The sequence below is a fragment of the Talpa occidentalis genome, unplaced genomic scaffold (assembly GCF_014898055.3).
Source record: "Talpa occidentalis isolate TD23 unplaced genomic scaffold, MPIMG_talOcc4v2.1 talOcc4.15, whole genome shotgun sequence".
Lineage (NCBI taxonomy): Eukaryota > Metazoa > Chordata > Mammalia > Eulipotyphla > Talpidae > Talpa > Talpa occidentalis.
The window spans coordinates 7,617,198-7,688,438 of record NW_023601543.1 but is presented as its reverse complement, the minus strand read 5'-3'; the positions used below and the strand labels follow the sequence as shown (position 1 = coordinate 7,688,438).

Genomic DNA, 71,241 nt, shown 5'->3' with positions numbered 1-71,241 from the left:
GATGTTGAACATTTTTTCATATGCCTGTTGGCCATTTGCATTTCCTCTTCAGAGAAGTTTCTTTTAAGCTCTTCTGCCCATTTTTTGACTGGATTATTTTCTTTGTTGTTGTTGAGTCTCATCAGCTCTTTGCAGATTTTTGTGATCAGTCCTTTATCATTAGTGTTGGGTGCAAAAATGTTCTCCCAGTTGGTGGGGTTTCTCTTTGTTTTTGTTATTGTCTCTTTTGCTGTGCAAAAGCTCTTTAATTTGATATAGTCCCAGCTGTTTATCTTTGCCTTCACTATCACTGCTTTGGGTGATGTGTCTGTAAAGATGTCTTTGATGTGCAAATCACGTAGTGTTTCGCCTATATTTCCTTCTATATATTTTATGGTTTCAGTAGACCTGAGAATTTGCTCCTGTCACTCAGTTGACCTAAGTTAGGAGTAGAGTACAGTGCTCAAGCCAGAAGCTGCATAGTAATTATTTATTTATTTGGAAACTTTCCACTTCTCAAGATGTACTCTCCTCAGGAGAAATTGAGGGATGAACTTGAGCCCCCAGTTTGGCCATGTGACCACCAGAACCCCGAGATCCTCATTAGAACAGACTAGAAACACCACCGGCCACCCTTGGAGGTAGATAGTTATTCCAACACCATTTATGAAGTTATCTGTTCTTTCCTAAATACCTTCAGATAATACCTCATAACTCTAAAAATGCTGAAAGAAAATATGTGGGCTTATTTTTACTATCTTCCAGGGAGGAAGGCTTTTCAAAGTGAACATCAAACACTTAACTACAAAAATAGTTGAAATGTCTTTATGACAAAAGATAAAATAAATAAAATTAAACAGTTAACAACAGGCTTGGAGAAAATTGTTTGCAGCAAAGAATTAAAATGTTCTCTAATATGAAAAAAGTGCCTAGAAATCAGTAAGAAAAAATGAAAAAGTGGGAAAAAGACATGCTCAGACAATTTAAAGATGAAGAAATAGAAATGGCTTACCATATGGAAAGATGATTAAAGAAATGAAAAAGAAAATAAAAATGAGGTACCTTGTTATTCACCTTCTGCTTGGCGCAAATTACCGTGTTGGTAATACTTCCTGTCGGGGAACATATGGAAAGAAGGGATTCGCACCCACTGTTAGTGAGTATGCAAATTGTTATAGCCTGGGTAAGGGTAATTTGGCATAAATTATTATTATTATTCCAAATTTCTGTTCTCTTCATTGGCTTATAAGCTGCTTATGACTGCATTTCGTGTTTTTATGTCTGCTTTCTCCTAGATGTTGAAGTTATGCTTCTCATCTCAGCCTGACCTTGACACCTGAGTGCTGTGACCCCTTCAAAATTGCAACAACAACAAAACAAAACCAAAAAGAAAGTCCTGGCAATTCGTTCTCATACAAAACAAAATTTGAGTTTGCCTCATCTGCACCTTGGAGAGTTTCACAACAATATGCAGAGTCAGGTCACCCTCATGCTGTCTTGCTCTCCCATGTGACAGGATCACCCCTGGGGGTGCTGCCTTCTCCCCTTTTTGTTCTGCCTGCTTCCCTCTGCAACCGTCTATCACACATGTGTCATCATACAAAGGCTGCTTTGCTCTTTTTATTTGTCCTGCCAGTGTTTTTGCTTACATTACATCACACCATTGTGTACCCTTCAGTGATAGAAAACTTTCAATAATTTTAAATTTGGTAAGAATGGCATCCCAGGAGAAAAGCAAACAGGTGGATGATAGCAGTGCAAGAGTGAAGAGGGTAAGAAAGGTGATGTCTATCGCCAACAAAATGAGAGTTCTCGAAATGCTGGACACTGGTGAAACCAATAGCTCCGTAGGGCGTTTTTTTGGTGTCAATGAATCTACAATTCGTACGATAAAGAAAAATGAGAAAGCAATTCGAGCCAGTGCCTCGAGGGGTACACCAGAGTCCTTGAAAAAATCATACTTTACCCGAAATGCCACCTTAGAAAACATGGAAAGAGAATTGCATCTGTGGCTTCTAAATCAGAGAAGTCTGAATAACCCTCTCTCTGTATGCGTCATCCGCCAGCGAGCATCAGAAAACTGCCAGTTTCAATTTCGATCTGGACCAAAACTTCTCACGTTCATTGCAAGTAATGGGTGGTTGGATAGATTTAAGAAACGCTATGGTCTGTATGAAAAGAAGTGGCTGGCAGATGAAGCAGATCGCGAAGCTGCGGCAAAGTACCCTGAATACCTGAAGCAGGTGATAGAGGAGAATGGCTACGCGCCCCAACAGGTCTTCAATGCTGACGAGATGGTATTCTTCTGGAAGCGCATGCCCACTCGCACCTCTATTGCCAAGGAAGAGAAAAACAGCAAAGGTTTCAAGCCTGGAAAAGACAAGCTCAAAGTCCTGCTTTGTTCGAATGCTTCTGGTGACTTTCTGATTAAACCCATGTTGCTTCACAGACACGGGAATCCTTGTCCTCTTAAAAGACAATGCCAGAAACACGTTTCCGTCTTCATGAGGGGAAACAATAAAATATGGATCACCGAGAAACTCTTTTTGGACTGGTTTTTGAAGTGTTTTGTTCCGCAGGTTAAAGTATATTTAAAAGAAAAAAACCTGGAGTTCAAAGTGTTGCTGATCCTGGACACGGCTCCCACTGACAAAAGCACCATAGTCCGTGCTAATCCGCACGTTAAGGTCATTTCCATCCCCCCCAATACAACCTCACTCCTTCAACCCATGCATCTGGGCGTGCTCAAAATGTTAATGATTTACTACACTCGACATGTTTTTGACTACATTGCAGGTCTTATGAAAGAGACTCCAGAACTTACAGTGAAAGAAGCTTGGCAAAAGTTCTCCGTCTGCGATGCTTTAACCATAGTCGACGAATCAGCGAGAGAAATAAAACAGTCGACCCTGAATGGTGCCTGGTGGAAACTTTGGTGTGAGGTTGTAACTGATTCCCAGAGTGTCATTCCGGTGGTAGAAGAAATTGAGAATGTGGTAGCATCCGCAAAACGTTTAGGTGGTGAAGGATTTGAAGACATCGAGTCCAGTGACATTGCTGAGCTCTTGGATTCCCATCCTCAGAAGGTAGCTGAGAAATATTTCAAAGAATTGGTCACAGCAAAAGTTGATAAAAAAGCTCAGCATAGGTTAGTATCTGAAACACTAAACATGTCAAAGCTCCCACCCCACCAACCACATTGCTGTGAGGATTCAGAGGACAAAGATGATTCCAAGGAATATTTACCTCCGCACAGGCAAGGCTTACATGATTACCCCCAGCCCTATAAAATAGTAACAAGAAACCTTAGAGCCAAGGCCAGTAAGTCTTTCCTCTCTGCTTGCTTCAACAGGGAAGAAGAAGCTGGGCCAGCAGACAGTGAGGTCCGAACCCATGCCACTAAGGACTCGCCGGAAGACCACGCACCGGCAGCCCCTCCGAGTGATCCCAACTCCGGCACCCTGGCTGATGCTTGTGAGGCTGGAAATGGAGCAGAAGACTGAGCTCGCTTGTCTTCAGACAAAATCCACTTTCTCCATTCTGTCCTTTACCACTGTTGATGCGTGATTGTCTTCTCATTAAGATCAGAGAGTAATAGAAAGTAATTACCCGATGAGCACTATTGCTATTGTAAAATACCATCCAGATTCACTTGGGGTTTTATTTCAGTAAACAGACCAATTTTCTGGGCTTTCATAATAGTTCCTTCCCTGCCCCAGTTCTTCCTCAAGCCTCATCAGTTCCCCAACACAGATTCCTCTACATGAGGATTTCGGGAACTCGACAACCCAGGGAGAGGGTGCTCTACTTGTTTTGACAATTTGATTTTGTGTTCTCTTTTCTGAGATCTATTTTAAATTTTCATTTACATGTTTCAGTCTGACTTTCCATTCCAACAGGGAGAATCAAAACCTTTTCCTTTTCACTTGTATAAGTTCATTTGTTTGACAGCCATGGTGTAAGGGAGCTCTTGGTGGCTCTGGAAAGGCAGCACATATTTACTTTGTTACCTAATCAAGGCAGAGAAACTGCTAGTTTATTTCTAGAGCTTTCTTTTCTCATCTCTGGTCTTCTCAGTGATTTGAAAAGTTGAATATCTTACAGGAAAGAGACGGGGACATTTCCTCCTCCTAAGGGTGGTGAAAATACAGTGATTCCTTGCTTTCCCCAGCCTGGAGTTGTGAATAATAAGCTACCTGTAGCTTGAGTTTGAAGTGCTCAGAGATAGGAAAAAAATAAGGTGGTTAAAAGGGCTTGCTTGCATAGTTAAATGGGGGTGCCAGATGTTCCCTGAGAAGTTTGAAGATTGGAAAACCCAGCGTAAAGGACTGTAGCTCTAGAAACTTACCAGTGCCATAGCAGCTCACGCTCCCCCTGATCCTGTGTTTCGCAGTGCTGACTGCCCAGCAAACCTTGCTGGGGAGCTCTGAAAAATACAGATTTTGAGACCTGTCCATAGACACCATGAATCAAGGATGGGGCACCATCTTTGTGTTTTGAAAGCTCCTTAATTGATTTTGTTCCTACACCTATGATTGCAAGCTACTGTTCTAGACAGTTATAATAGACAATATAATACACATGGTAGTGGACCCAGGAATTAGGAAACCTTGATTCTAAGTTTCTGCTCTTCCGCCAATTCAGTAGATGACCTTATTAGATCACTACTCTTCCTTTCCTGTCAAAGGAGAGTAGGTCCTTCTATCTTTGACATTGTCACTTTGAGAGAAAGATACATCAACCTCACTGGTTGACTTTGAGAGTACCTAACTCCTTCCTAGAGACCAAGGTAAGTAGCACGCCTCTGTATGCTGTTGCTGTTGTTTTGAAAATGGTGTTTGTAGTTCAATGTGTACCTTGGTTTAGTCCCTCCCAGAAGAGAGAGTTGGGCATAGATGCCATATAAAAGTTTGAGGGTTGAGGTGGGGGGGCAAGCATAGCATCAGTGTCCTAAAAGGGTGATAGGGATACCACCTGAGTTTCTTTGTATAATTGTTTTTTCTCAAGTTACATTGTATGGGGAGAATCATAATTCATAGTTATTGTGGGTAAAATGCGTTACCATTTTGTTGACTGTTTCCGTAAGTCAGAGCAGAGGACTCTGGTTACTGTTTCAACTTTCCATGGGTAAACAGTATATTCTTACCCATTTCTAGAGGTAAATATTTGGAAGTTAGTGATCTTTGACCAGTATAATCAGTGGTCCAATATGCCTTTAAAGAATGTGCTTTTCTGATAATTTTACCACTCATTGAGATTACTGTTTTGGCATTTTGTTCTCTTTCTTCGCCCAGAGTTAGGTAAATCAAATTTTAACTTGAATACATTAACCAGGAACTCCTAAAACATAATACAATTGTGGTAGGAATGCCAACATTTTGGTTTGATCGATGGAAACATATGTATAGGCCCAGGGTCATTTGAAATAAAATATTGGGATAAACATAATTCTTGTTTTAAGGTAAGATCTAGTTAAAGTGACGAAGGAATATCATCAATGAGGGTGAAGGGTAGAACATTTTGATGTGCTTGAGTTTAACAAGTCAGCAGAATTTACTGGAGGATGTACAAGTGTGGTACTGGTTAACTGGTAGAAATAGAAGTTAACACTGCTGTGTAAATGGGTACTTCTTTTTTTTTTTTAAGAATAACTCCCAAATTTGAAAAGCTGAAGTTTTTCGAGTATGTTTTATGCACAGTTTGAGTGGAAATAATCTTTCTGTTGTCAAATGGTTCAGGTAAAATCTTGTGGTCAGTATTATAAAGTACGTGGAAAGTTCCTTCTTTCCAGTCATAATTTAACCACAGTCAAAAAATGAAAAAGGGCAGCTCAGGTTGCTGAAATTTGTTGAAAATATTAGAAAACTGGTATATTTTAAAAGAAACTTTGTTTAAAATCTTTCAAGTTCAAAATGCAGAGAAGGTTCTCAACTACACATTTGAGTTCTGTGGCTACCACCACATGGCAGCTAATAAGGGGCTCTGGTATGTTTAGTCAGAACGATCTTGTGGACCATGCTTGTGCTGTGAAATCCATCAATTGCTGAATTTTAAAAAATATTCCTTCTTAACAGTTTTTGATGTCAGTGTGTTGTGGTTGTTTTAAGAATTCAGAAATAAATGTTGTGTGCTATGAACAGACTATATATATGTTTTGGGGAATCATAAAATAAAAAAAAGAAAAAGTGCATTTCATTAACACAAATAAATACTGAGAAATTAAACATGAATCGATGTGCTTGAGACATTGCTTTTTTGCAGTGTCTTCTGGCATAAAACCACACACACCGAAAGATACAATGAACCCACCTAGAATTGGCTCTTGATTAATTGGCGGTGGTACGATGAGCACCGTAATGAGAACTTTGCCATTGGTTTCTTCTTTGTCCTGGGCTAGGGACTCCCTCCTTTTGGGTGAGTGATATTTTGTCTCAGCAGGATAACCCCTGAGCTATTGGGGTTGAAAGAAGTCAGCATGTAACCTGGATTTTGGAATCCTGTCTCTGTCAGATATCAGCTTTGTCACTGTGGGCAGGTTTTTAAACTTGGGTTTCTAATCTGTAAAATGGGTAAAAAAATACCTACATCATAGGATTGCTATGAGGTTATATGAAATGTTTAGTACAGTGCCTGGCTCATAGTAAATGCTTAAATAATTGTTGCTATTATTATTGTCATTAGATTATAGAATTGGAATATGATTGTTAAGTCCTGTCTTTGCAAAATCTTAGTATTTTTATATTTATCTAATTTCCCTTAAAATAAGGTATGCATGGTGGTCTTAAGAGAGAAGGAAGAGCAATTGAGTTTTAATATTTTTATTTGTTTGCTTGTAGAGAAACCTGAAACAATAACTCCTTCGTCCTTATGTTACTTCTATGCTGTATCTATAATGTGGTTATCATTGCATAATATTTTTTATATTGTGGTTAGAGGTAATAACCTCTTTTTCCACACGGGCGAATTCCTATTCTGTAAAAAATAATATAGCTACTTAGTTCCACTTTTAAAATAATTAAGTCACTCCATGTTATAGGAGCTAAAGATAAACTATATAGGACCTGCTTTGCTTAAACTCCAAAGTTATTAGCTGCCTTTGAGAGAAACTGTATGTCTATGTAATCTTACTAGATAAGGACGATCTTCATAACAAACTTCTGAAATTCTTTGTATTTCATGTGTTCTCTGATGGCCTTTTAGAAGTTTGAAAGAGTGGTATTCAGAAGGCTGAGCATTCACCAGCGCTCTAGTGCTGCATCACCCAAGCAGCAGAACTTTCTCTGCCTGAATTCGGGCCCCACTGCTACCTAGCCTGGAGGATTGGCGTGGTCATAACTCACAGCCCAACCCTTCAAGTACTTCAGCTTGGAGTCTTCTGTGTTCTCGTGTGTATTTCTAATCTTCTTTGCCGCTCGGCACCTAGCTTCTTGACCAACATTCTTGTGTATGGCTCTGATTCTGATATTTCCTTGTTCAAAAAAATCTTCAGTGGCACCTTGTCTATATATTCCAACACTCAACCTTTAAATCACGGACCAGTCCCACTGTACCTTGACCAGTTTTGTCTGCCAGTGTTCTTCATAATATACATGTAATGTATATGCCTCATGATGTACACGTGTTATATGTGTGATAGACTCTGGCCTCCTCAGCCTTACCTAAGTACTAAGGATCTTTGACCTGTAGCTCAACCCCGATTTCTTAATCCCTTTATTTTGTCTCTGATAGATAAAATAAAAAAAAAAAATTAGACTTATTACCTGAAGCTATTGTACCTGAGCTGAGCCTGCCAAGCTATAATTCCCTGCCTGTTCTCCATCATTGCACATACCTACAGTTAGCTCTTGATTAGCTGGCAGTTGTATGATGAGCACCAGAATGAGAACAATGTGGGACTTAAAATGAGCACCTTGCTACTGGCTTCTTATCTGCCCAATCTGGACCAGGGGAGCTCCCTCTCATTGGGTGAGTGGTGCTTAGACATGGCAGGATAACCCCAGTCTGTAGAGGAGGGGTGAGTTTTTCCTCTGATTTTCTTCTTAAGCTTTCACTCTACTAAAGTAGGACGTCTTCATTGAACCCTCGCTCCCATGGCTAGGACCCTGAATCCTACCCGATTAATTTTGACTGAATACAAATCTCCTTGTTTGGGCCCCTGAAACAGCTGGTGATCTAAATTCCATTCTTAGATTCTTGCCAGCCTCATCTGAGTTTCATCACATTCATTGTATCTTTATTTAACATCCGGCTTCAAATTCCTATTTGCTCTCTTCCTGGCTTTGGATGTAATTTAGTTTACCATATTCTCAATTTGGCAGCTAGAGCTGCACATGGCAAACTAAGGTTCTTGAGCCATAACCACCCCAACTTTTTCTTTTAAAAAATAAAGTAATGCTCGTATTGGTTATGGCTATATTACAATGGTACAGTGGAGTAGTTGTGAAAAAGACCTGATGGCATACAAAACTAAACTTATACTCTCTGATCCTTTACAGAAAATGTTTGCTGACCCTTACCTAAAGCTAAGTGTTTCCTCTTATCTCGATACTGCTTATTTGATAATGTCTCATTCCCATCCAGTACAGATGTAGCAGACCAGTTTATCAAGACTATGGAGATAAGGTTCCAACCCACCCAAACTACTTAAATTTCTGTTTCCTCTTAGTCATTTTCATAAAATGTCCTGTCTTGTGTTTTTTTTTCCTTTTAGTGCAAGAGATTCCATGGTGATAGACTATTAGAGTAGCCTTATGTGTCTTTTAATGTAACATCAGGTCCTAATATGAAAGTCTTTCAACATCATCAATATTTTTTAACATGTACTTCCAGTTTTTCTAAGGTTATGCCTTTCAGTTCTTCATTGTCTGTTAATATCAGGTTCTCTGAGCTCCATAGCTTCCAACATCTCCAATTGGCAGATCTTCTAAATGTTAGAGTATTTACATCTTCCAGTCTCTGACCTGCAACATTTCCAATGCTATTTTCATCTTCCAAACAGTCGGTGAAAGTCTAGGTCTTCCAATATATCTGACAGTTTTTTGTCTTTCATGGTCCAGAGTTCTAATTGTCAGTCCTTCTGTGTTCCCAATCTTCCGATGTTGCCTATACATAGGTCTTTGGGAGTTATGTATTTAATTGTGTCCAAGTCCAATATTTTCTGGTACTTACATCATTCATCTCCTACAGCTTTTAATGTCTCCTAAATCCTGATTTTTACAATGTCTTGTTACCACTAGTTCTTCCGATGCCCAAGTCTTTCAGTCAATTATCTCTAAGAACCTGATTTTCCAAAAGTCAGGTATCCCAACATCCCCAATGTCTGAATGACTTAGTCTCTTAACATCCTGATCTCTTAATCTGTGTTTCCCAAAGTCCTGCCAACATCCTTGACTTCTAGCATCATGAAAATGACATCTTCCAAATTCTGTGTTTTAACATGAATATGTCAACATCCAGGTTTTCCAATGTCCCCCAATATCCAGGGGATTCTGACCTAAGATTTTAAATGTCTAGATCTTCTGTTGTCCGTATTGTCCTATCATTAGGGTTTCCAGGTAAAGGACTTGCAGTATTTCTAGTGTGCAGGGATTACAGTATCCATGGCTTCTAGTATCCATGAATTCCAACATTCAAGGCCTCCAAAATTGCCAATGTCCAGAATAACCAATGTCTTCAAAATCCAAGGCTTCCAATGTCTCCAACACCCTGTGCTTCCAATGTCTCCTATGTCCAGGGTTTCCAATGGCACCAGTCTTCCAGCAACTCCAGGTCTTCCAGCAACTCCAAGTCTTCCAGCATCTTCAAGATCTTCCAGCTAATCCCAGTCTTCCAGAAAATCCACATCTTCCGGACAATCCATGTCTTCCTGACAATCCACATCTTCCAGTAAATTTAGTCTTCCAGCAATTATAGGTCTTCCACAAAATCCGTATCTTCCAGGAAAATCCACGTCTTCCAGAAAGTCCATGTCTTCCGATGATTTCAAGGTCTTCCAGACAGTCCACGTCTTCCACCGATTTCAAGGTCTTCCACATCTTTCGGAAAAGTCTGTGTCTTCCATGTAATCCACGTCTTCCAACAATATAAAGGTCTTCCACATCTGGAAAAATCTGTGTCTTCCAAAAAATCTACGCCTTCCAATGATTTCAAGGTCTTCCACATCTTCTGGAAAAATCTGTCTTCCATACAATCCACGTCTTCCAACGATTTCAAAGTCTTCCACATATTTTGGAAAAATCCATGTCTTCCACTAAATCCAAGTCTTCCAACAATTTCAAGGTCTTCCACATCTTCCAGGAAAATCTGTGTCTTCCATCAAATCCAGGTCTTCCAGCCAATATATATCTTCCAGAAAAATCCAGGTCTTCCATGCAATCAATGTCTTCCAGAAAGAAATCCAGGTCTTCCATTCAGTCCATGTCTTCCAGAAAAATCTACGTCTTCCTCCAAATCCAGATCTTCCGGTCAATCCACATCTTCCAGACAAAAATCTGTGTCTTCCACTAAATTCAGGTCTTCCGGTAAAGCCACGTCTTCCAGAAAATTCATGTCTTCCACTAAATCAAGGTCTTCCAGCAAGTATATGGCTTCCTGGAGATCCACAGTTTCCAGAAAATCCATGTCTTCCAGTAATGTCCAGGTCTTCCAACAAATCTATGTCTTCCAAGCAATCCAGGTCTTCCGGACAATTCGGGTCTTCCTGAAAATCTACTGTCTTCCAGAAAAACCATGTCTTCCAGGAAATCCATGTCTTCCAATGACCTCCAGGTCTTCCAGCCTATCCACGTCTTCCTGAAAATCCATGTCTTCCATAAAATCCACGACTTCCAGGACATTCGTCTTCCAGCCTACCCGCGTCTTCCAGAAAATCTACGTCTTCCAGAAAAATCCGTCTTCCTACACCTCCAGGTCTTCCAGCATCTCCAGGGCTTCCAGCATCTGCTCGTCTTCCAGCATCTGCTCGTCTTCCAGCATCTGCTCGTCTTCCAGCATGTGCAACGTCTTCCAGCATCTCCATGTCTTCCAGCATCTTGGCGTCTTCCAACAGTTACCCAGTCTTCCAACAGCGGGCTCAATATCCACGTCTTCCAACGTCTCCAGTGTGCCAGTCTTCTAACATTCAGGTCTTCCAGTGTCTACAATATCCAGGTATTCTAACATGTTCCGTAGTCCAGGTCTTTTGACTTTTCCCCAGATCTAGCCATTTTCAAAACTAGTCTTCCCACATTCAAACATTTCCATGATCAGATCTTTTCAAAGATAGGTTTCTAACTCAAAAAATTCCTGTTTATATTAGAAATTGCTTCAAAAAATTTAATAAGGCGTTCTTTCTTATAGACCCAATCTTATAGATCAACTAAAAGTTTTTAATAGTTTTTAAAATAGTTTTTTTTTGCTATTAGGAAATGTGTATTTATTCTTTACAACTTTTAAACCTAACATTTATAATATAGTTTCTACAGAATAAATACACAGAATTACTGTGATAAATGTTGCCATTTTGCTAATATGTCAAGTTTTTATACAGTCAGCTATGTTTAGGTGCAGATTTTTATTTCAATGAGAAAAATTCTTGTTTAGAGACTTGCATTTTTGATCATGTTAACATAGTGCACACATTTTTGTAATATCATTTTTATTTGTTTGATCTTATGTGATTATATGGTAATAATAACAACACTAACAGCATTTGCTATGTCCAGGCACTGTTATAAGGTCCTTACATGTATCAACTCATTTTATCTTCACAAGAACCCATCGAGGTAGTCCTATCATTAACCCCATTTACAGATGAGAAAACTGGTACACTGAGGTGAAGTAACTTGTCCAAAAGACAAAGCTGATCAAATATAGCACTGGACTTGAACCCAGCTAGCCTATCTCCAGAATCCATGATCCTGAGCACTAAGCTATAACATGTACTGCTGAAAATTAAAATGATAATTACTGGGTCGAAATCTTAACTGCTCGTATTTTATGCATATAATGTTACCAGATCTTATACACAAATGTTGTCACTTTGCCTTGTTGCTTTCAGAATCTATTTGTAGTCACAGACTTTATTCCTCAACTAGCTACTGTCATTCCATTGCCTGTATATATGGAACTAGGTACAAGTACTTCCTAATACCATTTTCAGTTTTGGCAGAAATAACAAAGGAGCTCTGAGTTCACATACACTTTGATTTAGAATCATATTCTTAGCTCCATGCTTTGAGTTCTAGTGCATGGAAATTATCTCCTCCCATCTTAACCCTTTATCACTGACCCTTCTCTAGCCTGTATCTTACTATCAAGACCACTTAGCATTAGTTTGTTTTCTGACCCCATGGATCCACCTGCTTCAAATAATCACTGATCTCCTGGATTACTGACCATTCCTACCTTGTGTCCAACTAATGGTAACTACAACTCTTAATTCCCAGCATGCCCACCTAGAGAAATAACTGCGTTCTAAGTCTCAGCTCCTGTCAGGTGCTTCCAGGGATGCTGATACCCATGCCTCTGGCTGACATGACAAGCATTAAAGGCACATAATAAAATTATGGTTAGACAAGGACTTGCTAAAGGTTTAGTATCATCCACACGGTAATGAAAATGAGTAGTAAAAACAAAAATAGAAATACCTTCCAAATGTGTAATTATTTAGTTTATAAAGTGCTGTCACTTCATTCATTCACTCATTCATTCATTTCTTTCACAAATATTTGTTGAATGCCAACTGTGTGCCAGGCATATGTTATGGAGTTTAAAATTATATGGGGGAAACAGACAATGTACAAGTAATTAGGCAATTATTTATCAGTGGTAATTATTTCTCATAAAGGAAAAGTATGTATGGGAATCTGTGGGTGTCTGGAAAGTTAAAGGAAAGAATTCCTAAAGAAGTAACATTTATTGCGACTGAAGGTTCTATTTTCTCATTTGATTATCACCACGGCCCTTGTGACTTAGATAAGACATATGCTTTTACATTAGTTTTTCTTAATCAGAGGTTTAAAACAAGTAGAAAAATGGGTGTGGAATCCACATATTTTGACTTCTTTGTCTGATTCCTTGCTGCTTTAAAATACATAGTAAGTACAGTTTTGGCAGTATATGTCAAGGTACATAAAAATGTTGGTAATTTTTAACTTAATGTTTTTTCATGTCAAGGAAATTATCTAAAATGAAGGTAATTCAAGTACAAAGTTGTTTCTCACAATTACTTGGTACAGTGAAAATCAGAAAAATCTAAGGGTCTAACTTTGAGGGCATAAATAAGTGTGCTAATTCCACTTGATGGAATATTCTTCCATTAAAACATTCATGGTATGTTTATAGTATATAATGTTTATCAGCATACAAAATTTATAAACATGAGATTGCAATTATTTCAGATATATAATCAAAGACAAATGACTAAAATTAAATACATTGAAGTTTGTGAACTAATTTTATCTCTGTGGGAAGGATTATGTGTGATTTTAATTTTATATACAGTGAAATTATTTAGGAATAAAACAGGAAAAAACAATTGTGTATGAAAGTTCATCATTCCTCTTTTTATTATTCATGTAGCCAAGTTTTACTGTTGAAAACACTTCAAATATTAGTAAACAAAATGAAAAAATAAAAATATCACAGTCAATATTCAGGTAATCACTGTAAAGTTTTGTTTGGTATAGGTTCTTTCATACTATTTCACAGATATGTATATGTTCCTTTACGAAATGGAATCGTACTGCCATTGAAGTTATTTTTCCCACTATCAATAAATGTATGTCATCTGCTATTGGTGGGCAGTAAGTTCTAACCTAAAAAAAAAAAAAAAAAAAAAAAAAAAAAAATCCCCTGAAGTGCCTAGTACCTAAATCCCCTGAAGTGCCTAGTACCTTTACGTGACATATCAAGAACTGACTTTCCCATCAAGAACTGACTCTGATACAAAGTTTTGCATTTATCTTCTCTGTAGGCATCATAATAAAATTGTCCTAGGTCTGTGGGTTTCCCAGGTACACAATCATGTCGATTGTAAATAATGAGACATTCGTCTTTTCCTTGCTAATGTTTGTAACTGATTTTTTTCCTTTTAGCACTTTGGTGAAGATTTTAGGACTCCCAGAACAATGCAGGTTTATGTTGATTAATAAAAAGCAGTTATCCTTTTGTTCTTGACTTTAATAGAAATGCCTCATTGTTTCATTCTAACATATGATTATGATTGTTTCTGATACTCTTTTTCAAGTTAATGGAAATGCCCTTCTATTCCTGATTCTTGGTTGACTTATGGTTCTGTCAAGAATGGATGTGGAGTGTCATCAAATGCTTTTTCTGCCCTCTGCCTAGATGAAAATACGGTTATTCTCTTTACTCCATGAATGAAGTTAGTTCCATGAATAGATTTCCTAATGTTGAACTGTTCTTTCATTTTTTTGAATAAAACTGACATAATTTAGCTATGTGGATATTTCATTTAGGATATAAAACTATATTAACACATGTCTGGAGTCTTCCTCCTCACATTTTCACGTCATGGCACCCCGGGGAGGGGGGCAATGGCTGAGATAGCTCAGGGCAGAGGCTATTGGCTTCCCAAGCTCCGCCTGGCTGCCCTCAAGGGGTCAGGAGCTGCACATCCATTACACATGAAGAGCAGCACAGCACACAAAAGTGCCAAAGCACACTTGTCGGGAAACTCATTTATTTTTCTTTTGTGTGATGCATTTTTCCTTATTTGATATCATAACTGTTACCCTTGTGAATGAACTTGAATTCTCCACTCCCCTTTACAGTTTAAGTAACTTAGATACAGCTGTTCCCTTGAGCAGTTGGTGACACTCAACCCTGAAACCATTTGTCTCAACCCAAACCGCTTGTGGGAGGGTGGAAGATGTAGTAAATCCTCTTTTCATTTCTTTGATGATTAGTACAGCCAAGGTTTTCACCTCTCCCTGGGTCAATTTATGTCAATATGTCTGTAAACTCTCCTGTTTAACCTGCATTTTCAAATGTATTGCTTGACAGGCATACATAGTAATTTCCAGTGTGTGTGAATTTGCATTTATGTGGCTATATCCTTGCAGACTTTTTTCTTGATAGGAACTTTCTGTAGGTTTTTTAGTTTATTTTTAGTGAACTATTGAAAATATTTTGTAAAATAACACTTTTTGTTTTTGTTAAGTTTCTCCTTGCTTTTTTAAATCTCTAGATGATTTAGGTGAATGCTCAGCTTATTTTTCAAGCTTCCTTATTTTCTGTTTCATCTATGAAAATTATGAATTTTCCTGTGACTACATATACAACTAGTAGGACTGTATCCCCCAGTTTTCACATAAGTTGTTGTTACAGACATTCTTTTGTCACCTTAACAATAGTTTGGTTTGTTTTCCGTGTTATTTTTTTACACATTTAGTTATTTACTTTTTATTAGTTAATTTTTTTCATACATTGTGTAGTCCCCATATGTTTTCCTTTTTAACCCAAGAGTTTTTTAAAAGTGAATTTCTATATTTTGACATGGTTACATTTTAGTTGTTCTGCTTTTCTATTCTTGTTTTTCTTTATGCTACTTATACTGGCTTCCCTGGATAATATTTCCTATATGAGTTACACATTTTAGAATATTTTCTTTGTGTTCTCAAATTTTAAAAAAAATATTCCAAGGGCAATTGAATGGCAAATGTGTATTGTTTTTGTTCTGATAATTTATATTTCTAGACATTAAATCAAACGTGTTATTCATATTTTAAAATCCCTTTATCCCTTGAAGTGTTTTCTGATAATAGTGTGTAAATTCTTCCACTTTGTTTTATCACAGTCTCCTATTTTTAACCTTTAGTTTTCCACATTTGAAATTCTTTTTCAGCACATTAAATTTCATGGTTGTCTTATTGGATTGTGTTAATTAATAAAATGATACCTTCTTTGACACATTCTTCACTACCTCTACTTCATTTTTGTTAGCATTTTCTAAACTGTCTGCGTTCCAACATTTTTAACTTTTTGTGTGGTTTTGTTTTACATGTACTTTTTTCAAAACAGCAGATGAGATTTTTTACTCCATCTGAGAACATTGCCATTGAATGCATGAATTAAGCTTTTCACATTTACTGTACTATAATATTTATTACTTTTTGTATGTGCTCTTCTATGGTGATTTAAGAGTTTTTAAAAAAATCACTTCTGTTTTAATAGTGGTTTCATTTATATGTGTGTGTGTACATATATATATATATATATGGATATTTTACCTTACACATTTGTATGTATAATGTCTTTTAAGTGGCATATAGCACGTTTGTAATAATAAAAAAAACATGTTTTAAACGAGTCTAGTATTCATTTCCTTCTAGTCTTACTCTGGCTCAGGCTTTTTCTAGATTTTTGTATTTTTCCTTCCACCAAAGTTTTAATCCCTCACTACTGTCCATCCTGTTTGTTACCAGAGGATCTCCTTAAATTATTTCCTTCACATCACTCAATTCCTAATTAAATCTAAACATCTATACCTGACATCTGTCTTCCATAACCTTCCCTCCATAATCATTGTTGTGTTTGCCTGTGGACAGTCTATAGTCCGAGTCCTACCCAACCAGTCTCGATACTTATCTTAAGAGATAAATTATTCTTCTGTCCTAATAGTTTGCCATTAGGAAAGACCTGCATCTTTAGGGAGCAGAAACATCCTGCTCATAAAGCCTCTGTGGTGCCTAGGATCTGGGAAATGTGGAGGTGTCTGCATAGGATGGGGTCCCACACTTGTAAACTCACTGCTGCGTTGTACCACCATCTTCCTATAGGTGGCGCTAATGTCATGCTGAAAGCGCACCAAATTCTGTGCCTTCATTCGGAACCAAGCTTGGCATCAAAAAAGTCTGACCTCATTTGCAATATGAAATATGAGGATGAGCCCAGTGACTTGTGCCATATCTGCCCACAAGCTCCCAGTAGCTGCGAAAGTGCACAGATCTGATTTAAAATCCAGACTCACGTGGTCCTATACAGAGCTTGAGGACTGCAGTCACATCTGCATTTTATGTAACTTGTTTTTTGCTCGCTTTTGTTGTTCCTTCTAAGCATCGTCATGGACTACTTTGGGCCTTTATTAGACTTCTCTAGTTTCAGGGGACCAAATCACTTTACAACATTCACATTTTCACAGACCAGTTTGAGGGTGGGGGGCGGATTTTACCTTGTTCTATTCACATCTTTGGAAGTGTCCTTGCTTCCTCACAAGAACAGGATGTCCCAGGCCTATTTTAAAGTATGCTACTTTCTGGGACCTCGTTTTTTTTTTTTTTTTTTGTCCTCATTTGAATGGAAACTTTAAGAAATTTTTTTTTTTAAATTTTAAAGTGTGGTAGGCACTTAAAAATATGGATAAATGAATGGAAGAAAATGAAAATTACTTATAATTTGATATCAAGGACAACTTCCATTCATGATTTTTGTACAGAATATATCTGTATCTGTCTCTATTGATCTACCAATCTTCCTATGGCCACAATAATAGATTGAGACATTAACCAATTTTATTGTAAAATTGATCAAAATATACAGACAGTGCACCCATCTTAAGTGCACAAATCCACCTGCTCTGATCAACTAACCAAACCTGTGCCTGGAAACTGAACATTGCGAAGACTGGTGTCCATCCCGTGCATTTAACTGTCTCCTAGGCCCTTTATCACAAGTAGCTAGTTTTCCAACAGCATGTCATGGGGGAAGGGAGGTGGGAACCTCGTTTTTTTAGTGAAAAATGAAGAGACCAACTAGGATGACAGGAGTGGGAATTATGAGTGCTACATATAACGGTATATAGGCTAAGTAAGGTGGCTACTCTCTACTTACATGATGGATCAAAAGGATTACTTTTTTTCATAACCACTTATATTTATCATGCAATTTTTCTTTTTTTTTTTGTTACCAGTGTTTTTCTCCTTTTTCTACTGACTTTATTCTATCATGCTATGTGTTATGAAACCATACCTTGTGTTCAAATTAGTGTTGCCCTCACTCCCAATGTTGCAGTCTTTTTTTTTTTTTTAAATATTATTAGCTTATATTTCTTTAAAATGGCCAGAAAATGTAGCCAATGTCAGGTTTCGTTGAATTTTTATGCAGAAAATTCAGCTGGGATTCTTTCTCTACACCTGTATAAATTAGTTTTGTTTACCATAAGCAGCCAGATATATCACCAGAAATTTCAGACAACAAACTTGAATTACAATTTTATGTCCACAATTACTTGCCCTCCTTTTTCTCACCTTTCCCCCATGCCCACTAATCCTTTACATAGTTTTGAAACCAGGGCCCACAGCATGGGCAGCGAGGCATGACTGAAATTTTCCCACCATGGACTAAGCAGCAAGTGCCTGTAGGAAAAGCACCCCCTGGGCCAGACATTGGTGCCTCTGGGCAGCCCCTGCTGTGGGGAGTTTGAGCGCAAAGCCCAAGGGGACTTTCCTGGTGGCAGCCTCTGGGCAGCACCCAGGCCCTGGTCCAGCAGCCTCCGGGACACTGCACAGAGGCCTGGCACTGGCGGGGCCTGATGAACAGGCTCTGGCCTGTTTATATTTGGCACCTGGGTAGTAGGAAGGACCCAGGAGGTGCGAGCTAAATGAACCAATCGCATTCATCAGCTCATTAGCTAATTATTCAGTGCCAGATGGGCCGACTGGTCCTAAAATGGTCTGAATGGTCACTTAGAATTGAAAATGGTCCAATCAGGCAGGTACCAATTAAGAGTGGGGGGACCGGAAAGAGGCTAGGAGACAGGGGAGGAGCCACCAACTTGGGAAGCTGAGATGCCCATTTTGTTCCTGGCCTCAGAAAGAAGAGAGAAAAGGCATCTAGCAGTCGACCTCCGAAGACAGGAGCCAAATTGCTTCTCAGTGCAGAGGCAGGTGCACCTGCCTCTAGCCTTGCTGCTGCCACCACCTGAAAAGAGCACCTTCTGATTAGTGGGAGGGTGCACAGAAAAGGGACCAGGCAAGTCTGGTACAAAGGAGCAATATCAAAGTACAAATCAATATAATGGCCTCCATTGTTAGCTTCCGCACGTGTCTCTCCTTCCTCCCAGCAGCTCCAGGGTGCAAGTTGGACCACCAGGACAAGAGCCCACTTGCCTTCTGTGTTGTATATCTTCACCTGGCTGCTCAGCTCTGCCCCTCATTAAGTGGGGCGGGGAACATGGTACCACCCCTTGAATGGAGATGCCTCTATAAACGTGGTGGCAGTGGGGTGCTTTTTAGACCAGCGCCCACTTCTAGTATCTGCTACGGAATTTCAGGTAGATTATGAATTGGTGGAGTAGTATCACATCCAGCATCACTCAGGCACCCTACTTGATTCATTTAGGACTGCAGTATCTAATTGGAAGCAAAGTAGATTCTCAAAGTAGAGACATGGGTAGCCAGTTATCACGCCAGTGTCCCATGGCCTCTAGAGTTTCTTGTAGGATCATGGTCACCATTAACACAGTGCATGCCAGAAGGAATCATGGCAAACTTGACCTGAGATACTCATGTAGTCCTCGTGTTCCTTTTACTTAAAGAAATTAGACCATCATTCAGGAAGGGTATTGTTATGAACTAATGCATATCAAATTCACATGTTGAAGCCCCATCCCCAGTACTCAGAATGTGACTGTATTTGGCCGTAGAGTTGGATCCGCCAAGGAGCTACCCACATGGCGCCGCAGACCTCTCCTGCCTTGCCCGCTGCTCCCCTCAGCAGTGTATTTCAGCCAATCTGCCTGTTCTGTTCCCCGCACTGTCTCTGGTAGGTCCTCTCACCGTGAACACCTCTGGCCTGTACCTCAGTTCTTGTATGCATAAATGAATCTTTTTTAAAAAAGTGGAGCCTTTATAAGGAGTTGACTGTATTAAAATAAGGCCATTCGTAATGGTGGACCTTAATCCAATGTGCTTAGTGATTTTTTCTAAAGAGTTATTTATGCATAACGGATGACAAGAGCACAATAAAGAAGCATAATGAAGAGACTGGAAGAGGAAGAAATCAGAGGTTGGGTTGGTAAGTCGAGGCTACTGCATCAGGGCCGATGTTGGGGGAGGGGTTGATGTGGAGGGCCCCGGAGGGAGGACGCACGCGAGGGCACCACGGCTGGGGGGCGAGAGTGCGTATGGGGCGACGTGAGGTCAACGTGGGTGTCACGCGGAGCGGCGCCAGATATCCACGCAGAAGCGGTCTCCTGAGAAGCTGCTGTTGGCAGGCTTGGGGTCTCCACGTCCTCCCTCTGTGATCCGCGACGAGGTAGGCGACGCTCTCCAGCCTGGCGGGCTAAAGACAAAGGGGGAAGGGCCAGTTTATTGACGATAAATGCCTTAATGGGGAGCATGTGTGTCAGCAAAAGTAGATTAAGAGTCCTCTCAGGCCCTCTCCTCACGTTGGCCTTCAAACATGGCTTCTTCTGCTCCTGCCCCGCCCCCCCCCCGCTCCCGCCCCCCCCGCTCCCGCCCCCCCCCGCTCCCGCCCCCCCCCCGCTCCCGCCCCCCCCCCTCCCCCCCCCCCCGCTCCCGCCCCCCCCCGCTCCCGCCCCCCCCCGCTCCCGCCCCCTTTCCGCTGCCGCCCCCTTCCCGCTGCCGCCCCTTCCGCTGCCGCCCCCTTCCCGCTGCCGCCCCCACACCCCCGCCACGCCCCCACACCCCCGCCTCGCCCCCATACCCCCGCCCCGCCCCCGCCCCGCTCCACCCGCCCCCCGCCCCCACCCCCCACCCCCCACCCCCCACAGCCCCCTCACCTCCCCGTCCCCCCAGCCCCCCCACTCTCCCCCCACACACGCAGGCCTTTGTTCGGACCTGCAGCCTTTGGTTCTTTGGGAGCCACACATCCAGACTGTTGAGGTAGCACCCACTGCAGAGACAGACCACGCGGCAGAACCAGGTGTAATGCGTTCTCCCGTGAACGTCGAGAAACCCTGTCACCAAGACCCTTTTAGGAAAAATACTAAAGAAACTTTCCTTTCTTGTGCGCCGTGTTCCCAGCTTGAAGAAGGAGGGCGCCTCCCGCCGTCGCTATGGCAGTGCCCACGAGCATTTATCAGATCAGCTCCGCGCAGTTCGCTGCCCTGGAGGAGGTGCCGACTTTCCAGACGGAAGCGGTAGCCCCTCCGACCATGCCGCAGGGCATCCTGCTGCTCTCGCCGGACAGGCTGTGGAGTGCCCAGCAGCTGTCGGAAGAAGCCATCCGCAAGCGAGAGCTGAGGCTCAGGAAGAACAGAGAGGCGGCGCGCGAGTGTCGCAGGAAAAAGAAAGAATATATCAAGTGTCTGGAGAATCGCGTGGCGGTGCTCGAAATACAAAACAAGACCCTCCTGGAGGAGCTTAACTCCCTCAGAGATCTTCGCTGCCATAAAGCAGAGTGACTGTTTTTGACTTAAACCTTGTTTTCTGCCACTCTAGTCAAGGCAGGAGACGCAGCCGTTTTATCGATTGCCTAGAAAATTGTTCCACGTGAGTCTTGCGACCCTTTCGAGTTCCGTTTCATGTAGTGTCTGCACTGGAATTGGGAACGTTGTCCCAAGATTTGCGATGCAGCCACGGTCGCTTTTACATGCCTGTTCCCTCTGGCAATCAATAGCGTGTTTTGTCTTGTTTGCTCTTTTGTGTCTACTTTTTTGTTCAGATACACTGCTAGAGAATGTCCGAGTCGAAAGATACTATGTCCTATGTCTGGTGAGTGGTGTTGCACGGCTCAAAGTTCAGAACAGGAAGCTTAGGAGGAACCTGAAACTGTGCGCGATATTTGTTCTCCTAAAACAGATGAGTAGAAATATTTAACTTTGAACAGATGACAGCAAGTACCATTACTTTTGAGGGCGATACATTGTAGAACCAGCCAAAATTGTTGTTTTTCAGACTTTGTATCATTCATTGTACCCTCTCATCTCTAACATTCCTAAAATGCTTCACTGTATGAGATCATTCTTAGCTGTAACTTCATGTTTTTAAGAAATAAACTAAAAAATGTATGTCACTGGATCTTCAAATAGCGTTTGTAAGACTTGTTCCAGCGCCACTTATTCCCAATTCCCAATCTCTGTGTATCTTATAGTATCTTAGGCAATAACACGTTTTGCAGATCTTTTAAAAACCATAATAAAAACGAAATTTAAAATGGCAATAGTAAGGTCTTACTTACCAGTAGGAATCCATTTACTTAATTGTAAAAGGACTGAACTCACCAATCAAGAAGAGTAAGATGGCCAGAGAATACATAAGAATGATCTGATGATACACTGTCTACACTTTAGAATTAAATACACACGTTGGCTGAGAGTGAAGGGCGTGGAGAAGAACGTTATGCAGATGGTAACCATAACAATGCATACGTGGCTGTACTTATACCAAATAGACTCTAAATCTGTCTAGAGACAAAGAAGGTCATCGTATAATGATAAAAGGGCCTGTCAACTCAGCAGGAAGTTGTAACAAGTACATATACACCCAATAGCTGAACACTTGACTATATGAAGCAAATGTTGACAGGTCTGAAGGCAGAAATTGATAGCAACAAATAATAGTAAAGGTCTTCAATACTCTGCTTACAATAATGGACAGGAACTCCAGACAGAAAGCCAATAAAGGAACAACCGACTTGAACAACACTGTAAACCAAACGGACCTAACCTACAGAACACTCTGTCTGTGGCACAATACGCATTCTTCTCAAGTGGACACACAGATTTTCCATAATAGATCATATGTTAGGCCACAGAACATTTTTTTTTAAAGATTTATTTAATTAATTATTTATGCAAGCACTGGGTACAGTCAGAAGCGCGGGAGGTTGAGAGAATTCACCAGAGGCAGAGAGGGGAGCAGAGCAGGCAGAAGGACCGAAGTACACTGCTGAGGGGAGCAGCGGGCGGCAGGAGAGGTCTGCGCGCCGTGTGGGACCCTCCTCCGGTGGCCGGGGAGCAGCCGGGGATCGAACCGTCGCCACAGAGGCTGCGGGCAGCTTCGCAACCCAGTGTTCAACCGCTGCGCCACCGGGGAAGACCACACAGAACAAATCTTAACAAACTTAAGAAAATTAAAATCATTCCAGGTATCTATTCTAACTACAATGGAATGAAACTCGATATTAGTCACGGCAGGGAAATTGGTGGTTACCAGGAGCTGGATAGAGGGAAATTGGGGAGACTGGCTTAGGGTACAAATTTCAGTTATGCAGGATGGAGCAATTCTGGAGATAATGTGCAACGATGTGACTATGATAAAGCATTATTGTATGCTTGGGATTTTCTAAGAAGGTAGATCTTAAGTACTCTTGCACACACATGTGGACACACACACGGATAAGTGAAAAAAGATTGCTTTACAACATTAAATATCTGATACATAGACTTAAAATTCAGCATAACTAATAAAATTTGTTCCAATTTCTAAAAAAATGAAAAAAAAAACTAGCAATCTGAGGTGATGCACTTGGCTTTGCCCCAGGTGATTATTTTCTGGTATCCCAAAAGCCCATTTTTTATTTTTTGCAATGGCATTAAGTTCAAAATCTTTTCTCTTTAGAATCATATGAACATTATCAGAATGTCTAAAATAACATTTCGTATTGTGATGAAGCGTTCAATGCCAGCTAGAACAGCAAACGTTTCACTCTCTCACTCTGAAATTGTTCACGAGTTTTACTTTCTCCTTATTTGTCCTTATAATTTAAAGCTATTGCTGCAGCTCGCTTTTGTACAACAAAAAAGTTATGGCTTAAATTAGTTTATTGAGCTCACACGTCTGTGGTTTGGTAATTTGGGTTGGGTGCAGCTCACCAGTTTTTTTTTTTTTTTTTTGCTGGTCTTGGCTGGGATCACTCATGCTTCTGCAACTGTAGGGAATGCGTTGGCTAGATGTTGTCTCAGATAACAAGAGTGACTGGCTCTCATAATGCAGCAGACCAGGCTGAACTGACTTACGTGACAGCCAGGGGTTGTAGGAATGGCAAAAGAGCAAGCCTTGATGTGCAAGTTCCTTCCAAGCCTCTGTGCTATAGGTTTGCTAATAGGTCCAAGCAAGCCAGATGGCCAACCCAGGTGCCAGGAGTGGAGATGCAGAATCCGATTCTTGATGAGAGGATCTGCCATATCATATTGCAAGGGCAAGAATGCAGAAAGAAGAATAAAGTGGGGCCATTTTTTACAGTCTACCACAGTCCTCATTACATTCCCTACCCCTTCCTCCCTCACTCCACTTCAGCCGAACAGAAAGTTTCCTCAGAAATGGCAGGCGTGTTCTCCTCTCAGGACCTTTGCCAAACTGATACCTTTGCCTGGAATACTTTTCCATTATGTGGCTATGTCGCTATTCTTTGACTCCTAAGGGCTGACAATTTAACCTGAGTTCAGCTGGGAAATTCTTCTGGTCTTATCTGGGATCATGTGTCTGTGATAACCTGGCAGGTCAGCTGGTTGTCAGAAAGGTTTTGACTGCAAAGGTCAGTGACTACCCTGCAATACTTCTGATCCACCAGTAGACTAGCCTGGGCTTGTTCACATAGTAGAGGATTGGGTCTAAGTGCTCAGAGCTCATAAAAGCACACAGGAACTCTGGAGACTTCCACCCCATTCCATTGGTCAACACAAGTCATGAGGCCAATTCAGACTCAAGGATGGTGAAACACCGCTCTGCAATGGAAGTTCAAACTCACATTGCAAAGGGGCAGGGGTACAGGGAGGGTTGTGATCGTGGCCGCTCTTGCAACTAGCACACCCTAGTGTGCCCCTTTTCAACTTTTGGCTTCAAGACAATAGTCCTCAGCTTGGCAAAGTGTAGTTTCTGTTACTCTTTTATGCTGTCTCATATATTGTTTTACCATTTGGAACTTCTACTAGACAGCCATCCACTCACCTGTATCTATTCTCTACACTTCGCAACTTTTCTTAACTTTCCTCTCTCCACTCCTCCCCCAAACATTCTGAAAGCACACTTTACTGTGCTCTTCTAAACATCTAATTTAATATTCTGCTATGCTCCTTGTGCTATTTAGACCTTCTTTTGAATATTTTTTCTGTCAAGTATACTTACAGTGTTCACAAACTTTTCCTTATAATTGTACTTTTTTTCTCCACACAGTAGCTTATTCTGTTCTTTTATGGAAAAATGCCCTCTTGAATCTTTAGCTTCTGGAGGTTCTCCTAGATTATATTTCTTTTTTCCAAATATTGTTAGGAGTTGGCGCCTCAACTCCATCCGGGGTTCCCAAAAACTAAACGGAGCCAGAGATGCAAAAGCAAAAAGGCTTTATTGCTAGCTTAAGCTAGGGTCCGACTCTGCCTGGTGTACTGACTCAGCAGCCTCATCAGGTTGAGAGAAGGACCCCTTCAAGGGTGACAGGCTGTTTTTTATACCTTGTTGACAGCAGAAAAAGGGGACCTTTCATATCAGAAAAAGGGGACCTTTCACAACAGGGACCAAGTTCAATCTGATTGTGTATTTTTCTTTGGCAACCTTTAAGTTTTGTTTACCCTTGCCTTGTGATTCTTGTGGTTTTACCCTGAAACAAAACTTGGACTCAGCTGTACTCTTCAAAATGGTCGTCTTCCTTAAAATGGCTGCTGTCTTGCTATGTTTAGTCCTTCAATATCTTACAATATGAATGTATCATGGCTGAAGAGCTAATGTGAATTTATCCATAAATGTTAATATTCATAAATGGGAAATTATTGCAATGAAACCTTGATAGATTTGGATTTGCTCCAGAGAAATACCTTGGAATTAACCAAATTTATGTGTACTCCAAACATATAAACTATAGTTACAGGAACTATAGTTACACCAGTGCACATTCTTTCTCCTCCCCCCCACACACACACATGCACACACATACACACAGATTCTAAACTTGGAAGAGTATTAGGTATTAGTTGGGGGTCTACAAGACTCCTGACTCCAAGACTAACTCACTGATCTGAACCATCATTTCTTTGCCTTTGTGGAGATATTTGAATGTACAATCTCTAAGAGATCTATTTCTAACACACTGAATCTGAGATTTTTGTAATGTACCAGAATTTTCTGGAAATTCTTTGAAAAAGTAACAGGATTTTGGTTGCTGACTGACAACGGTTTTTTACTCTAGCAGTGTCTAACGGAACTCACAGGAGGGGATGCATGATTTTGTACAGTTCACATGCTTGGGCAAGCCTTAATCACTGCTTCCAGGAAGTCAATAATGTGCTAAACTAAATAGGACTTTCATCCAAACAGATAGACATGGTTTGTAATGGAATCTTTATACTATAAAGACTCCAACTGATGAGTTTGCACATTTCATGTTTACAAATGTTAACTCACAAATTTTTATTGTGGATAAGTATAAAAGTAAGTGTGCATTTGAAAAGTGATAGATTTTCTTTTTAGGAACTACCCCTGAATCACTGCTTTGGTTTTTATTTATTTTTTATTTTTTAAAAGATTTATTTATGCATACGAGAACTGGGGTACAGGCCAGAGGTGTGTGTGTGGGGGGGGTGAGAGAATTCACCAGAGACAGAGTGGGGAACAGAATAGGCAGATTGACTGAATACACTGCTGAGGGGAGCAGCGGGTGAAAAAGGAGAAGTCTGCTGCGCCATGTGGGTAGCTCCCTGGCCTGGGATTGAACTCATGCTGAAGTGGCTGCGGACAGCTTCATAGGTTTCATCTTAACCCCTTGCGCCACCAGGGAGGCCCTGCTTTGGTTTTTAGCAAATTCCTTTGTCCTCAACGCCTTGAGTCTTGTAAGAGTTCCCTGGTTATTGGAAATATAGCGCACAGATTCACAATCCTGCCTTTAAGAAGTGGCTTTTTTAAAACTCTAAAACCAAGCTCTTCACTTATTTTTATTTTTTTTAATTGACAAAGGAATTAAGAAGCAATTTCTGGTTTTATACTCCATTGCCTCTGAGCTGGCTTTCATGTTTAATTCTTGTGCTATATACATTATTAATAATTTAATATTTGAAGTCTAATAAAGCTGAAAAAGATGCAGACATTCTGATATGGGAAATCAAAATTGCAATTAAACTATCTTCGGAGTTACTCATTAGGGAGAGATCCTTGAAGTGTTCCTGTAAGGAATAAAATTGCCTGAGGGGCAACAGGTTCCGTTTATTTGACTACAAAGCTGTTGTTTTGAATATGTAATTGATATAGACTAAATATTTTCCCCTCCCCCATTCATATGTTGTCTTTCAGTGAGATGCCATTAGTGGGGGAGGCCTTTGGGAGGTGATTAGGTCAAGAGAGGGGGCCTCTGTGAATGGGGTTAGTGGTGGATAAAAGAGACCCCAGATTGCCGTTTGAGGACGCATGAAGAGACTGCAGTGGAGCTGGGAACCGGAAGGCAGCCTTCTCACACTCCGCCTGCTGGTGACTGAGTGACTGGCCTCGCGCTTCCCAGGCTATGGAACCATGAGCCACTGGTCTGTGGTATTTGGTTCAAGACAGCAGTGACTTAATGTAGAGGAGAGAGACAGAGAGAGGCGCAATGTCGACGACCCTGCGAGCCACAGCCTCACATATAACATGATTCGAGCATGCCAAGCTCTTGATTTACTTTGATTTTCAGTGTAAATACCATTTCACGTGTATGATTTTTTTCCCAGAGCATATATAAGCTCCTCACAAGATAATTATCCTATCCCTTACTTTTCTACAGTTTGTGTGAAGCCATCTGGCTTTTAGGAAAGAAAGTCCCACATTAGCGCCTATTTTCACTAACTAAAGAAATCTGAAGAAACCCAGAGAGCACGTCCGCCTTCACGACAGGAGGCGAGGAGCAGAAAGCGCGCGTCAGGGTGGGCTTGGCGGCAGCCGCTCTCCAGGCGGCACAGCCCGGGCAGCGAGCGCCCCGCGGGCCTCCGGCCCTGCAGCAGCGCCCCTCCGCAGGCCCGCGTGAGTCCCCGCCTTCCCGCTTGCGCGCCGTGTTGGGGCGTGTGGCTTTAGGCCTTCCGTGGGCTCTGGGGTGCTCCGGTGGGTTCTCCTGGGGGTCTGGGCACGCTCCCATTTTTTTCATGGAATGATGGTAGCTGACGCTTCCCTTTACACCTTTCAGCTGCGAAGGGCTTCATAGCTCCACTTCGTCGTTGTCGGGGAACCTGTATTTGAAACTTAACCTCAGGAAAAGGTGAATGACAGAGCAGTGACTGTTTCTCTCGGCCACAACGAATGTAGTTACACTGTGCAAGTCACAGACGGACCATAGTGCTCAGTTTCCGCGTTTGTACCTTGAGTAGGTTAGTCTAAAGGCCTTTAAGGGATGCTCAGAATATGGTCCCAGATCCGCTGCTGGGCAGTGTTTTCACCGCAGGGGTTGTAAATGAACCCAACAGTATGAGTGTTTCCTTGGTTATCGCAGGCAGATGGCATACAGTTCCGGAGACTTCACTTTGTGTGTGACTGGGAGAACCTACTTTCTTGCTTAACAAATACTCATACAGCGCTTACGACACTGCTCTAAACAATTTATAAATACTGTTTAAATGGGTTTGACCTTCATAACAACATTGTAGATGGAGGATAGTTTTGTTGTCCCATTTTATGGATAACATGGTGAGGTCCAGAGACGTTAGGTAATTTGCCCAAGGCCACCCAGCCGGTAAGCGGTAGAGCTGGGATTCAACCCTGGGCAATATGGCTCCAGCATTCACGCTTTGACTAAGGAGTGATTGAAGGTTTCGAAAGCTTGATATTCGGATGCCAAAGTCAGTATGTGGCTGCAGCTTATTGAAAACTCAAACTCGGGATTGAAAGGCTCCCACCGGCATGCTGGCACACAGCTGCTGCTGTAGGTCTCTCAGTTTTGAAGGAAGGGCGTTTTAAGAAGCAACCCCGGCCTCCCCTGGTGGCGCAGCGGTTGAGTGCTGGGCTGCGAGGCTGGCCGCAGCCTCTGCAGCTTCCGTTCGTTCCCCGGCCGCCGGCAGGGGTCCCACCAAAAAAAAAGAGCAGCAGCCCCTTTTTATTTTCTTTTTAAAGATTTATTTATGTATACAAGTACTGGGGTACAGGCCAGAGGTTTGGGGGGTGAGAGTGGGGAACAGAACAGGCAGATTGACTGAAATACACTGCAGAGGGGAGCAGCAGGCGAGTCAGGAGAGGTCTGCTGTGCCATGTGGGTAACTCCCTGGCTGGGGATTGAACTCGTGCTGCAGTGGCTGCAGAAAACTTCTTAGGTTGCATCTCAACCCCTTGCGCCACCAGGGAGGCCCAGCAGTCCTTTAAAAAAAAATTATATATTTTACATTTTTTTTAATGTCTCAAGACATTGCTATCATTTTTTTAAAGATTTATTTATGCATACAAGAACTGGGGTATAGGAAAGAGGTGTGGGAGGGTGAGAGGATTCACCAGAGACAGAGTGGGGTGCAGAACAGGCAGACAGACCAAAACCACTGCTGAGGGAAGCAGAGGGTGTGACAGGACAGGTCTGCTGCACCATGTAGGTATCTCCCTGGCCAGCGGGGGATCGAACCGATTCTGCAGAGGCTGCAGATATCTTCACAGCACTGCGCTCAACTGCTTGCGCCACCAGGGAGGCCCTCCTTTTTTTTTTTTTTTTTTTTTTTTTGCAATGTTTGCTTTCTTTTCTTTTCTCAGTTGCAGTCCCCATAGAATTTCCACCACCAATTCACCCGTGTGCCATCACCATAGTCCCTTGGCTCCTCTCCTCCCCCTCCTCAAGACCTCCCCCTCCCCTGCAGAATGTCTCTGATTTATAGTTCTCTGTTTATTCTTGTTTTTTTTTAAATTGTTATTGTTTTTTCCCTGATCCTTTATTTGGTTCCCCTATATTCCTCCTATAAGTGAAGGCATCCAATATTTTCCTTTTTTCCTTCTGACTTATTTCACTGAGCATAATCCCTTCTAGGTCCATCCATGATGCTGTGAATGGCATTAGTTTATCGTCTTTGATTGCTGAGTAATATTCCATTGTATATATATATACTGCATCTTCTTGATCCAGTCATCTATTTTTGGGCATTTGGGTTGTTTCCAAGTCTTATCTATTATAAATTGTGCTGCAATAAGCATAGGGGTGCAGGTATCCTTTTGAATAAAAGTTTTTGTGTCCTTTGGGTAGATCCCTAAGAGTGGAATTGCCGGGTAATATGGTAGCTCCATTTTCAGTAGTCTGAGGAACCTCCACACAGCTTTCTACAGTGGTTGGACCAGTTTGCATTCCAACCAGCAGTGTAGGAGAGTTCCTTTTTCACCACATTCTCACCAGCGTTTGTTGTTAGTTTTTTTTTAATATGTGCCATTCTTACTGGTGTAAGGTGGTATCTCACTGTGGTTTTGATTTGAATTTCCCTCATTATGAGGGATGTTGAACATTTTTTTCATGTATCTGTTGGCCATTTAACAGCACCCTTTTTAAAGTTGTCTTGATTGCTTGGTGATTTCTGTGCCATTTTCTTGCACCTTAATCTTGCTGTTGGTGTGTCCTGACGAATATTTTCATCTGTAGTGTGCCTTCCTTCATCCTCAGCTTCCCTATTGTACCTCTTTTCCCTCACCCGCCACCAGAGAAGGCCCACTGGTGAATCTATGGGTCTCCACGACCTCTCTCTCAGTTGCCAAAGACTGTTAACGCTTTGAGATAATTCCCTTCCTCTCGGGACTCAGTTTGGTGCTCTTCCTCTCTTTCCTTCCTATACTGGCAATGCGAGGAATATGGGGGACATATTTCTTCTTTCAGTTACAACTTATTCCTTGGGTTACTTGTGGACAGTTCTAGAAAGACCTTGCACGGTGGAAGATGGACTGAGGAAGTAAATTATTACACACTGCTGTATTTTTACTTCTGAAAAACAGCACAGGTTGCTATTTGAAAATCTAGGCTATAATTTTAATGACAGGAAAAGAAGTATGGTTCAGTCTATGCTTTTGCTTTTTCTAACCATTACTAAGGTCTCGTCCACATCTCTTACCTTTAACAATCAAATCTGTATTCCTGATGAAGCTGCTTGTCTTAGGGAGATGTGGCAAGTACAGAAATGAAACTTGGGCATATCAGTCAGTCTCAAATTAGAACAATTTCCATGACAACTTATTCGGGCTTCTTTATTAAGACATTTGCATGGTTCATATACAGAACGAACATTCTGTTGTTCGGCATCCAGTATATTAGTGTGTATGTGTGAGATGTCATATGTTTCAGTTTTGGTATCACATGCTGATATTTTCAGATATAGCAAAATAATCTATTACTGGACTATAAAATTACTCATAAGGAAATTAAGTCCTTTGTCTTATCATTAACAAATATATACATATATGTACCTATAATATACATATATTAATTTGCTTATAGTGTCTCCATTGGTAGCATCATCAAAAACAACACATATAAATTAAGCCTTAACTAGTCATTACTGAGGTCTGCCGTTTGGGCCTGGGAGGGCCAAGGAAGTTCCTTCCAGTTGGGTAAAGAAGATATGTATATGAAGCAGGACTTGCAAACACCGGCGGACCAAACCAGTGATGCAAGCGTTAGCAATAGAGGAGTTCAGAGAAATGAGTGGTTGTTGGGAATGGGGTACTTGAGAATGGCTACAAAGACGATTTAATTCTTGACTTCGATGCTAATTTTTTCCTGCTTGTCCTGCTTTAGGGTAGATGTTCTCAGAGTGGGGTCCCAGGATTAACATTGGGAATAAGGGTCCTTCTGTTAGGACCTGAATGAATTCCATTTGTAAATCTTCCTTTCAGTTGTTGTGGACAAATGGCATCAAATTCTAGAACGGTCATCATACGTATAACTAGAGGCAGCCTATGCTAAGTTTCTAAGTGAGATATTAAAGCTTACCAAGACTTGATATTCATAAACAAAGGTGAGCACATTGCCGATATGTCCTGATGACTTAAATCCAGGATTTTTCCAAGAATCCTGATGGGTAAAGTTTAGCAACATTGTAAAAGTTCCCATTGTGCACGCTCACACCTAGATGCTGGAGTACCCCCAGTTTTCAGAAAGTACACCTGATCAGCAGATCATTTTCATTTTCATTATTTCCTAAGTTGTTTTCTTTTTAATTTTAAAATGCTGTTGGTTTAGCTCCAATGGGTTTATTATCAATTTAATTTGTTGTGTGTCTTTATCAATCTCAGAGTGGGCTAAAGGTACATGATCATATTAATAGTGTATGTCCTTGCACTGTGACCTGACTCCATGCCGTGACCTGACTGCCTACCGTGGGTGTGATTTCTCAAAGGAGCTTTGCAAGGCTGGAAATCAGCTGTATTCTACATGTGCTTTATGAAATCCTGGGAGGAAGTTGGTCAACCCTTCACACTCCCTTGGATCCTCTGTGTAAGTCAGCCCATGTCTACGGGTTAGAAATTGATTGTTCCAACACTATACTAGTTAGAGCAAGCTTCTAAGCAGATTCACCACCATGTTGGAAAGTGTTGGACAGCTGTGTTGCCTCAAGGGTTTCTGGGTTAGAATTGTTGGCATCTTCCTAGACTGGACTCCAGAATTGCGTGGGCAGGTGAGAGAAGATTCCTGCTGCAAGTCTTTTGTCATGCTGAAGGCTTGGCAGTAAGACTCACATATTTTTTTAAAGATTTATTTATTTATACAAGACCTGGGGTACAGGCCAGAGGCACAGGAGGGTGAGAGAATTCACCAGAGACAGAGTGGGGAGCAGAACAGGCACACGGACAGAAGACACTGCTGAGGGGAGCAGCGGGTGAGACAGGAGAGGTCTGCCACGCCATGTGGGTTTCTCCCTGGCCAGGGATCGAACTGGCACTGCAGAGGCTGTGGACACCTTCATAGACGGGTGCTCAACCCACTGCACCACGGCAGGGGGCCCAAGACTCACATATTTTTTACAGTTATGTATCCCAGCACAAAAACTACTTAGGTGACTTCGCAAGGAGTGTCCATCCTTAGCGAGGTTCGGTTACAATTGTTCACTTGGCTGCTTGCCCTTATCTCCAAGGTGTTCAGAATAACACCCTCCCTCCAAATCTTTCTGTTGAACCATCTAGTAAGAATCATCTTCCAGAAATGTCAAAAATTAGTTTTTAATGAATATTCTGATTTTCTTTAAGAATGGTGCAATAAAGTACATTTGTTATTTAGAGCCACCTTCCAAAGGGATGTTATGTTTAGACATTAAATGTCAGAACTGAAGGAGTTCAGTGGTTGAGACTGTGCTGTGTTTCACTCTGCAAATTTTCTTAATTTCATTGATGAAAAATTAGGCAAAATTATGGAAGGGCTGACATTTGAATATTAATTTTTCTTTAAAAATAAATAATGCATTAGCTACCCTCCCTACAGGGAAGCATGTAATTGAAATACTAAATTCATTTCTTCGAGGCAGAAATACTAAGAGGTAATGGCGTCCTGTGACTCCTTGGCTGCTTTTTGTAATCTCTGGGAGACTGGCTGGGTTGACGTAACAGTGGTGCAATTTTGTGAGGAATGATCATCCGCCTTCTGTTATTCCTTTGTCAAAAGCTGTTCATTTCCACGTTATGTTTCAGAAATTTCCATGTCTAGTTAATGGCTGACTGAGGTCTCTTTTGAAGCTTTGTATACATATTGGAGATTAAAAATATTAATATTATACTTTGCTTTGTAAAACAATGCAATCATCTAATGAAACAGCACTTCAAAAATTGGGGGGGGAAGGGAGTGTTATCTAAGGATAACTTAGGACAGGAACAGGCAACACAAAGTAAGAGTCATGGTTTGTTGGTGATGTCAATGCTGTATCTACAACATAACTCTTCTCATTGTTTGCTTTGCACAGTAATGTAACTGCTCTTGTAGGGTCCTTACCTGTGATCGCACTGCTTTGTAATTCCTTACATATCTACTTCCTTTCCTGCCATTCACAGTTTTCAAGGGCCTGGTCCATGTCTCATTCACTTCTCTATTCCCTGCAGTGTGACACTCAGTGCCAGACCCAACATGGTGGTTCTCTAAATGCTCACTGTCTGTTCTGTACAGGAAAATAGAACTGGATTACTTGGTTTTATTCAGTTGTCAGAATTTTCAACCCACATGTTCCACCCTAAGATTGAAGTATTAAAAAAAAAAATCTCCCTTCGTTTCCCCCATGCCTATTTTCTTTCCCTAGTAGACACGCACCCTTGACTTAAGCTGAAATTCCACCCTATTCTAAACAGGGAAAGGTGTATGATTGTACATAACATTTGTCAATTTTTTAATTTCTCTGTATATTGGGTTGACATTTGAGGGAAGACATGGTTGATATTTAGATCTTCTAGATTCCCCCATGTGAAAGAAGAGCGAACCATCCAGTTGTCAACTCACCTAATCCCTCTGCTCCTTCTGGTCCTCGGAGCCCAAGGTTGCTAGTTTATCAAACCTTCTGCCAGAGCATGTAAAATGATTTTCTGCCCTAATCCCGTTCTCTTACTTTCTGAAGCAAACATCTGTTATGCCTTATACAAAGTTTTTCTATATTTTATAATGCAAGTATATGTGATAGGGTGGAAATGGGAGATATTTTATGTGTCCTAAGAGTATAAAAGGTTTCCAAATATCTGTTTTTGGCAATTTGATAACTGACAGAGGCTGCCTGACATATAGACCAGTGTGAAGCTCTTTTCCTCAAATGCTTTCTTTGCTATTCTTCTAGCATCATTGCCAGACTCCCCTGGGGATCATCCTCATGGTCTTCTTGAGTATCAAATAGTGCAATTGACAATTCAGGACAGATGCTGACTAGAAAACACATGTACTAGAACTTAGATATCAAAATGAGAATATGCATTTCTTCCTCAAGAGCCTCCCATGGCTCACAAAGTTTCCAGATTTTTCTGTATGAATCCCAGCATTCTTTATTTCACAAGATGTTAGTATGATTTTAAGTTTTAGGTGTTCTTTGGTATACTTTGGTAGGTTATTCTGGGGGTCTGAGAATGTTCCAATATTTTTCATATAATGAATGGCAATTTCTTCTCTTTAAATCATTTTTCTTATGAAAGATTTCATAGCAATATTCTACTTCCTGATAGTGGGAGATACCTGCACAGTACAAATAGGAAAAAAATATATATGTTTAAAGTGTCTCAACTGCTTTGCACTAAGGATGCAAAAGAAGCCTTATATTATGTTATACCTTTTTGATGTTATTCTGGCTAAAATTTAAAACTCAGATGGCTACGTGGTAATATAGACTGACCACACTGAAAAAGAATTCTTTAAATAGGGTAATTTTTAAAGAAGGTATGGAAGCTGCAAATGGCAACCAGTGGCATGATTTGTGACTAAGATGACCCTGAATTATCTTAAAAAGTTACTTATTTGGAGCAGGGCTCCAGGAAATATAATTTGAGATCATTTAAATGTCAGTAAATTAAGGGACCCAGATGATTAATTACAATGTACAGATGGATATTAAGAATTGTAGACATGAAAGGCAAGAACATTATTCTCATTATGATTAAAAATTGCTACTCAGTAATTTCTAGTGTACATATTAAAAGCTATACCTTTTATTATACATTTCTGAAAACTCCATAGTAGATGGGGAAGTATAGAGGAAGGGAGAAGATGTTTGGATATCTTTAAGACGTACACTTTCCTTTGCCTTTAAAGTCAAGTTCACTGAAAACTAACTGGAGGAAGTTATTGCAAAATTCTTGATACTTGGAGCTACGGCTTGTGTTCCCATGTGCCCTTGCGGCCCCATTAAATTAACATATAAAACTTTCACCGGATGCTTACTATAATCTGGACAACGAAGGTAGAGGGAGAAAGAATCCACAGAAGAATAAGGAGTGATTCTTTTGAGGGTTTCTCAGTCTAGGGCAGGTGTTCCGGAAACAGCCTAAGAATCACCTAGAAAGCTTTAGAAAATGCACATTTTCAGCACTCATCTGCTGAGCTGCTGATTCTGATCCACATTCTGAAAAAACGATGTTCTGGAGGGAGCAGCAGACAGGCACGAAGAAATGTGCTGAAGGTTGAGTCACAAACCCAATGGGAGTGTCAAGGATGGGGACATAGTTTGTGCCCGCTGAAATCCAAAGAAATCTGCAAAAGGGAATGGGTTGAACTGGTCAGTGAGGGATGGGCAGGCCTTCCACAGGGAGAGGTGATGTGGGGGAGAATCCAAGAGGAGGTGGGGGAGACAATCTAGGTAGAGAGTTAGTAAGCATGGAGGGAGTGAATGAACATGTGTAGGGTAAATGAAAATTATCAGGATTTTCCACCCTCCCACCATTAGCATTAATGATAGATCCCTGTGGCCCTACATGCATACCTGATGGTGGGCACCTGGAGTAGGGGTGTGGGCATGTGTAAATGGGGCAACCTGGGCTGAGAGGCTGGGCTTACATAATGAGAGGAGTGGTAGAAGCAGCAGCAATAGCAGAAAAGCAGAGAGAAGAGCCCATGAGAGAAAGCTAGAGAGCCCAGGAAGAGTGAAGATTCACTGCAGTGGTGGTGGGGGGGGGTTGGGGGGTTGGGGAGAGTGTGGTTGGGAGGCCTAGTGTGGTTGGGAGGCCCAGCCCCCCTGCCTGCTGTGTACCGAGGTGCCTTACTACAAATGGTATAAAAAGCTCAATAAAAGCCTGAAGACTCTCCTTTACCCGTCTGCCCGGATCATAGAGATCCTGCTCTGTGCCTTGCTGGCACTACAACATGCTTGGGGAATGTCAAATAATCTGATATACCTGGATTGTAAAATGTCTGGGGTTGTGCTAGGAGAGACGATACAGAAAAGAGGATTCAGAATAGACCTTGGACTTCTATGAAGGATTCTGATTTCATTTTTAAGGGAACTGTGCCCCTTCAGTCTTGTAAGGACGATGGATCATGGCATCTTAGCTTGGCTTTCACTAGCAGCTCATTAACTTCTCACAACAACACTTTAAGACAGGTGGTGCTATCTCGGTTCCACAGTGGCAAAAACAGGCTCAGAGAAGTGAAGTCCCTTGCCTAAGGTCTTGCAGCTGGTACCTGGCAGAGTCAGAATTCAAACTCACTTCCCACCTAGCCAACAGGTGGATCTTTGGTAGTAGGGGTGACAGGAAATGTGGCAGCACCCACTCCCATGTGCATTAATCAAGTAACTCTTACTACAGGAAGAGGTGCTCATGCACAGTATCAGCTGATACCCCGTTTTCTAAATCCTTGTTCATTCTTGGTTTATTTTTTGATTTGGGTGCAGCCCCTTTTCAATTAGCATTCTAAGAAGGTGTGATATTGTGCATTGTAACAAATGTGTATTTGATCTTCCTCCCATTTCTGGCATAGAGCTGCTGAAATCCCTCAGAATTCCTGATGAGAGCTGCAAAGGTGTTTTTTGTTATGTTAATGAGGCTACTTTATAAAGCCTCCAGGTAACCTAAGGATGGGGCCTGGTTGCCAGGGCAACCAACCCAGTGAAGAGTGGAACTTTTAATTCCTACCTCCCACCTCTGGGAGGGCAGAGGGGCCGAAGATTCCATCACCAATGACCAGTGATTTAATCAACCATGGCAGTGTAATGAAGCCTACATAAACCCCCAAAAGTCTGGGATTCCAAGAGCTTTCAGGTTGGTGACCCAGAATGCATCCTAATGTTACCGTGTTGGACCCCAAACTCCACCAAGACAGAAATTCCTTTGTTGGGAACCTCACCTTCTTGATTCCTAGCCTCTCATAGCCTTTGTTACAAGTCAGTAATCTCGTAAATGAATGATTGGCTGAGTTCTGTGAGCTGCTCTAGCAGATTAATGGAACCCAAGAAGAGTATTGCTGGAACCCCTCATCTATATTGGTTAGTCACAAGCACAGGTAACAGACAACCTGGACATGTGATTTGCACAAGTCTTGTGGGAGTGAGCCCGTAACCTGTGTGCTCTGGTGCTATCTCTGATGCTATCTCTTTTGCTTTTGAAAGAAAATCACACTGGTTGCTGCATGGACAGTAAGTGAGTGAGAAAGACCACATAGGGTGTCTTAGCAGTATTAGAGGCAGAATTGACTTAAATTGTCGGACACATAACTGGAGTCAGTGAATTGCTTGGTGATATGGAGAAAACCTGTCCACTACCTGGGCACGTTCTTTGGCCCACGGTAGCCCTGCAATAGCTCTGTTTCAAGATCTTAGGGGCCATTGGAATAACCTGACATTTCCCTGTCTTAAGGCAACCACTGAAAGGGAGTCAATAATGTGATATGACCCTATTTTTGCTTTTGAAAGAAAATCACACTGGTTGCTGCATGGACAGTAAGTGAGTGAGAAAGACCACATAGGGTGTCTTAGCAGTAGGGGAAGCGAGAGATGAAGATGAATTAGGTTGATGCTGATGGGGAAGCAGAACCTGTTTTAGCAATTTGATAGGCAGGACCAGTACGGCATGGTGATGGGCTGAATAAAGGCAGTAAGACGTCTAGGTGTCCGGTGTGGGTAACTGGATGAAAATTGACAACAATCACTCATATAAGAAACAAGAGAAGAGCAGTTTGTTTTAAATCTTATTTGTTTTGTTCTGTTTTGGTTTTGTCAAGGAAGGGGAGAGCAATGAATCTAGTCTGAATTGAAGATACAAATGGGGCACACAAGAGGAAATGGCCAGCAGTTACCGGGAAACACATTTCTAGATCATTCTTTAGTTTCCAACCTTGGGTACAGAATCCAGAACTTCCCACAGCAACATAACTACATTTGGGATTTCAATACTTTCTGCCATGGTCATATTTCAAGAAAGAAAATTGTGCACTGTGTCCAAAAATAAATGTCAGCTTTGGAACCTTGGACATTCTGCTCCACATGGTTGGTGATGGTGTGTAAACACTGCCACTTCAGCCAGAGATTGAGGGTTGTATTCCCAATTTGGGGAATGATCTATATTTATTTGATCCAATATCCAGAAGACCACAGCTTACATGACTTAATTTAGTCTTGAATTTTGTGCCTTGTTACTCTGTTTAACGATGCTAAGCTATTTAGACGAAGTAGGTAAATAATAAATCTTAAAGCCGGGATGGCCTGTTTATAGTCGATTGGCTTCTACCTTCAGGAGATGGGAAATTAATGACCTCTCTCTCATCTGTGACAGCATATTTTACTCAGTTCTTTTCCAGTGGTTGTGAATAATTCTTGTACATTTTGCAATTAGCCAGGACTTCCTGAAGAAGACTTAACTTAGGGAATCCCTGCTCTTCAAACCACGGTTTTTGGTGTATGTGCTTTATGTTGACAATGGCTTGAGTGACATCTTGCTCTATCTCTCACTTTATGGCCCCAGGCTCTAGCAGCTTTATTCCTATTCAGAATAAGCAGTCAGCTCTGTTCCTGGCAGTCTTCATTCTTTCTTGTTTTATTTGTTTTGTGCAGCATATCTTAGGATATTTACAAGGAGGCACCCCTAAAAATAGCTTGTCTCTAAAGTGAACTTTTATAATACTATGCTAATTATTTTGATTTTTATTCAGCTGTGGGAAGCCATTCATCTGTTCTATTCAAACTATTTTTTCTGATTACTGAAAATGAGAATATAATTATTATTTATTAACTACTACCAGTACTTTTTCTGGGATACAAAGTATAGCTATTTCTATACAATACAACTTTTGACTAATTAATTAGAATGTATGCCCATATTGTCAAAAATGTTTATCCCTATATTTGGAAGGAGGACAAGAACACTTTTAGACTTCTTAGCATGTAAATTCTTTGCAGGCCTGCTTCTGTAGCTAGTCTGGGACTTCAAGCATCGTGAGAGTAAATTGCTCACTGATAATAGATGATGAATAACTCTAAGTATTCAGTGTCTGGAAACTAGGCAAAAAATCAGGGTGATTGAAATTATGTAGGAGAAGAAGGGGGTGCTGTAACATGGTGAGACAGAGAAGAGTACAGTGGGAGTTTGGGAGTATCTCCTGGGTCGTCCTGTGCTTCTACAGTGTCCAGAAGTAAAGCATAATGGTCCATTAACGGAACTATAGAAGTAGGGGAATTGAGAGCTCAGCTCTCCCAGGAAGGAAAATTGAATCATACTGACCAGGTAGACATCCAAAAGAGCAAATGGCTGCCGACCAGGGATAATGTTAGGTACCAGGAAAAAATGGTGTTTATAAAGACATATGAAATAAACATTTTATGCATAGTTAATGTAAGCAATATTGAGCACAAAGTGTTTAAATAGTAATATCGCAGACTAGCTTGCCTTGCTGGTGGTGAACAATATTTCATTGTGTTACCTGGCAAATATCAGAGCAGTTCACAAAAGGAAAATCTTTCAAATTTGGATTCCAAAGAGAAGGAGATTCAGCAAATTGGATATAAAGTTATATCTAATCCCTGCCCCCCAACTCTTGTCACTATGTTCAGAATCATTGGCGTGTTGAGGAAAGAATACAGTCATCTAAAAGTCCATGGTGTAGACTGCTCAAGTTAATGAAATATAGTTTTTTCTTCCCCTTTACTCCCCACCCTCTATTCTTCTCCTGAGGTCTTTTGTTCTTGCTCCCATGGTCTATAATACGATCAGCATGTGTATTGAATCTTTCTTATCATATGCCAACAGCAGACATCACTAATCCAGTTATGGGTCCTTTCCCACTGATGAGGCCGGCTATGTCCTCAGCACAGTGCTCTGGATAGCTACTATCAACTGTTACTCATTTTTTCATATTCTGCCAATGAAAGTACATGAGAGAGACTTGTGTCTGTATGTTTAAAAGCTAGTAGGCCAGAAAATACGTGCAAGAGTGAGGGCGGTAGAGCAGAGAGCAAAACAGGCCATTAACTAAATGAGGATGGTGTTTTTCTTCTCATTCACCCAGTACTGGGAAGCGCTGCTTAATAATCACTCAGTGTTAAATCAATAGGTTATTTTCCTGTTTGATAACAGTGACCAATTAGGAAGTACTAGGAAGTACAATTATATGGCCACTCATCACCCAGAGAAAAGGTAGGGTGCTTCCAGGTATAAAATACAACATACTACACTATGCTTGGAAAGTACTTCAATTGTACTGTGGGCTTACAAATACAAATAATTAATAATAAAAACTAAGCTATTAAGAGTGCCAGAGCCAGAAAAAGACAAAATCAACAATTTCCTACAATGTTCACTCTGAATAAACTTTATTTTACCATTATTGAGCTATAACCACCAGGCCATTAACCATCGACAAAATATAATCCAGACGCTTCAGACCCAGTTGAGTTTTCTAGCTCTGCTAGACTCACTACCTGCACACCCTCTCAAAGCATAGTGAGGAGAGAGAGCTCTTTAGACTGCCTGCCTCTGATTGCAATCTAGTGCTGACTCGATTTCTACACTATATAAATTCAGTGGGCACTTTTATCTCAGCAGTGTTGCAAAGGATGACTTAACTTCAGAATTGTTCAGTCAGAAAACCAATACCGATTCAAACTACACAGTAGACAAATAAAATGCTTTTGGAATTCTGGCTTCATCGTGGCCCTATGAGTTAAGTAATTAAACAGTTTCATATTATACTTTCTTTTTCTAACCTAAAATGATAATGCTCAATTTGTTCACCCTTCTCTTTGGACTATCCTTTGTTCTGAGACATGTTATGGTTGTTTCTGAAAGGTAAATTTATCCTTAAAATCTAAAAAAAGTATGTCCCCAGTGCTTGAAAACATTGGTATTGAAGAGCCCTTCAGATACTTCACCAATAGTTGCTTTCCTGAGACGGGTATAGCTTCCTGATGAAAGAAATGTGTAATGTTTATTCGTTTTTTCCATCTTCTTGCTCATGTGACAGATGCACACTGGTACCTACTCTTCAGGTAGATTCCATCCAGATGCTGAGTAAACCAAAAGAGGTATGCCTTCATGTGGCTCAGAGCCGAGTGAGGGGAGGCAGCCAAGAGGCAATAAATGTAATACATAATATAGAGCACATCAGAAGGTGATAAGTGCCGTAAACAAAATGAAAGTTTAAGGGATCGGGAGCTACGGAGGTCAGGGGTGGAAAGTTGTACTGAAACGGTGACTTGAGCGAAGATTTAAGGTAGTGACAGAGTATCCCTTCTGGATGTCTGGGGCATCTGCTGGAGGCGGAGGGCAAGTATGAAGAACATGCCTGATACCTCAAAGGAACCACCGAATCCATCAGGGTGAAATGGATTGAATAAAGTGGGGGGTAAAAGGAGAGGAAGACAGAGTAGTGAGGAGGGCTAGATTATGTAGAGGCATGTTGGCCACTGGGCTTTTATTCTGAATAATTGGGGAGCTGTTGCGGGCTTTTGAGCAGAGATGTCACACGACCTGGTATGTATTTAAAGCAATGAGGCTGAGAGTTCCGCTTCCGGTATGTCCGAGCCGTGCCCTCTGCACCTGGTCCTCCGTAGCAAGTTTAAACCCAGGGAAAAACGGAAGGCAAGGGGCAGTGAACAAAAGCGGGCCAGAGAGGTTGAGGGGTTGTTATCAGAAGGAAGCCATGGCCTGGGGTGAGAGTCTCCCTTTCAGATTTCAGCCTGACAACAGGCTGAAGTCAGCGCCATAAAGTGGCTAAAATTCTCATCAAAGACCAGTCATCTTTGCGGCCTAAGGAGCTGCTGGGCAGCGTCTGGGGCGAGCGTAGTTGCTGCACGTCTGGTTGTCCACGAATCACGCAGGGCCGGCGGCTGCACAGCATCGCAGCATAAGGTTGAAAAAACCAAAGCCAGATCTGAACTGTAGCCCAAGAGACAGACTTAGAGGAGAATCGAGGACAACACCCTTTTATGGGCGAGAGGGACCGCCTTGCCAAAAACTTAGGTTAGCATTGACGCCGAAATCTAAAGGGTGAGGAGGAGCAAGCCGTGTGCAGGCGGGAGGGACTAGCAGGGGGAGGAGCAGAATTCCCAGCTTGGGAACATCCTGGACAAAATCGCAAAGGCAGGAAAGAAGGTGGTGATTTGCAGGAAATGAAAGGAGGCCACATATGGAATAAAGAAAAAGGGGGGCCTGCCGACTTCGAGGACAACAGTAAATGCTCTAAGTATTTGTTAGAGACTATGTCTCTGAAGAGATGAAGAAAAAGCGCCGGGAGGCAACGGCTGATGTCCACGAAACGTCAGCACTGACGCACATGTGGCGCACTAATGCTTTGGCTTCTCCCAACACATTGGTAAGAATCATCTTAGCTGATCCTCACGATAGCCTAGGAAGGCAGATAGAATTGTTGTTACTCTGGAAATACATTTACAGGCCCGAGCTGCTTCTGCCACAGGAAAAGCACAACTTAGGAAACTTGCACGCCCCTCTTGCTGCTCCTCCTGACTGGAATCGGCACAGCCACTCAGCCACTGCCCCGTGCCGAGCCCGCGCTGCGCTGGGCTTTCTACTTAGCTCCTCGTTTCTTCTCCGCCCAGGCCATGTTGACTCGGTAACCTCAGTCAGTCAGATTTCATCTGCTGTTCTCTCCTTTGTCCTTTATTCTTTATCCTACAAAAGCTTCCTGTTTTCGGCCCCATTTTGCATTTCCCTGGACACGCTACTTTATGAAGCGCTCAAGTTTATTCACACCACCTGACTTGTCTTCCTCGGTCACTTTTCATACTCTGCTTATTTAACAGGGCCTTTGTCTCTCGCTGCCCCGCTGGTGCTACGCCCTGCAAGGGCGTGGGCCACACCCCTACTCTTACCTTGGAGATCTGCAGAACTCTGTGTCACCCAGATCACATCGCACTGTGTTGCCCTCAGCCACCTGGAACCTGGGTAGGCTGCTTCCGGGTGGGATAGGCAGGTGTGGTCTGGTCATCCTTACCTGTGAGACATTATGGGAATTTTCCTGCATTATTCAAGACACGGATGTGCATTTTGCCAACAATCTCAGGGACCGTTGAAATGTAACCCGAATTCCAAGAAATCAAAATTGATGCGATCAAATTAAATCATTTGATTTCATTAGCTAAACGCTGCATAAATAATTTCTCAGGAAGATCTGTTGCTAATGCAGATTGGTCTTTATGTTAGTATTTTCCAGTGGAATAAAACTGTTTTTATTGTCGCAAATGTGAAAGTGTAAGTTAGGGTTTTACCAAAAAAGGAGTTGAACCTCTTCTGTGGGGGAGGGCACGTTGTGCAAGAGACAGAGGAGTAGGACTTGCCTTTTCCTGCCTTAACTCAACATGGAGGGATGCGGGGTCTGTGGGAATGGGGTCATATCAAATTCTGAAGGACCTCGTGTGTGTGTGTGTGTGTGTGTGTGTGTGTGTAGCTTGAAAAGGCCTGCTCCCTCTGCAGGGAATTCTAACATGAATGCTTTCTGGTAGCTTCTCAGTCTACGGAAATCCTACTTAGTGTTCTGGACTGCATTCTCCAAAAAGGCTTCTCTGACATTCTTTTTGTAAAGAGGCGACATTGGTTTACAACACTGTATGTTTCAGGGATACAGGTTCACATCTCTGCAAATGTAAGTTACACACCAACCCCCCCACCCCCACCCCCCCACCACCAAAGCACCAATTTCACTGACCATTGTTACTCTTATTCATCAACCACCCCTCCCTTCTCTGAACTCCTGCAGGTATCATAGATCCTATTTCACTTAACGTATCAGACTGACAGTCTGAATGGCGTGACTCAGGGAAGTCCCTTTATTAGGAGATAAAAGACATGCATTTTGGTTTGCCTGTGCGTGCCCCTATCAAGCAAGTAACTCACTCTGATTCCTATCTGTAATGAGCACGGTAGCAGTAGTTCTACCTGCCTCAGCGGGCAATTGTGAGGGTCAAATAAGATGATTCTCGCAAATGTATTTCAGAAACTCAAAGCATGAACCAGCTACATGCTGTTCGTGTTGAAGTTCAGTTGTTTCATTGGCATTTAAAATCTGGTCTCCCTGGTAGGACTATAAGCTCTTTGGGGCTAGTTTTCAACTTTCATGATTTTTCTGTAGGTCCTTGTTGGGCCAACTATATAATACATGTTTAGAGCATTTCTTGTTTTAGCAATTGTCATGCACACCTGTATTGTGCTTCATCATTGCCGAAGCATTTGCACACACATTATATCCATGGTGTGTCTTCATTTTTATAAGCCAGAAGACTGAGATTTGGGGAGGCGCAGTGACTTCCCCAAGGACACACAATCAGTGGAGTTGTTTGAACGATCATATAGATCCAAATATTTGTGGTCTATGCTCTTTTCACTGATTAGACCTTTTATAATCTGACCACTACCAGGGAGGTGCTTTATTCCAGCTGCTTCAGGCAGGTACCTGTTATAGAAGGAATTTGACTTTGTAAACCACTTAAGTCCAGTGGGAGTTAACATTACCCATTCTCTATGGCTGGCCGCCCCTGTGCCTTTGACAGCTTATTCTCCTTTTCTTCCTCACAGTGAGCGTGGTTAGTGTGGCCCCTGTCCAGAGCCATGTGTGGTTGGGGGCCTTCTCCATTTCAGTGCAGCTAATTCTTACTTCTTGAGCCTGAGGATCTTCCAAGGTCTCTGTTGGCTGTTCTTTTCCTTTGCTGCTGCTGCCCACTTTTTATGCTTGTCACTGGTCTTCTAGATCAGAAGGTAAGTGAGCAAGGGTGAAGAGGGTGACCGATTTCAGTTCTAAAATGTGATGATTTTTCACCACGCTGCACAAGATGTTTCAGATAAGAGGCTGACTTTATTGGACAAAAACACGGTTTTTAATTGCCTGGGTATTTTGCCCTTCACCTCCTGGTCCTAATTAGTACTGACGGTGTTATTCACGTTCATCCTAAACAAAAGTAAACAGTCAATGAAAAACACTCCATCCTATTTAATGAAAATTTGAATTCAGATCAAAATATATTCCTTAGATCACTTTAGAGTTTGACTAGAAACGAAGGGATGGTGCTGCCGTGGGCTGTGGATATGTCCTTCACACAATTCTCATCAATTTTCGATAATGATTTTGACATTTCATCAAAGCTCGGGAGGAAATCGAGCAATTATTTATTTGACTTTAAAAATCACAGGGTGTCAGAATGTACTCAAGTGACTACAAATGAAAGGCTTTGAAAGAGCAGAACTGCAGTGGGTGCATCACAAGTGAAATTAGAGCAGGTGTCAGTATGTCAGCTGCAAAGTGACAGGTCTTACACAAGGCACTTAAGGTTAATGAGTGATATTTCATTTGGCCACAGTGACCAGAAAGCTTCACAGATGCGAGCTCATATTAGAAAAGAGCTACTTAAAACCAGACACTAGAGGAAGCTGATGTAGTTTAAAAAAGCAGCAGAACGATAGCACAATTGCGTTAGTAGTAATAGAGCCATTTATTGGATGCATACTAAGTGCCTGGAACTATACACTAGAGCATGTACCTGTACTATCTTATTTGTCCTCAGTTCAACCTTAAGAGGCTGCTCTGTTTACTGCTGAGCAAACAAGGCACAGGGAGTGAAAAGCTGGGCTGTAATGGGTATCTAGCACACACCAGAGCTGTTTCTAACCCTTCACCTATGACATGGGTCTCGAGTCAGATCTAATGTTTACTGCTATATGACCTTGGGCAAGATGATTTCCCTCTCTGGAAGTTTCTCCATCTGTAAAATGAAGAGACTTGATTGTGGGTTTTCCTAGTTCTAAAGTCTCTTAAAGAATGGGCATTGAGGCCTCTCTGATGGCCCAAGGGGTTAAGCATCAGCACTGTAAAGCAATCCGCAGCCACTGCAGCATCATGAGTTCGATCCCTGGCCAAGGATGTAACCCAAATGGCACAGCAGACCTCTCCTTTTTCACCCGCTGCTCCCTTCAGCAGTGTATTTCAGTAGATCTGCCTGTTCTGCTCCCCACAATGTCTCTGGTGAATTCTCTCACCCCTGGCACCTCTGGCCTGCACCCTAGGCCAGTTCTTGTATGCATAAATAAATAAATCTTTTTTTTTCAAAGAATGGATATGGATGACATCAGCAGTTGTAAAGAAGCATGGGGGTTGGTGTGAGAAGGGCGTGCAAAGTAAGTGGGGACCCTGCAGCATGGAGGGGCATGTTTGCTCTGTGACGTGAGCCCCTCCTCTCCTGGCCACGTGCACCTTTCTCTCCAGCCTTCTTTGTTAGTCTGGGCTTCAGAAAGTGCTAGAGGGCTGGAGCACTGTATCTGAAGGCAAGGGAAGAAGGTTCTCCTTTGGCTTTCCCTCTTAGCACATTAGTGTCTGGAGGGGAGCCCAGCCAGATGGCCAGGATCTGAAGAAATGAAGACCAGGAGAAAACCTTATACTTGGGGCAGTTCAGAAATGCTGATGTGGATGCAAAGAAAATATTTTCTTTTTCCCCACCATTCAAAATTCAACATAAGTAATTGAAGTGTGATATATAAAGTTTTTAACATTTAATTCTGTAGGAAAAATAGATGATACATGTAAACAACAAAAATTTGTAGCATGCAGAATCCTACCACTTTGAGCACAACTCTATATTTTTGCATCTGTTGTTCCAGACTCTGTCAGTTTAGGGATAAAACAAATCTAAGGAGGCCTCATGAGGACATTTCCTAATTTGCTCTTCCCACCTGAGGAAACCTTTATAATCATCGTCATAACTGTATTCTGGGGCTTTAGGTGCTGGAGCATACACCCGACACCTATGTCTGGGTTACTTGTCACCTCCACAAGGAACAGGGGACAGTCCCAGGGCAGGCTCCACAGAAATGTACGTGACGTATTCTTTCATGGTCATGTATTTCCAAAATGCTTCTTTGTTTCTCAGCACCTTTGGGTAGGTGTTGGGTCGGTTTGGGGGGGGGGCATCCAATTATGTGGTGATTGTTGGATATTAATAATCTAGACTGAAAATGGGAAAGATAACGTAGAGAATTCTGTCTAATCGGTCTCCAACCAGTGTCTGGCATTTTGTTTACTCACCATACTCTTGGCTGACAGTTCTTTGATTCAGTTAGTGGCTGATTATATAGTTTTCTCTTCAAATTTATGAAGAGGACATTCTTCAAGAAGTTACTCCAAATTTATACTCTTCCCCCTCCCCTCAATTAGCCTTCTCTTCTGAGAGATTTGGAAAGAGTAATTGATATTATTTGTGTAGTCATTGTTCTCGAAAGTGGGTCCCTTTAATTTCCAAGGAAGTCTTTGGTCTTCTCAAGGTCAGGCCACTTTTAAAAAACAATTTCCTGAATATTATATTTTAGTGTTCTGAGAGAGGTGGGATGCACACTCCTGAGGAGCAAAGATTTCTGAAAACCCTTTTGATGGTAACTATGGTTCACAGTGTTCAAAGTTTCCTCCCAGTCTTTCTTTCTTTGAAAAGCTTAAAAGCACATTGTTCCTCCCTTGAGCATATCCCCTAGAGAAATTCTTGCCCATCTGCACAGAAGACATGCATCTGAATGTTCATTTCAGCATTTTTAGTGATGGCAAGAAAATGTAACTAGCTTAGGTGTTCTTTCATTGGCAGAACAGATAAATAAATGAAATGTATTTGTATAATGTAATGAACTGTAGCTACATCCATTATCATGGGTGAATCTGAAAAGTGTCAAGCTTAAAATTGCTAGGTGGCAAATAATAGGAGGCCATTTATACGTTTAAAACCATGCAGAAAATGTATCTGTGTCGGCAAGCTCGCTTATGCTGCCTCAACAGTCTCCAGATCTCAGTAGGGTAAAGTCATGACTCGCCCAGCACAGGGTATCTGGGGCCTCTGCTCTTGGGGGCTCAGAATCCCAGGCTGAAAGAAGCTTCATCTAACCACAAACTTCATGGATCACTTCCCAGTGGGATACAAAGAAGGTGACCCGGAGGGTAGTTCTTCAAGCTTTTTTTCTAAAATGACACATTTAATTCTGACTCATATTTCGTTACCCAACACAAGTCACATAGCCACCATCAACTTTCTGGGGACTGGGAAGTCTAATTTTACCATGTGCTTCGAGGAGAACATCACCCCAAATATCTGGTATGTAAGTCTAATAATACTCTATGGAAATATTGAATACCAGCTTCAAATTAGTGATACCTCTGTGGAGGGAGGGAAAGAGGGGAGTAGGATGGGGTGAGGAGGCTGGATAACGGTGTCTGCCACTTGGGTTAACTCTTCACCCTTCCCCCCTCTGCTCTTTGCTGGGAAGGCTGGCCTGTGTGGACTGCATTGATGGGTTCTCCATGCTTTCTGGTTTCAGGTTGGGGTTGGACAATGGCAAGGCCAGGAGATCAGAAAGAGTGAGTGCTCTCCTGGCTCCCACTCTATGAGGTTACCTGAAACTGACAGTGTCCTTTGAGTGGAGGGCTCTGCTACTCTCAAAGTGGCCAGTTTCACGTGCTCATTCTGCATATTCCAGGTACCTCTCCTTTTCTTACCCCTTTGAACCTAAGAATGATGATAGCTTAGTTTCTACCAGCCCCAAGTTTCTGTACTAGCCGTTGTGGTTAGCTTACACCCATACCTTTGTAAATGGTCCCTTTTCATCAAATTCTGGAATGTTCCTATTTTGAGAGTGTCACCATATTCTTGGTGGGACCCAGATGGATACATAAACAGGGGGTTTCATTTATATTTGTAATGTTTGTTTCATATTCTGAGTTGTTGGCACATACACGTTCATTATAATAATCTCTGAATTTTATATGTGTAAAATACTTCATAATTAAAGGACAAACTGCAAAACTTATGTCAAAACACACCATAAACATCACGATTCCCTCCCCAGCCAAAAACTTTTTAAATACCATTTTTTATACCTATTCTATTGACAGTTTCTGCAGCCTGGTGATCTAAATAGGTTTTTGTTCCCTTTTCCTTTGTGATTTTTTTCTTAATTTCATACAAAATACATAGTTGGAGTTCCATTAAGTGATCTCTGACTGGTTTCTGGATTCTATATAAATTATAGAATCCTCTCAGCACATGGAAACCTCGTGGTTAGTAAACATATTCTATATTCCTATATTCCTACCTGTCCCTTTCTCCACTGGTTAAATTATGTGCTTACCAAGGATAATTTGTATGTGTTCGCAAATCTTTTTGTGTGCTAATTAAAGCTGATATAATAATTTATTTAATTAAATGTCATGGAAACCAATGAACTATAACAGTAAAAAGTTTTTTTTTTTCTTACAGGATTGCTTAGTTAAAAGCCTTGAAAAAACATAACAAAGGTGAGTGTCTAAAATAAAGATGGATTAATTAGGTGTGAGCTAGAAAATTAAAGATTTGGGAAAAAATTATGAAAATTTGAAAAATTCAGATTGTTTGCCAAGCGGTTTTTTTTAGAAGTTCTTGCTCTATTTCAAATAAAATGTAACAAGAAATTATAGTGCATTTGCTATGAGGATGCATTTCATAAGAAAAATGAATGGAACTGGAAACATCTCAAAGAGAAGAATTTGGCTTCACATCAACAGACTGGTAAAGGAATGTGCACTTTCATGTTTCATGTCAAAAATATAGAGAAAACTGCAGAACTCTGATGAAAGAAATTAAAGAAGATCTGAAGAGATGGAACTACTTGTTTCCTCTGCTGTCCAAAAGTAGGTCATTCCTATTTGACTTGGTAGGTTATTTTTGGGCTTTGGAAATCCTAACTGATTTTTCCATGTAAATTAATTCTGTGTAGCTTTCCCAGACACAAAAAATAATCTACCAAATCATACCAAGTAGGAATGTTCTATTTTTGGATAGTGAGGAAAAATGTATTTCATGTACATGGATAGACTCAATATTGTCAAGATGTCAGTTCTTTCCAACTTGATCTACAGCTTCAGTACAATCCCAACGCGAATCCCAGCAAGTTATTTTGTGGACATAGAAAAACTCATTCTAAAGTTTATATGGAAACTCAAAAATCCAGAATAGCCAATGAATACTGGAAAAGAACAAAGTTGGAGGACTGACATTACTACCCAACTTCAATGCTTATTATATAATGCCAAAGTAGTTAAGACAGTGTGGTGTTGGTAAAATAATAGAACATTTATTGGTGGAGTAGAATAGAGAGCCCAAAAATAGAGCTGATTAAATATAATAAACTGATGTTTGACAAAGGAGCAAAGGCAATACTGTGAGAAGAGAGAGTTTTTTTCAATGAAATGTGATGAACAATTGGACCTCCACATCCAAAAAAAGAATCTAAACACAGATCTTTCTCCAAAACTGACTCAAAATGTATCAGAGACCTAATAGAAAACACAAAACTATACAATTCATAGAGGACAACATAGGAGAAAACCTACATGACTTTGGCTATGACAGTGACTTTTTAGATAGAACACCAAAAGCATAATCCTTGAAAGATATCATTGATAATGATTATGCACTTGTGCTCTGCAAAAGATGCTGTCAAGAGAAAGAAAACCACATACTGGCAGAAAATGTTTTCAAAAGATTTATGTGATATGGGCCTCCCCGGTGGCGCAGCGGTTGAGCGCTGGGTTGCGAAGCTCCCCGCGGCCTCTGCAGCGCCGGTTCGATCCCCGGCTGCTCCCCAGCCACCAGAGGAGGGTCCCCCATGGCGCGCAGACCTCTCCTGCCGCCCGCTGCTCCCCTCAGCAGTGTACTTTGGTCCTTCTGCCTGCTCTGCTCCCCGCTCTGGCTCTGGTGAATTCTCTCACCCTCCCGTGCTTCTGACTGTACCCAGTGCATGTGTAAACAAACAAACAAACAAATAAATAAACAAATAAAAAATAAAAATACATGCCTCTTTAAAAAAAAAAGATTTATCTGATAGATGTCTGTAATCCAAAAATATGCAAAGCAGTCTTAAAACTGCACAATAAGAACAACCCAACTAAAAAAAATGAGCAAAAGACCTGACCAGATAACTAACCAAAGATGATCTATAGATGGTAAATGAGCATATGAAAAGATGCCCAACACCATATAGGGGATTGTTAATTAAAACAATAACAAGATACTACTACATAAGTATGAATGCTTTCACAAAAATTGACTCAGCATCAAGAATACTCACAACACCAGATGGTGATGAGAATAGGGACAAAAGGAAGTCTCATTCACTGCTGGTGGGGATGTAAAAATGATACAGCCACTTTGGAAGACCTTTTGGCAATTTCTCATATAACTGAACATACTCTTGTAGGGCCAGGCAATCACACTCCTTCATGTTTACCCAAGAGAGCTGAAAACTATGTACACACAAAAACCTGCTCATGGGTGTTTATAGCAGTTTTATTTAGAACAGCCCAAACTTGGAATCAAACAAGATGTCCTTCAGTAGGTGAATGGATAAACCATGTGCTTGCAGACAATGGGATATTATTCAGACCTAGAAGGAAATGAGCAATCAAGCCGTGAAAAAACATGGAAGAATCTTAAGTGCATATCGCTAAGTGAAAGAAGCCAATCTGAAAAAGGCTACATACTGTATGATTTAAAGTAAATGACACTCTAGAAAAGGTAAAACTATGGAGGCGTGTTATGGAAATATTTTTGTCCTCTCAAAACTTACCCTCCTCACCCCCCACTCCCACCCCCCATTGTAGGATTCGGGCCTTTGTGAGAATTTGCTTCATTTTATTCTCCTGCATGTGAGAATACAATGAGATCACAGCCATCTATGAACTAGGAAGTGGGCCCTCACCAGACACTGTAGCTGCCAGTGCCTTGATCTTGCACTTTTCAGCCTCTAGATGTGTGGGAAATCAATGTTTGTGGTTTAAGCTGCTCAGTCCATGTTATTTTTGTGATCTCAGCCTGAATAGACTAAGACAAGGTAAAAAGATTAGTGGTTACCAGGGTTTAAGGGAAGGGAAGGGGGAATAGGTGGAGCAAAGGGGATTTTCAGGGCAGAAAAGCCACTCTGTACGATGCCATAATGGTGGATGGATGCCATTATGCATTTGGACACACCCATACAATAGAAACACCAAGAATGGAAACTGATGAAAACGAAGGACCTGGATGATAACTTGTCAATGCAAGTGCACCAATTATAAGCAACATAACACTCTGATGGGGTATGTTGACATGTGGGGAGGCTAGATGTGTATGTATAGGGAGATAGTATGTAGGAAATTTCTATATCTTCTGCACAATTTTCCTGCAAATTTAAAATGGAAAAAATAAAGTGCATTACAATTTTAATATAATTTTTGATTCCTATTTTAACGGTCTAACACATTTTATTAAATAAGAGGTCTTCTATATTTGCATAGACTAAGAGGAAATATATCAATACTTTAAAGACTCATACCTAGGTGGTATATTAAAGGTGAAATTTTATTTTCTTTTTGTTTTTTTTATTTTTCATATTCCTATAATAAACATAATTTTTAAAGGGTTATCTTAAAAATACTGAAAATAACATGGAAGAGTAAAGGTAACCTAGACTATAGAGTAATTCTTGAGAAATCGGTTTAAGAATCTTTCTATTATTCTGACACCTATAACATTTAAACTATCTTTGAAATTAATATCCTGTCCTGGTATAACTTCTATGATATCCCAGTAGATTTGGATTTGTTGTTTTGTTCTTTTTTTTTTTTTTTTTTTTTTTTTTTGTTGTTGTTTTGTTCTTTTGCCACGAGGAAATAGCTGCCCAGAGTTCCTTTCTATTGTCCATATGATGTGTTATGGGTTCTAGAGAATTTTGTGTCTTCCTCTAAGTGTGGCAAAAATTGCCTGCTTGTTGTAAACATCAGTTTGTTGGGAGATATTCAGAATGCTGGGTTTATGCACTGTCGGTAAATCCACTTCGTCCGCCTTTGCCTGCAGATACACTTGGAAATAGAGTGTTCCATCACTTAAGTAATTTTCCATAAAATATCAGAAATAAATAAGAGGAGAAATGAGCACACTGAAGTGAAATGTTTTGAGTATGATTATGTAAGTGTACTAGAGAAACTGAACTTGGAAGAGAAAAGAGTAGATTTTTCACATGAGGCTTCAAAGGAAATAGAAAACGTCACATTTTGGTATAGATAGAAAATTAGAAATGAAGTGTTCAAAAGCTTTAACAACCAATGGGTGTGACTTTTTTTTAAAAAAGATTTATTTGTTTTTAGGGCCTCCTCGGTGGCACAGCAGTTGAGCTCTGGGTTGCGAAGCTGCCCGCAGCCTCTGCAGCGCTGGTTCGATCCCCGCCCGCCAGGCGAGGGTCCCGCATGGCACGCAGACCTCTCTTGTCGTGCCCGCTGCTCCCCTCAGCAGTGTATTTCATTACTCTGCCTGTTCCACTCTCTGCTCGGGCTCTGGGGAATTCTCTCACCCTCCCGCGCCTCTGACTGTACCCAGTGCTTGTATAAATAAATAAATAAATCTTTTAAAAAAAAAAAAAGTTGCCAAAAAAAAAAAAACAAAGTTGTTAAAAAAAAAAAAGATTTATTTGTTTTTATACAAGAGCTGTGGTATAGGCCAGATGTGTGGGAGGGTGAGAAGATTCACTGGACACAGAGCAGGGAACAGAACAGGCAGACTGACAAAATACACTGCTAAGGGGAGCAGCAGGCGAGACAGGATTGGTCTGCTGTGCCGTGTGGGATTCTTGCCGGCCTGTTGGGATAGAACCGGCACTGCAGAGGCTGCGGGCAGCTTCACAGTGCGGCACTCAACTGCCTGCACCGCCAGGGAGGCCCCAATGGGTATGACTTTTATGAATCTACTTGTCTCTAATGAAATACCAGTCAGTGCCAGAGCAAAGTGGGACTTGGCCTTCCTCAAGTTGCCTTGTCTTGCATGGACTTGACTGTTCAGTTGCCTGTGGTCACCATGTGGCAATCCAGGGTTCTAGAAGAGTGATTCCTGTGCTGAGGACAGTCAGGGATATTCTGATGCTGAAATTAATCTTTGGTGCCCCATTCAGTTTATTATATGTCCATCTGTGCACTTCCTTCTGGAATGTGAGGGGGAGACTCACATATTCACAAATCACGCCAAGCCCAGGTAAACTGCTGTTGGCAATAGAAAGATGAAGCTCTCCCAGAACCTGAGAGGGACTGCAGTTTGGACAATGGAGAGGATGGTAGTGGTGTCTGAGGTGAGCCTTCAAAGATGACGTATATTTGGGGTCTGATGAGAAGCCCACTTTGCTTGGCATCATGGTTTCTGAGGCTAAGGCTAAGATGGCTGATTTTTTGGTAGACATTTGACTGCTAAGAGATGTGCTTTAAGAAGGATGTATTTTCCTGCCCCCACCCCTCCATCCTTACTTCCTTTCTATCTCAGAGGAAAGGGAATTGAAAAAAGAAACAGGACATGGAATCTAGACACCTCGTTTTTCCTCTTTTGTTGTTAAAGGAGCATTGGGATAGAGAGAAATCAAACAGGTGAACTAAATAAAACATAAATCAACTTTCAGACCTCTCTTAAAGAGCCACCAAGCATAACTAACCACCAGGATCTCCCCAAGGCACTTTACAAAGTGAAACAGGACACCAAAATGTTTTGCTGAAACAGTGAATTAGGTTCCATGAATCTCTCAGGCTAAAAGGATACCTGCCTTTTTCTTTTCCTGGATAGTAAATATGCTCTTCCTAGATTGGGAAAAAAAAAAAAAAAGGTTCTTCCTTAAGCGTGGAATGTGTTGGGGAATGACTAACCCTTTTCTGTTAATCTTCTAGCTCTGTCATGCCCAGTGCCCCAAGATGCCTCCATTTGGCTCACAGTGTCTGACATGAGCTAAACAATTTAAAAAATATAACACTTTATTCTGTTTCATCTAAGGTTTTACCCTTGACTAGAAGCTTACATCAGGATGTTCTTCCCATTAGCCTTTCCTGCATCGTGTGGGTCCAAGAGAAAAATACAATCATATTATGTTTAAAACAAGTATCAGAGAGATCAAACTTCATGGTTCTAGCCTGTGTCTTCTTATCTATAAATGCATTAACAAAATCTAAGGAATTACTGAAAATTATTCCTTTTCTGAGTATGGAGTTTCTACAATTGTGGTTTGTTTTACTGGCTAATTTTTTGGCATCTGCGTTAGCTCGTTATTATTAGATTTAATGGCTGTGAACAAAGGAGGGACAATCCAAAGGGCTAGCTAATTGCAAACCTCTGTTATTCTGACTTTGGGAATCATTCTTCACATACTCTCCCTCTATCAGAAGAATGGCCTGAAGACAGGAAAGAGCAAGATATAAATTTGCCTTTTTCCACTTAGGAGGAATAAGGTACTGACCTCTGTAGCCTCCATCTAGGATTATAAAACATTGGGAAAATCTGACACTTGTTTCGAGACTGTGTTTCCGTAGTTTCTGTTGCCTGGTCTATTGTTTCAGCATCTCCTTCCCTCCAGGGTCATCCCTGTCTTCTTGGGAGGACACTGCTTCTTCCTCCCAATCAAACCAAGCTTCATAGTCTAGCAACCAAGTGTCCTCAGTGACAGCGACAGGCACGAGAGAGAGAGACAGGTCTCGGTTCCCGTGCTAAGGCTAGTACTCTTTGGCTTGGTTGTGTGAACCATTAAAGTTTCCTTTTATATAATTTTAGAATTGAGTTTCTTTTTTTTTAGATTTATTTATTTTATTACAAGAACTGGGGTACAGGCCAGAGAAATGGGAGGGTGAGAGGATTCACCAGAGACAGAGTGGGGAGCAGAACAGGCAGATTGACTGAAATACACTGCTGAGGGGAGCAGCGGGCATGACAGGAGAGGTCTGCTGCGCCATGTGGGTTTCTCCCCGGCTGGCCAGGATTGAACCTGCACTGCAGAGGCTGTGGACAGCTTCAAAGTGCTACGCTCAACCCACTGTGCCACCAGGGAGGCCCTAGAATTGAGTTTCTGTTACTGGTTAATATTCTTATGACCTCTTACTTTCTACTGTTAAAATCATCTGCTGACAAGTCTTCCCATATTCAGTGAGGAAGTGAATATTAATTATATTTCATCTTATTGCACGACTGTCCTCGTGGGTGTATGACCTGTGCAGATTCACTGAGTGCCTTTCTTAGAAGGGCCCTGTGCTTGGCTTAATGTCCTGCTGTTAATATCTTGAAATACTTTATTTTATCTTTGGTTTTATTTTCTGTAAGCGAAGTGTGACAGGACAATGAAGCACGTGAATGGGCACTAAGGATGAGTTAGCTTTGAGCCTGAGGCTACAGGTTCAGTGGGGGGCAGGCAGTATGCTGGCCTGGAAGTTAGCATGGCTGCCTAGTACGCACACACATGCACATGCCTACTGCAGTCCACAGTGCCTTGGGGCTCCAGTAGTGTGGCAGGAGTGGAATCTGGGTTCAGATTGGGGGCAGTGATGGTAGCAACAGCAACAGCAGCAGCAGCAGCAATAGTGATGGCAGCAGCTGTGCATCAGCAAGAGGGCTGGTATCCACATGGGCAACATGCTGGAACCCAAGGTGGGAGGTAGATTTGCCCATCTGTCCTCAGAGCCTGTCCCTGCAGCAAATGCACAGCTATTAAATCTCTGGTCTGTATGCCGGGAGCTGCCTGTGTTCAAACAGTAAATTTATCAGGAAATTATTATAAAAGTGTACACATGAACATTGTAACTGTCATTTCAGGCCCTTATTAGAATTCTTCAAGGAGTTTAGGATTTCTGGTCTTGAAAACTGGCACAACATTGCAAAACAAATATCCATTGGCTTAGAAATAGAAATCAAATTTATAATTATTACTATTCACAGAAAAGAACACTTTGTATATGAAGACTTGGATCTTAGTGCTTTTGCTTCTCTGATTGAACACCGAGCAGTAGTAGGATGATCTGTGGGGAAAATTCAAAAAGGACGGTGCTTCCAGAGGAAGATATAAAGAAAATGAAAAGTCTAGGCCAGTGCTGAACAGTGGTACGTTGTGTGATCATGATGCTGCTGCTGGAAATGTCCTGTTAGTGCTTTCCAGTACAACAGCTGCTGGCTGCATAAGGCACTTGGATGCTCGAAATGTGGCTAATATGATTGTAGAAGTGAATACTTCATGGTAATTAAATTAAATAGCCAAGTGGTGGCTAGTTGCTAATGTAATGGACAAGAGGTCAAGACACTATGATATGTGAGAATCTCCAGAAAGAAATGTGTATGAGAAAGACTTGAGAATATGTTGGCTGTTTTCAAACATTAAAGAGTTGTTGTGTGGTTGTTTAAATGCACTCATTGAGATTCCACGAAGCAGAACTAGAACTAACAAATAAAACATTACACGGGGACCAGTTGCTGTCTTCATATAAAGAGCCTTCTAACAAGTAGTGGATCTAGGGGCCTCGCTGGTGGTGCAGGGGGTTAAGCGTCAGCACTATGAAGCAACCCGCAGCTACTGCAGCTCAAGTTTGATCCCCCGGCCAGGGAGCTACCCACATGGCGCAGCAGACCTCTCCTGACTCGCCTGCTGCTCCCCTCAGCAGTGTATTTCGGTCAATCCACCTGTTCTGTTCCCCACCCTGTCTCTGGTGAATCCTCTCACTCCCCCTCCCAACCTCTGGCCTGTACCCTAGTTCTTGCATGCATAGATAAATAAATATTAAAAAACAAAAACAAATAGTGAATCTAATACTAATACTGCAATGGGTGACTAGACTGATGACCTTCAAGGTCTCTTTTCTATACTGTGAATCTGATTGTATTATCTAAATGTTGGGAGTGGTGTGCTGTGGAGACAACTTTGTTTCCAGCTAGATAGTCAGATAATACTAAGGTCATTTAGAACACCCAGGCTAGGTGGCCTTGTCTATTTTTCTATTAAATCCTGGGAGAAACATAGTCTGTCAATCTTTGAGATTAATAGTTCTATTTTCTACTCACTGTTTTTGAGAAAATTCCATTACTGAAGTAATTTGTGGGAAAAAAGGAAACTAACTTTTCAAGACCTTTTTCTTGAGGCTATCAACATATATGTTCCATGAGTGCTTCACATCCCAGCCTTCAAAGGTTTGTAAGATTAAGTCTCTTAAACACTGACAGGTAATCTTTGAGAATGATGCTATTCCTAGGTTAGATAATGGTGGATGCTAATTACTTCAAGTAAGGATGTAATCTGACTAGATGGGAGCAGTTACCATAATCAATTTCTCTGTTTCTGCTCTTGCAATCATGTCTTTTGTGTGATACTCAACATAGGAAAAATTATAAAGTTAAAATAATTGTGTATCTTATTCAACACTTCAAAAACATTGGCAAATCAAATGACTCAACACTAAATATTTACAGTGCACACTTTGATCCAAGTAATACACACACTGGTTTCAGCGGGAGACTTGGCATCTTTGCATTCATAAACTTATAGTCAAATGGAGGAGCTAGACAAGCTAGAATTCACAGCTCAGAAATTACTGCTATGATGGGAGGGGTTACACAGAATGAGTATTCAGGGAGCAGAGAGAAGGATGTCCTAAACTTACCTGGACTTGGGGGGATGAGGAATGGGATCGGGGTACATTATTGAACACTTTTCTCTATCAAGTTAGATAAGATTTCCCTCATTTAACTTGTCAGTGTAGTATGCTTGTCCAGGATCCATCTGCCCTCAGGAAAATCCATCTTCCTCACTTGTCATCCATTCTGGCTTATACACCGACTGAATCCTGAAGGTTGCAATTCTTAAGGGGGCCAACATTTTGCTGCCATCTGGGTTCCGTGAACAGGAAGACAAACGGGATTAGAACTCAGTAAGATGGAGCAGCCAGAGTTTTTCTCTTTCCTCCCCTGTGTCAGTAGTTTCCCCTTCAATGGTTAATTCCCCTGGCTCCAGTTCTACCAGGCTGATCCACCGTGACTCCAGATTGTATTGAACCTAACACCTAGGCCCCAGTCACACTGCCTTTTCTTTTTGCCTTTCCAGTCTAGAGTTGAAATTGGCTTCTTTATGTTGCTAATTGTTGGGTTTCCCAAGTCTCTTTTAAACTCTCCATCACTTAAGTAACCAATTCCCTGCGGTAAGTTGTCTCTGTGTTAAATATTTCCCGTGGTTTCTATTTTCCTGGACATGTCCTTACTGTTACATGTGTGGCCAGTTATAATGACAGATTTTCTAGAATTCAATTTTAATTCTGTCACCAATAATTAAATATGTTTAAGTTTCTTCTAGAATTAATTAAAATACCCCTGGATCCTGAAACCTCCAAATCACATTCTATATTTCTCATCATTTTTATAGTCTACTCAAAAATAATTGTACACATCTTTTTTTTGTATAGATTTTGAAGCATTTCTAATAACATAATAAGGTGATGATAGATTTAGCTTTACCTGTGTGATGCAGCTCAAATGCTACTCAGAGGAAAATATATAGCCTTGAATGGATGTATTAGAAAACAAGAAATGGGCCTTTCTGGTGGCGCAGGTAGTTGAGCGCTGCACTGTGAAGCTGGCTACAGCCTCTGCAGCGTGGGTTCTATCCCAGCCAGCCAGCGAGAATCCCGCATGGCACAGCAGACCTCTCCTAGCTCACCTGCTGCTCCCCTCAGCAGTGTGTTTCAGTCAACCTGCCTGTTCTGTTCCCCGCTCTATCTCTGGTGAATCCTCTCACCTTCCCACACATCTGGCCTGTACCCTGGTTCTTGTATAAATAAATAAATCTTTTTTTTAAAAAACGGGCCTCCCCGGTGGCGTAGCAGGTTGAGCGCAGCGCTGTGAAGCTGTCTGCAGCCTCTGCAGTGCGTGTTCGATTCCCGGCCGGCCAGGGAGATTCCCACATGGTGTGGCAGACCTCTCCTGTCTCGCCTGCTGCTCCCCTCAGCAGTGTATTTTGGTCCTTCTGCCTGTTCTGCTCCCCGCTCTGTCTCTGGTGAATCCTCTCACCCTCCTGTGCCTCTGGCCTGTACCCCAGCTCTTGTATAGAAAAAAAAAAAAAAAGACTAAATCTTAAAAAAAAAAACAAAACAAGAAATGTTTAAAACATCCAGAGGTGGACCTCCCTGGTGGCGCAAGGGTTTAAAACACAACCTATGAAGCTTCCGCAGCTTCTGCAGCATGAGTTCGATCCACTGGCCGGCCAGGGAGCAGCCCACATGGCGTGGCAGACCTCTCCTGACTCGCCCACTGCTCCCCTCAGCAGTGTATTTCATCAGTCTGCCTGTTCTGTTCCCTGCTCTGTCTCTGGTGAGTCCTCTCACCCCCCACACCTCTGGTCTGTACCCCAGCTCTTGTATGCATAAATAAATAAATCTTTAAAAAATAAAAATAAAACATCCAGAGGGTGAGTGAGTCATGTGCACATAGGGAGGAGTGAAAACGTAATCCTAAAGTTACACAGACATGTGAACTATTGAAAAATTTAATTTAAAATGGAGGGAAAAAATGTCCAAGCCATACAAGAGGCTAGGGGATAAACATAATATTACCTAAAGAATTAGAAGGTGGGAAATAATGAAGATAGATGTATAAATAATCAACTAGAAAATAGTAGATCCAAATTACAAGAGTCAGTACTTTGAAAATACTTATAAGACAGGCAGTATTGTAAATATCATCAATTACTAAAGAAAGAAGAACAAATAAGATTTATAACTTTAAATATAATTTTATAAACTGTATAAAGTATAGATGCAGAAAAGATTTGCATATATAACAGAATACAACAAATATACTTTTCCCTCATGATAACCAAATGACAGACAAGGAGCAGTTTGTATATAGAGAGATATTTCAGCTAATAAACTAAGAAGGGGTGGGAGAATTATCAGTCTTCGACCGCTAAGGGATTAATGGATAAACATGGCGATCATCAGTAACTGCCAGTATCAGCATAAAGAGACACAGCCAGACATCATGTACCTCTGAGTGAAAGCAGTCTTGACAAAACCTAAAAGCCTGTGGCATAGTCTTGCAAAACCTAACACCAAAAAACAAAACAACAATCTGATCAAGCTTCTCCTTCTACTAGCAATTAAAATAGGGGCAAAAGAACACATTGAAGGGGCCTCCCTGGTGGCGCAGGGGTTAAGACAGCACTTATCAAGTACTCACCAGCCACTGCAGCATGAGTTCAATGCCTGGCCGGCCATGGAGCAACCCACATGGTGCAGCAGACCTCACCTGTCTCGCCCACTGCTCCCTTCAGCAGTGTATTTCAGTAGATCTGCCTGTTCTGCTCCCGACTCTCTCTGGTGAATCCTCTCACCACCCATCCACACCTCTGGCCTGCACCCCAGCTCTTGTATGCATAAATAAATAAAATATATCTTTTTAAAAAGAGAACACATTAAAGGACACTACATTGTTGCTATCTGTAAAATCCAGAAGTTGGGGAACAGGGCAGAACACAAACTTGTATATGTATTTTTTTAACAATAAAACTTAATTGCAAGGAAAAAGAGGTGATGTGATGTAGATTAAGGATGACTTAGGGGACATAATAAATAATCCTAATATATAGATCACATTTGGGCACCAATTCAAAGTAACTGATTAAAATATGTATTACATATATATCCATCAGATAAATATGAAAGGTGAGTTGATATCAATGACATTTAATATTTTTAAGATTGATAGTTATGTTGGGTTTATATTTTGCAAGAGCCCTTATCTTTTAAAAAAGCAATCTGAAATGTTTAGAGAAGAAATGATGTGATGTCTTGGATTTGCTTTGCATTATTCCAGCGACAGAGATGAGGGGGTGGTTGTGAGAGGGTAGATGGTAATGCCGTGAGATCCAGATTGGCCACAAATTAATGATTGCTGATGCTGACTGCCAAGAATATTGGGTTCATTATACTGTTTTCTCTACTGGTGTGGTAGAATTTCTCTTAAAATTTTTTTTATATAAATATGATGCCATTAAATTGAAATTGTAAACGAATTGCACTAGTTTTTAGAAAAAAGAGCCAATGCCCAAAGTGGTTTATAAAGAAATAGAGAATTCTAGTTGAATAATAGAAACTGAAAATGCTTTCATAGCTCAAGCCACTCTTTAGTGCTCCAGGCCAGTTATATTTTTTTAGTGGTTTGAAACACAAACATTTTAATGTATGACATTATTTTGGGAGTCAGGAATTCAGCTTGGGTTTGCTCAGGATTTCTTCTGCTAGGACAGGCAGCTTTGAATGCCAGTTCCACCAAAAGGTTAGGGAAAACTAAATCACCATCTCATGTAGCATTTTCTAAGGCAGACAAAATGATGGGCATTAATTCAACTATTTCCAGGCTAGATTTCCTCGATTCAAAAATCAGGTGAGGACTCCCCATTGAAGAACACTTGAGCCAAACTCACTCACATAGCAGGAAATAGCTTAATAGATTAATAGCATATTCAACACAGCAGTGAACTAAATGAACAGACTGTCTGAGGAATGAAAACATGATTTAACAAGAGAAAATACTTTCAATTATAACTCCTATATTAATAAACTAAAGGAGTGTCTTAGTTTACTAGGCTTGCCATTAACAAAGTACCACAGACTAAGTGACTTAACAGAAATTTGATTTCTTATATTCTAGAGGCTAGAAGTCAAAAATGAACATGTTGGCAGGGTTGGCTTTTCTGAGGCCTCCACTTGGCGTGCAGACGGCTGTCTTCTCCCTCTTTTACACAATCTTTTTCTTTTTTAAAAAGATTTATTTATTTATGCATACAAGAGCTGGGGTATAGGCCAGAGATGCAGGGGGTGAGAGGATTCACCAGAGCCAGAGCAGGGAATAGAACAAGCAGACTGACTGAGGGGAGCAGCAGGCAAGACAGGAGAGGTCTGCTGCGCCATGTGGGTCGCTCCCTGGCCGGGGATCGAACTCGTGCTGCAGAGGCTGCGGACAGCTTCATATGCTGTGTCTTAACCACTTGCACCACCAGTGAGGTCCCTTTCCCACAATCTTTCCTTGATTGTGTGACTGTGTCCTAATCTCTTCTTATAAAGGCACCACCCCCTGCCCTGTCCTTTATTTCAATCCTGGAAACCACCAGGATTGTGCTGGAATTTGTGGTATCCTGAATTCCATCTTGGAGCTCCCACCACAGAATTCCTTTCATGGTCCAACTAGAAGGCCCCAGGCAGGGCTTCTGCATGTAGCTGTCTGACTTTCCTCTGGAGAGTCTGAGGACTCGAGTCTTTCTCTGAGGTATATTGACTTATGTCAGAAGAGAGTGAAATCCTGGGCTCTGCCAGGCTACAAGGTGAGGACCCTGAGGCAGAAGGGGGAGAAAACTCACTTCAGAGGTTGGGAGTCAAGCCCTGCCCTGTGTATGACCTCAGTCTGTGCCTCCACCAGAGAGATTGTAACTAGTATTTTGTAAGTTTCACATTGGAATCTGAGGGAGATGAGGCTTCATCTGAAGGGGTCACAGATAGGTCAGCAGTAGGTGTCCAAGATATTGCCTGGAGAAATGTGAGGGAGGGTTCTTCCATTGCAGGAGTTGCGGGTATTCCATTGCAGGAGTGCAGCTCTTCAATTTACTTGCTGTTGCCTTTGAGAAAACGCAGGCAGGGTTTTGGAAAATGGTATGTCCTAAATGTGTCATGGGTAATTGAGGGCGCTTAGGCTTGTTACGTGGGGCTGGACTTGGGTCAGTGGAAGAAATGTCCCAGGTCCTGGCAAAGGTTTGATTTGAATTCTCACCACAGAGAGGGTGCCCCAGCTCTTGCCTGTCCCTGTTGTTCGCCCTGGGAAATGAGAGACTGGGCCTTAGATTTGTCTATCCTGACTTAACTCAGAAGAGTATGAAGAGGTGAACATTGCCCTGGAAAAGGTGAGGACCTTCATGAGGAGTGATGGAGCTCCAGTTCCTTTTTCTTTCTTCTCTAGAAGGCCCCGGTCAGCGTTCCTGGATGCGTAGTGACCAGAATTCATTGTAAGAGTCTGAGGGACCTGGGGCTTTCTTTGAGGGCTGGCGACATAGTTGTGAAAAGAGAGGTATTGTGACCTTCAAGATGAGACTCCTGAGGTAGAAGTGAGAGAAATTTTGGCCCATGACAGAGAGGGAATCAAGCCCTACCTGGCCATTAACAGTAGGAGCCCCAAGTAGAGGTGACTAGACTGAGTGTTTCCTGACTTACATTGTGGGAGTCTGAGAGAGATGAGGCTTTTTCTGAGGGAGACAAACTTATATCATCAATCTCAGGCATATCCCCACATGTGCAGACTTTTTTTTTAAAAAAAGATTTGTTTCTTTATGCATACAAGAGCTGGGGTGCAGGCCAGAGATGCGGGAGGTGAGAGGATTCACCAAAGACAGAGTGGGGAACGGAACAGGCAGATCTACTGAAATACACTGCTGAGGGGTGCAGTGGGTGAGACGGGAGAGGTCTACTGCACCATGTGGGTCACCTCCCTGGCTGGGAATCAAACTGGTGCTGCAGGGGCTGCAGATAGCTTCATATTGCTGTGTCTTAACCCCTCACGCCACCAGGGAGGCCCCCACATGTGCAGACTCTTAAGGGAGAGTGTGTGTGTGGGGGTCTCCTACAACACATAAAGGGTGCCCCCAAAGTCCCTTTGCCCTTCATGTCAGCCCTATGAAATCAGGTAGGGTTCTGGTATGATTCTGTTTTTTAACTTCATCTCCTGAGTCTGAGGCTGGGGCTTAATGGCAGCATGGGAAGAGGCCAGTCCTCAAGGTCAGGACCCTGAAGGAGGCGTAGCAGCACCTCCTAGTGCAGCTACGTGTGTTACAGGGCAGGGAGAGGAGCACACCTGCCTGCTCTAAATAGATTCTGCCACCCGCCGCATCAACACAAAACATGTGAGACTTTAATGGGAAGGAACTTTAATACAATTAGGAAACAATACAGAAAAGGCAAAGAATAGAGTTTCTAAATCAAGCACCCAAAGTGACCCGTCCCCTCGTGGGTAAAAGTCCACCCAAGCAGGATTGGCCCAGAGCAAGGCCCCAAAGCCTGCCACAGTCTAAAGCACCTTCCAGTGGGGACCCACAGAAAAGCATCAGAACAACCAGACAAGTCTGGAGGGAAAAGAGCAAAATCAAAATCAAGATAAAAGCTGCCATTGTCACCTCCCCTCGGGTCTCTCACCCGCATCTGTGTCACCCAGTCCACGACCAAGAGGCAAGCGCAGTTTCTTCACGTGTCTCTTGGCTCCATGCGCCTCCTCCAGGTCTCCTTCTGGCTCCATCCTGCTTTCTTCCTTCCTCAGTCTCCTCGGCAGCTTCTTCTCTCCCTGCTCAGCTCCACCCTCCCTTGGGTGGGGCAGGGAACCTGGACCCTCCCCCTTTCCTGGGGACCAGCCTGTTACACTTGGATTCCTGCCATGCCCTGCCCCTGCTGCCTTCCTAGGGAGACCCCAGTCAGCGTTCCCCATATAAAGTTTGTGTGCCTTTTATCTTGAAAGTCTGAGGGACCTGAGGATTTCTCTGAGGGGTGCACATAGGTCAGAAGAGAGAAGAGACCAAAGCTTGCTGAGCTTTAAGGTGAGCATGCTGAGGTAGAAATGGGAGACCTCCTTGCATGGAGGGTGGTGCCCAAGCCCTGCCTGTGTCTCTTGTTCCAAGAAATGTGGTTGGATATGTGTTTTAGTGACTTAGAACTTGGGATTCTGAGCAGCTGGACTCAGGTCAGCAGAGAGAGGCGTTCTAGACATTGCTAGGCATAAGATGAGGACCCAGAGGATGGAGACCTTCTACCACTGCAGGAAGTGGGTGCTTCCAAGCCTTGTGTTTACTCCCCGCTTTGAGAAGCCCCATGCATGGTTCCAGAAAATGCTGATTTTGCATTTCTGAGATCAAGGAGCTGAAGCTTATTCATTGAGAATTGACTTAGTTAATAGAGGTACAAACCCTGCCTCCCACCTCCTGCCCTGCCCCTTATGTCAGCCTAGGAAAACCCCAATTTCGGCTCAGAATGTGTGGTATCATGACTTCTGTTTGGGAGGCTGAGATAGTGAGGCGGCACCGGTTGGGTTAGATTTTGGTCAGCAGAGGGAGGTTTGCCAGCGTCGGTGAGGACTCTGAGGAGACCTGAGGGAGCTCCCGCCACAGAATTCCTGTCCTGGTCCAACTAGAAGGCCCCATGCAGGGTTTCTGCATGTATGTGTCTGACTTTCCTCTGGAGAATCTGAGGGCTTGAGTCTTTCTCTGAGGGATATGGACTTATGTCAGAAGAAACTGAAATCCTGGCTCTGCCAGGCTTCAAGGTGAGGACCCTGAGGTAAAAGCGAGAAAACCCACTTTAGAGGTTGGGAGTCACGCCCTGCCCTGTGTATGACCTCAGTCTGTGCCTCCACCAGAGCTATTGTAATTAGTATTTTGTAACTTTCACATTGGAATCTGAGGGTGTCTACCCTGGGGATGAACTCGGTAGGAAGGTCCAAATATGGTGTTCCCTTATTTCCTGCATGGAGTGGGTGGAGGTATCTCTGGGAGGTGAGGCTTGGTCTAGAAGGGTGATTTCAGGTCACCAGAGGAGATAGACCTAAGCCATACCTGGAGTAAAGACTACCTCAAGGGAGGGCAGAGGAAACCACCCCTTCCCAGAACAGATGGGTCCAGTCCCTGTTGTCAGTCTTGGGAGAATAGACAGGGGTAGCTGGATGTACTGTCTCTTCACTTTTGTCATGAGGGCCTCAGTCTGAGCACGAAGGCAAGTCGTTGAGGGAGCCACATAAGGTCAGAAAAGGGAAAAATCCGCACCTTTTACCAGAAATCAAGGTAAGGACCCATGGAGAAGGCCACAGTTTCTTTCTACCATAGAAAGAGGAGACCCCACAGAGCTCAAGTGTCTCTTGTTCTTAGCCCTGGGCGGACCGAGGCAGGCGTAGCTCAAGATGGTATGCTTTCACTTCCTCCAAGGGTGAGGGAGGTGTCTCACAGGGTAAGGTTATGGGCTGACGGGATGATACCGTCAGTAAGGGGGTGGCCCAGGTCCTGCCAGGATGAAAGATGGATACCATGAGGGAGGACTGAGCTAGCCCCACGACAGAACAGGTGGGGTCCCTGTCCCTGAAGGGTCTGGCAGAGGTGGCAAGATGTGGTTCTTCCTTACTTTTGTCCAGGGGTTATTATGGAGATGAGGGCTTTGTTCTCAGGTGGTGACTGTCTGAGAGGGAGCCACAGTTAGTAGATAGAGAAGTCCCAGCGTGTTCTAGGGTTTAAGGTTAGGACCCTGCGTGAGGACTGCGGGCACAGCTCCACGCTAGACTGAAGGAAGAGCCAACCCTCCCTTCCCCCTGCTGTCAGCTCTGGGAGGCCTGGGGCATAGTGACCAGATATGGTGCACCCTCACTTCCTTTTGGTGGGCTCAGGGAGCTCATGGCTTGTTCTGAGGGGGCCAGACTCAGGACAGCAGAGGGAGGATTCCCAGGCCCTGTCAAGAATCAGCATGAGGAATGAGGGTAGCCCTCAGTGAGGAATGAGGGATCTCCACAGACTTTGGCTTGCCCTTGTCACCCTTGGGAGGCCCTGGGAAGGTATGGTGCTCTGTGTTGCCCCTTTGCTTTCTCCTCATTGTTTTCAGGAATGTGCCCTCATTTTTTTCCTGAAAATTTAGCCTTAGGCTAGCAGAGTTGCGGTGGTGGTGGGGCTCAGACCTTATTAGGAGAAGGATGAGAACTGCAGTGTGCACAGAGGGGAGCAGCTACTGCAGAGCAGTGGGGACGTTATACAGCCTGGCAGGTTCCTATCAGGGGCTCCAGGAACCTTGAGGTCAGGACCTTGATGTAAGGCACCTGCCCTAAGGTCAGCAGAGCAGCAGAGGCCCTGACAGGGCTAGCAGTCAAGATGGGGTATACATCCTCAGTGTCTGCCAAGGATCCACCCACCCCAGAACAGAAGGAACCCCAGAGTTCCTGCCCCTTCCCACCCATCGTCAGTCCTGGAAGCCTGGGGCTTGCTGGCTAGCTGTACTCTCTTTCTCACAACCTCCTACAGGTTCCTGGGGGCAAAGTGTGCAGGAAGACAAGAGCTCTGTGAGACTCCAGATTATTCCATAACCAGGAGACCTGTAAGTTGGCTTTTGTCAGAAATGCCAAGGTTGTGTTTCTCTGCTGAGGCTGCTAATGCTCTCCCTCTCTCCCCCAGGTGTGCTGGTTCCTGTCTCCCACTAGCTGCTGCCACCAGGAAGCCATCATGTCTTTCTTAGCAAAGCGTCCACGTGTCACATTTGATAGTGGCTTTGGGGTCCCAGAGACAGAGGACCCACAGGACCTGATGGCGGCGCAGGTGCCCACAGATGAGGAGGAGCATGACCTCTCCCCCACTTCCCTGTGCTCTTTCACTTTCTCCTACCCCTCAGCCTCGTCCTCCCCCATGTCCTCTCCAGTTAGCAGGGAGGAGGGGAGGAGGGGGAAGAGCAGGAGGAGGAGGAGCATGACCTCTCCCCCACTTCCCTGTGCTCTTTCACTTTCTCCTACCCCTCAGCCTCGTCCTCCCCCATGTCCTCTCCAGTCAGCAGGGAGGAGGAGGAGGAGGAGGTGAATGAGGAGGGGGTGAAGGCGGAGGAGGGGCAGGAGGAGCAGGAAGAGCAGAAGGTCCCTGCTGTTGTGACCTTGGATCCTCCCCAGAGTCCTCAGAGTTGTGGCCCCTCTCCACCATCTGGCAGCCAAGAAAAGGCGGATGCAAGCTGCTCGCAGATGTCAGCATGCCCTGACCCTGGGCCCAGAGATCCGCTGGAGGAGAAGGTGACAGATTTGGTGCAGTTCCTGATCCTCAAGTATCAATCCAGGGAGCCCATCACAAAGGCAGAAATGCTGAAGGCGGTCATTAAAAGTCATAAGAAACGATTCCCTGTGATCTTCAAGAGAGCTGCTAAGTGGTTGGAGGTGATCGCTGGCATTGATGTGAAGGAAGTGGACCCCACTATCCACTCCTATGTCCTTCTCAGCTCAGTGGATCTCCCCTGTGATGAGATGCTTGGTGACAAGGAAGGTGTGCCTAAAAGTGGCCTCCTGATTATCATCCTGGGCGTGATTTTCATCGCGGGCAACTGCATCCCTGAGGAAGATATCTGGGATTTCCTGAATGTGTTGGGGGTGTATGCTGGCAGGGAGCACTTCCTCTATGGGGAGCCCAGGAAGCTCCTCACCAGAGATTGGGTGCAGCAGAATTACCTGGAGTACCGCCAGGTGCCCAACAGTGATCCTCCACGTTATGAATTCCTGTGGGGCTCAAGGGCTTATGCCGAAACCAACACAAAGAAAATTCTGGAATTTTTGGCTAAGATCAAAGGGACTGACCCCATTTCTTTCTCATGCTGGTATGAGGAAGCTTTAAGAGAGGAGGAAGAGAGAGCTAGGGCCAGAATTAAGCCCACGGATAGTTCTCCCAGCACAGTCACTGGGCAGCAAGGGTCTGCAGCTTCTCCTGCCCCAGGTGAAGAATGAGTCCCAATCTTCACCGTGGGTTTGAGGAGGGCTGTGGAGAGGGTGGGGAGCAGGCTAGGGAGAGCACAGTGTTCCAACGGCTCTACAGTCGTCTTCTGTATCAGTGACCAAAAGTGCCCTTGGTATTTCTTCTTAATAGAAGGTTGATGACATTTGGAATCTAAGTTTACAAATGACATTGGTCACACGTTTATAACTGTTCATGAACTTAAGAGCAAGAGTTTGGATTGTTTGTGAATTTAAGAATAAGAGTTTTGATATTTCACAAGGAAAATTGGGGCACCTTTCATTCTATTTTGTGAACTGGAACAAGATAAGATGACATTGGAAAAGGAATTTCCTTGGGAATGTGAACGAATTAATCTGAAAATAGAGAAGAAAATGTAACAGTGATTTACTTTCAGAATCTCTTAACCACTTTTGTCTGCTGTGCTGTAAAATTAAAAGATATAGATAGATCCAATCTGCTTGGCTTATTGAAGAGAGTAGGAGTAATCGAATAAATGCTGTTAAATGAAAGACCCTCCTCACTGAATTTTTATTTCGCAAAACACAAATGGAAAATTCGATTTTTGAAAGCACTGTGTTAGAAATGGGGATAAGTGAGACACCCCCCACCCCCAAACCAAAGAAGGCCGGCCGGGGCGGGGGGGGGGGGGGGGTGTGCAGCCGGCCTGCTGGGAAGGCGGCAAGAACAAGAGACAGCAGCGGGCGGGGCTCCAGGGAAGGGGCCTCTCCAGAAGCCGGGTCTCGGCAGTTCGGGCTTTGGGGACCCGCAATTCCTTCTGGGGCAGTGGGTTACAGCGAGCGGGCGGGGCTGACGCTCGGTCAGTGTGTTTTGGAGGACAGAGAAGGCCTGGTGCGGAAAAGTGCTCAGTGGCTCCCTCTGGATGGTGGCTAAGCCCGAGAGAAGGCCCACCCGGGGCGGGGAAGCAGGGCGTCCTGACAGCGGAGCGCGGTGCGCGGACTAGGTGTTCTGTCCACCTCTGCAAGGGTGTCCTGAGAATGGGGCGATCGTTCCTTGAGGTGGTACCCAGAAACAACTAGGCTGGCAGCCACTGCCCTGGCCTGTGAGAGCTAGAACCCACTCCATTAAAATACCATTAAAGGTAGGTCCCCTTGAGCGTGGTGGCCCCCATTTTAGCAAGGTCTAGGCTTTGGTGGCAGTGAAATGAATGAAAACAGTGTTGTGGGTGGATGAGCAGCTGGGATGGAAGGAAGTTGTT

The 71,241-nt window shown here is 42.5% G+C and overlaps 4 protein-coding genes across 10 annotated transcripts in view; 3 read left to right on the top strand and 1 right to left on the bottom strand.

Moving 5' to 3' along the window:
- LOC119246505 (tigger transposable element-derived protein 1-like) overlaps positions 1-6,213 on the top strand; it is a 13,527-nt gene extending 7,314 nt beyond the window's left edge. Inside the window, exons 2-3 of the mRNA XM_037512874.2 lie at positions 1,275-3,235; positions 3,332-6,213. Coding sequence (XP_037368771.1) covers positions 1,695-3,235; positions 3,332-3,482 — 1,692 coding nt within the window. The 5' untranslated portion in view covers positions 1,275-1,694 and the 3' untranslated portion in view covers positions 3,483-6,213. The remainder of the gene's footprint in view (positions 1-1,274; positions 3,236-3,331) is intronic.
- A 4,015-nt stretch (positions 6,214-10,228) lies between these two features.
- LOC119246434 (cerebellar degeneration related 1) lies at positions 10,229-11,023 on the bottom strand (the record flags this gene model as incomplete). The annotated part of the gene is given in 6 exon segments (XM_037512795.2): positions 10,229-10,462; positions 10,464-10,688; positions 10,690-10,816; positions 10,818-10,869; positions 10,872-10,971; positions 10,973-11,023. Coding segments are annotated over 6 exon segments (765 nt in total), but the record flags the coding sequence as incomplete, so codon positions are not given.
- Positions 11,024-20,148: 9,125 nt separating this feature from the next.
- LOC119246504 (cAMP-responsive element modulator-like) lies at positions 20,149-21,752 on the top strand. Its single transcript, XM_037512872.2, has 2 exons — positions 20,149-20,235; positions 20,967-21,752. Exon 2 carries the CDS (start codon positions 20,999-21,001, stop codon positions 21,344-21,346), a length of 348 nt encoding a protein of 115 aa, XP_037368769.1. The 5' UTR covers positions 20,149-20,235; positions 20,967-20,998; the 3' UTR covers positions 21,347-21,752.
- Positions 21,753-49,106: 27,354 nt separating this feature from the next.
- LOC119246503 (melanoma-associated antigen 10-like) lies at positions 49,107-70,529 on the top strand. 7 transcript variants are annotated; one of them, XM_054695915.1, is made up of 4 exons: positions 49,107-49,178; positions 49,958-49,995; positions 68,565-68,637; positions 68,715-70,529. In XM_054695915.1, exon 4 carries the CDS (start codon positions 69,068-69,070, stop codon positions 70,013-70,015), a length of 948 nt encoding a protein of 315 aa, XP_054551890.1. In that variant the 5' UTR covers positions 49,107-49,178; positions 49,958-49,995; positions 68,565-68,637; positions 68,715-69,067; the 3' UTR covers positions 70,016-70,529. The 7 variants fall into 7 exon arrangements, with proteins under 7 accessions (XP_054551890.1, XP_054551889.1, XP_054551893.1 ...); XM_054695914.1 differs by lacking the exons at positions 49,107-49,178; positions 49,958-49,995 and adding an exon at positions 64,100-64,185; XM_054695918.1 differs by lacking the exons at positions 49,107-49,178; positions 49,958-49,995 and adding an exon at positions 64,416-64,433.
- Positions 70,530-71,241: the final 712 nt, after the last annotated feature.

What these genes read in the sequence shown, in the direction of transcription:
- LOC119246503 (XM_054695915.1), top strand. Translation starts at nt 69,068, where the DNA reads ATGTCCTCTCCAGTCAGCAGGGAGGAGGAGGAGGAGGAGGTGAATGAG.
- LOC119246504 (XM_037512872.2), top strand. Translation starts at nt 20,999, where the DNA reads ATGGCAGTGCCCACGAGCATTTATCAGATCAGCTCCGCGCAGTTCGCT.